This window comes from Rana temporaria, chromosome 9, assembly GCF_905171775.1.
Source record: "Rana temporaria chromosome 9, aRanTem1.1, whole genome shotgun sequence".
In the NCBI taxonomy this organism is placed as follows: Eukaryota; Metazoa; Chordata; class Amphibia; order Anura; family Ranidae; genus Rana; species Rana temporaria.
The window spans coordinates 135,217,228-135,289,316 of NC_053497.1; the positions used below are offsets into that span (position 1 = coordinate 135,217,228).

Below are 72,089 nucleotides of genomic sequence, written 5' to 3' on the forward strand. Positions count from 1 at the left end.
ATTTTAAGCCCGGCGCATGCGCAGTTTGTTAGAATCGGGGGCGCGCTTAATTTAAATAGAAGCCGCCCCCTTGGAGATACGCGTGGCTACGCCGGGCCATTTACACTCCGCCGCCCCAAACTACGGAGCAAGTGTTTGGGGAATACAGCACTTGCTCCTGTAGGTTGGGGCGGCGGAGTGTAAATGGCTTACGCGCCGCCCGCGGGAAATCTAGGAGAATATGGCCCTCTGATTTCAATGGCTTCTTCCAAGTTGGTGTCTATCATGCTGATCCTCCTACTTTGCACGTTAATAAGGCACTGACCCAGAACAGTATGCCGCTTAAGGGTTTGCGACTTTACAATCTGCTTGTTTATTCTTTATTCTATTCACTGAACCCAGAAGACCAGTATGGGAACTGGGAAACTAGAAACTTTGAAAGGCGGTTGGTGTGATGAATGGAAAACTAACAAGTTCTGAAGAAGGTGGGCAATAGAGGCACAGGTTTTATTTCTCATGACAGGTTCCCTTTTAGGACCCCTTCACACCCCTACATGCTTTTTTCGAGCCGCATTGCCCATTCATTTACAATGAGTCCTCAGAATTCATCCATGGGCCAAAGAACATGTCTGCCCCCTGGCAATGCATGTATTCTTTATGTGTTGAAGTACACTGAGAGGCAGGTGTTTATTCTTTATTCTTTTCACATTTGGGCTGCCATTGAAAATGAATGGCAACACATCTCAGCAAGAATACATGTGGGAGCGCATAGGGATGATGGGGCCTGAGGAAAAAGAAGGATACATAGCCCACCATTGCTCATTGCTAGCCGCCTGCTTGTTATACGATCCTCTGTCTTCAATACCTTCTCAGTCACTGACTTGAAATGAGAATGCAGTCGGCAAAGTAAGAGTGAAATCGAAACTTCTGATCTGTAGATGTGTTTTTCGAGCCTGTGACTCAAAACTTTGAAGCCAGAGGGTCAAAATGACAGCCAGGCAAATAACATTATCATACTTTATTATAATACAGGATTTATAAAGTGCCAACAGTTTGCACAGCTCTTTACAAACTAAAGGGAGACAGTACAGTTCAGTTACAATACAAGTCAACACAAGAAGGATCAGAGGGCCCTGACCATGAGAGCATACAATCTTGTCAAAAATTCCATGAAGGCAGACAGAATGGGAGATAGTCATACAGATTGGGGTAGGGAGTTCCAGAGGTTGGGAAAGGCACTGGAGAAGTCCTGGAGGTGAGAATGGGAGGAGGAAATGAGGGGACTAGAGAGCTGGAGATCTTGGGAGGTGTGAAGAGGACAGTTTGGGTTATATTGTGAGTTGAGGTTGGGGATGTAGCTTGGTGCAGTGTTAAGGATGGCTTGGCATGTTGTCCCTAGTATTTTTTATTTTATTTGTTGGAGCGAGCAGAAGAGGGGTTATCTTATATTTACATATTATTCTCATGACAGGTTTCCTTTAACCACTTCCCGCCCGGTCAATAGCATATTGACGTCCGGGAAGTGGTTTTGTTATCCTGACTGGACGTCTATCGACGTCCTGCAGGATAACAGCCGCCGCGCGCCCGTGAGGGCGCGCATCGCGGCGATCAGTGGTGTGGTGTGTCAGTCTGACACACTGCAACACCGATATCAATAAAGAGCCTCCGGCGGAGGCTCTTTACCACGTGATCAGCCGTGTCCAATCATGGCTGATCACGATGTAAACAGGAAGAGCCATTGATCAGCTTTTCCTCGCTCACGTCTGACAGACGCGAGTAGAGGAGAGACGATCGGCGGCTCTCCTGACAGGGGGGGTTCGCGCTGATTGTTTATCAGTGCAGCCCCCCCTCGGATGCCCACACTGGACCACCAGGATGCCGCCCAGGACCACCAGGGAAGCAACTGAACATGTGGATGGCCAGTTAAGTACCCATGGCCATCCACATGTACAAATGTATAAATAACATATGCCAATCAGTGCCCACAAATGGGCACTGACTGGCACCATCATGGCACAACAAAATGTGTGATGCCCAGCAATGCCACCCACCAGTGTCAGCAGTGCCACCCACCAGTGTGCATCAGTGCCACCTATCAATGCTCATCCGTGCCCACCTATCAGTGCCCGTCCATGCCACCTATCAGTGCCACCCATGAGTACCCATCAGTGCCAGCTATGAGTGCCCATCAGTGCCAGCTATTAATTGCCCATCAGTGCCAGCTATGAGTGCCCATCAGTGCCGCATTCCAGTGCCACCTATCAGTGCCACCTATCAGTGCCCATCAGTGATGCCTTATCGTTGCCTGTCAGTGACGCCTTATCGGTGCCCGTCAGTGACACCTTATCGGTGCCCGTCATTGAAGAAGAAAAGGTACATATTTACAAAATAAATTAACAGAAACAAAGAAAAACATTTTTTTTTTCAAAATGTTTGCTCTTTTTTTATTTGTTGCTCAAAAAATAAAAATCACAGAGGTGATCAAATACCACCAAAAGAAAGCTCTATTTGTGGGAACAAAATGATAAAAAAATTGTTTGGGTACAGTGTAGCATGACCGCGCAATTGTCATTCAAATTGCGACAGCGCTGAAAGCTGAAAATTGGCTTGGGCAGGAAGGTGCGTAAGTGCCTGGTATGGAAGTGGTTAACTTCACAATTTGGATTTTCCTGACGGGATTCCTGGCAAGCTTGACTTGCCAAGCCGTGCATACAGACGGCCATTCAAAAGAACCGCTGTTCTTTTGAAGGGCAAGAACGCGGTGACGTCATCGACTACGACGAGCCGGTGTCTCGTCACATTCGATGCCGTCGCCGCCATCTTGCTACACCCCACACTAACCTTGTATGCTCCCGCGCATGCGTCGAAGTGTTATCGAGCATGCGCGTTTTTTTCACCCATACAGACGCCCGGTTTTCTCGGCAGGAAACACTCTGCCGGGAAACCCGACGAGAAAATAGAGAGCAGGGTTCTCTATTTTCCTGTCGGGATTCCCTGCTAGGGAGCGTACACACGGCCAAAAGCTCTCCTGGCAGTTTTCCTGCCGGGAAAACCGGTCGTGTGTGCGCGGCCTTAATGTTTGATTTTCCCACCGCAATATCGCAGTCCCGATATAAGTCGCTGATTGCCGCCATTACTAGTAGAAAAAAAAAATATGTCCCCGATTTCATTTGAAAAATCTGGTCACCTTACCATACAGTACCGTATTTATCGGGGTATTGCGTGCTCCGGCGTATAGCGCGCAACCCTAAAGTGGACCCGCATTCCTGTGGAAAAAAGATTATTATTATATTATTATTATTCAGGATTTATATAGCGCCAACAGTTTACGCATCGCTTTACAACGTGGGGGCAAGACAGTACAGTTACAATAGAAATCAATACAGGAGGAATCCTCGTTACAATCTAGAATTATATTTAATACCTGAATACCTGTATATAAGCATGCCATTATTCTGCATGCAGGCTACGTCAATCTCCTGTCTACACATAAATACAGCAGTGTGTTTTTTCAGGATGAGAGGGGGGGGGGGGGGTCAGTATAAAGAGCTAGTGTCTGCTTCCCCCACCACCTCCAGTCATTAATCAGCAGCTGGAAGGATGCATAGAACATATAGGTGGTAGATGAATGGAAGAGGCAGTGACAGGGGAGGAGACTGAGCACTGACAGTTGCGCCTTGCAGAGGGTGGACCCAGCTCCCCTGCATCCCACTGGGCTTGTGCTAACTGATTGAGAGAAACAGTCTGCATCACTGCAGCAGAGCCCACTGCAGACAGCCAGGCTCAGGGAGGATCAGGAGCAAAGAAAGAGCCATTTCATTGCAAGGAGGGGGAATGAAGCAGCAGCTTGTGCTACAGATCTTCCAGCTGGTAGGATTTTCATCTTCCTTTACAGCCTGAATCCATTCTTTGGGAGGTGTGTGTATGAGGGGGAGGGGGGGGGGTCACCTAACAACCATTGCTCCTGGGTTGCATCAGGTATGAGGTCCCCCATCCATGAGATCCAGGACCTTCCATCATCCTGCTCACCCACCGTGCCCACCAGGGAAGACAATCAGCCCAGCTAATAAGCCTGGACCCTTTCCAAAGAAGCATTACAACACCGCAATCTATTTTCTTTCCCATTTTTTTTTTCCTTCCAGATTTTGGATTGGATTATTGCAAGATGACAGGGGTCTACGTTCTAATCCGAACAGGGCGATTAATGCTTTTTGTATCTGGCCGAGCCCCCCTGGCGGAGGTGATCGCTATGGATTGCACGCTCATTTGAATGTAAATCTGGAGCTTTGGTGGTGGGGGGGGGATGTATTGTGTGTGCTGGAGCTATATAGAGAGTACAGCACAGAGAGAAAGAGACAAGAAAGAGGAGGAGGAAGAGGGGGTGTATGCTGGCTGCATCTACTCTGCCTTTCAGATAACCTTTGGAGAATGTGGCCTTCCAAAATCCACCAACAGCCCTAGACAGAAGGCAAGGGGGTGTGGGCAATTCGCTGGGATCTGCCAGCACATAAGGTGTCTTCTTTTTTATCTTTCGGCTATTAAATAAGGTAAAAGGCGACGTGCAAAGCGCAGTCGCCCATAGAAACCGATCGGCGCTCATCTCTCCATCCTTTCCATCTTTCCTCTAAGACCTAAATCAAGTTGGGTGAGGATTCTGCACTTGATAGCCCTTTGCGCTACCTTGCAGAGATGCTGGCACATACAAGAAGGAGGTGTGCGCGTTGTGTGGGTGCGGGCACGCGTGCGGTTGTGATTGAAATCCCCCCCCCCCACGTTAGCTGAGCAGATGGTAAATATTGGTGCTTTTGGCTCACGCCAACAAATGTTGCTTTATAACTCAACGAGACATTTTAAATATTTAATTGTCGTAATTATTCGCAGTTCATTTTGTTTACAACCTCTTGTTTCCCCCTGCGTGCTTGGAAGCCCAGACCGAAGGTAGAATGTTGGTGAATTTATCGAGGAATGTTTATTGACTGATGTAGGTGGTTGGAAGGGTCAAGGATGCTGTGATGGTCTGATGGCCCTAGTGGTACAGATAACATTTCTGCATCTATTTGACAAATCCTTTATCCCACCGCCTAGTCAAAAAGGTGGTTTTCCACCTCTGTTATGTTTTTTTGTTTTGTTTGTTTTTTGCTTTTACATTCTTTATAATTATTATATATCTATTTGTAGACAAATCCTTCATCTCACCACCTAGGCAAAAAGGTGGTTTTCCACCTCTGTTTTGTTTTTTGTTTTCTTTGTTTTTTGCTTTTTGCTTTTACATTCTTTATAATTATTATATATCTATTTGTAGACAAATGTTTTATCTCACCACCTAGGCAAAAAGGTGGTTTTCCACCTCTGTTTTGTTTTTTGTTTTGTTTGTTTTTTGCTTTTTGCTTTTACATTCTTTATAATTATTATATATCTATTTGTAGACAAATGTTTTATCTCACCACCTAGTCAAAAAGGTGGTTTTCCACCTCTGTTTTGTTTTTGTTTGTTTTTTGCTGTTTTCTCTTACATTCTTTATAAATATTATATATCTATTTGTAGACAAATCCTTTATCTCACCACCTAGTCAAAAAGGTGGTTTTCCACCTCTGTTTTGTTTTTTGTTTTGTTTGTTTTTTGCTTTTTGCTTTTACATTCTTTATAATTATTATATATCTATTTGTAGACAAATCCTTTATCTCACCACCTAGTCAAAAGGTGGTTTTCCACCTCTGTTTTGTTTTTTGTTTTGTTTGTATTTTGCTTTTTGCTTTTACATTCTTTATAATTATTATATATCTATTTGTAGACAAATGTTTTTTCTCACCACATAGGCAAAAAGGTGGTTTTCCACCTCTGTTTTTTGCTGTTTTCTTTTACATTCCTAATAATTATTATATATCTATTTGTATCAGTTTGCAAGCCGACTTTATGGATGTATTTGATTCCACGTAAAACGCAGGTGATGCACGTCAAGATATGAATTTATTAGTCATGTGAACGGCATCCTCTCCTAATACTGGACCCATACCATACACTTCATGTTATGTATTGGTGCCTTCGTGTCCCTATTAGTCCAATGGGATAGTAGTATGATAGAAAGTACTAAGCTGCAGCAGCCAATGAGGTTCTTGTTTTCACTAGCTGCTTGCTAATTGGGAGCTCTCATTGACTATAGCCTTGATCTCAGTTACTTAGTTGCAAACCATTAATGTGTATTCAGGTAAACTGGGCAAAGTGGAGAAGTAAAGCCGGCCATACACATGTAGATTTCCTGGTTTAGCCCCCCCAGGCTGAACGAGAGAAATTGATTGATTCCTCCATCCACACTAAGGCCTGGTACACACAATGGGGGTTATTTACAAAAGGCAAATCCACTTTACACTACAAATGCACTTGTAAGTGCAGCCACTGTAGATCTGAGGGGAAGCTCTGAAATGAGGGGAAGCTCTGCTGATTTTATCATCCAATCATGTGCAAGCAAAAATGTTTTTTTTTTTTCCTTGCATGTCCCCCTTAGATCTACAGCGACTGCACTTCCAAGTGCAATTGTAGCGCAAAGTGGATTTGCCTTTCGTAAATAACCCCCAATGAGAATATCAGACGGATGATCGTCCGTTTTTTTCCACATTCTAGTCTCCTCATCAAAAATGAAGAGGTTACTCAACTTACGAAAATTCTCATACGACGAAATACAACTTTGGAAGTGATGTCATGTATTGTATTTTTGGATGAAATTTGTACTGATTAACCACTTGCTTATTGGGCACTTAAACCCCCCCTCCAGCCCAGACCAATTTTCAGCTTTCAGCCCTGTCGCACTTTGAATGACAATTGCGCGGTCATACAAATCTTTCTCCTTCATTGATGTACGCTGATTAGGCTGCACTGATGGGCACCGATGGGCTGCACTGATAGGCACCTATGGGCTGCATTGATGGGCACTGATGGGCTGCATTGATGGGCACCGATAAGGTGGCACTGGTGGGCACCGATAAGGCAGCACTGGTGGGCACTGAGAGGTGACACTGAGATTTGGCACTGATGGGTGACACTGAAGGGCATTGATAGGTGGTACTGGTGGGCACTGAGAAGTGGCACTTATAGGTGGCATTGATAGGTGTCACTGATAGATGGCAGTGATGGGCAATGATAGGTGGCAGTGTAGGGCACTGGGTGGCAATAATGGGCACTGATCGGCACTGGTAGGTTACACTAATAGGAAGCATTACTAGGTGGCACTGATGAAGCACTGATTGGCACCACTGGTGGGCATTGATAGGTGGCACTTGTGGGCATTGATAGGTGGTACTGTGAGCATTGATAGGTGGCACTGTGGGAACTAACAGGTGGCACGAGGCACTGGCAGGTGGGCACAGATGAGGCAGATTTGCCTCTTCCTCCTCGGGACCGATGTCCCTTGTACACACGCTGTCGGCGTGAGGAGAAAAAAAAAGATTACCAATCCTTTGTTTACATCATGTGAGCAGCTGTCATTGGCTGACAGCTGATCACATGGTAAGGGGCCGGCCCCTTACACGGATCTGTAAATCACCCGAGTCTCAGTGACTTGGTAATCATAGCGCATGTTGCACGAGCTCTGCAGGGGGCGCACATTGCACATGCAAAGGGGAGAACGTCTATTGACGTCCTTCCGGATTTTCAGGTCCGCCCTGTAGCCGTCATTCGACTATAGCGCGGGCCTCTAGTGATTAAACAGGTATCGTACACAAACTTTTTTTGTGTTTGTCCCTTCGGGCAAGCCTAGTACACGTGATCAGAAAATTGCATGAAAAATACTGCTTTCGTATCAATCCTACGATAATCTGATCGCTAGTACAGAGCGTTCTAGAGCCAATTACAACAGTTCATCTGACATTATCTGATGGGAAAAACACCCAGAAAATTCTCGTATGACCATTTTCATTTAACCGCTTGCTGATCGTATAACTTACATATACAATGGCAAGGTGGCTCTGCTGCGCAGGATCACTTACCTAGTACATGATCCTCCATTTCCAGGTCCTGGGACGTGCATGCGCACCGCCAGAAACCCACTCCCGCTGTGATTATACACAACAGGAGCTGATCTGCGGGTACCGCGGACTCGATGTGCGACAACACCCGCTGATCATTAGGCAGAGAGCCAGAACGCCGATCTGCCTATGTAAACAAGGCAGATCGCTGTTCTGTCAGTAGGAAAGGCATTGATCCTGTGTTCCTGCAAAGCAGGGACATGCCTTGCCATAGTAAAAGCACCTCCCACAGTACTGGTGGCTAGGCACACAGTTAACCATTTGATTGCTCCTGATGGTAACCTCTTCCCAGCCAGTGTCATTAGTACAGTGACAGTGCAAACTGATCACTGCTTTGATGAAGGCTTCTTAGCCGAAACGCGTCAACGTACCCATGTCCCCTAGTAACCAATAAAGGACTTTTTTTCAAGAGAATCCGAGTTGCCAGCCCTTTTTGATTCAAGCATATTTTTAATACTGATCACTATATTCGTGTCTCTGGTCCCCATAAAGGAGCGTCAGATTTGTCTGCCGCAATATCACAGTCCTGCTATAAGCCGATTGCCGCCATTACTAGTGAAAAAAAAATGACATAAATATATCCCATAGTTTGTAGATGCTATGACTTTTGCGTAAACCAAACAATATACGCTTATTGGCATTTTTTTTTACCAAAAATATGTTGCAGAATACATATTGGAGTAAATTGATGAGGAAATTTGATTTGTTTATAACGCAAAAAAAATAAAGGTGATCAAATGCCACCAACAGAAATCTCTATTTGTGGGAAAAAAATACATACATTTTATCTGGTTACAGCGTCGCACTACTGCGCAATTGTCAGTTAAAGTAACGTATCGCAAAAAATGGCCTGGTCATGAAGGGGGGTAAACCTCCCAGAGGCCAAGTGGTTAATCAGTAAAGTTTCCTTCTGAAAATACAATAATACAATACATGACATCACTTTCAAAGTTGTATTCTGTCGTACGAGAATTTTCGCAAGTTGAGTAACCTCTTCATTTTCGATATGGAGATCTGGAGACTAGCATGTGGAAAAAAACGGACGATCATTAATTCAATATTCTCATCATGTGTACGAGGCTTTAAAGGGGTTGTAAAGGTTTGTTTTTTATTTTCTAAATAGATTCATTTAAGCTAGTGCATTGTTGGTTCACTTACATTTTCCTTCAATTTCCCTTTTTTTTTTTGTCTGAATTTCTCACTTCCTGTTTCTCCTCGGTAAGCTTGCCCCATAGGCGTGCGCACAGGGTGTGCCAGGTGTGCCCAGGCACACCCTAATCATCCTGTGCAGAACAGATTCCCCCTACTGACCTGGCTTCATCCTTCCCCCCACAGCACTGCCGACTTCCCTCTTCTCCTACCGGTTGTTACTTTGGATGTTTTAGGATGAGTGGGGGAAGGGGCCAGTAAATATGCCATTTACTGGCCCCTTCCCTTTCTGAATGAACCCCATGAGTGATCGGTAGAGTGTGTTTGAGCTTTGGGGTGCACACCCTAATGCCAAAGTCTACGCACACCTATGGCTTGCCCCCATCATCTGGCTGGGGGTTAGTCGGCCAGAACAGCTTACTGGGGAGGAACAGGAAGTGAGAAATTCAGACAATGAAAACAAAGAAAATAAAACATTTAGAAGGGAAATTGAAGGAAAAGGTAAGTGAACCAACAAGGAACCTATTTAGAAAATAAAGAACCTTTACAACCCCTTTGACAGCATTGATAGAGGAAATCCCTGCTGCCAGATATTGTATGCAACAGCCACTGCTCCAGCAGCTGCTGAACACCCAGACAGCGCCTGCATCTGATTGGATGCAGGTACTGTTTGGATGAAAATGTTCCTACCGCCTCCTTTGATGAAAGTCAGTCGTAAAATCTAATTTTGTTGAGTGGCAGGGTGCCACCCACAGCTTGAGCTGGACATTCAAACCGTATGTTACCACATTAAGTTGTAAAGAACATTGTCTCCCTCCCCTACAACCTGAAGTACCTACCCACCCCTGCCCCAGATACTGTTCATCCTTGCCATTATCCTGCAATGTTTACATCCTGCTGATAAAAGTCTCTTTTTGTTTTACTTCTGTGTGGCCGTCTCCCGAGGCAGGGGACACTTGAGAGATGGCAATATGGATGTCTATGAGGTATTAGGTCGCAGGTGCAGCGAGCGGGAAAGAGATTTAGCCTGCAGGATGTAAACAGCATAGTGAACCATGACTGGAAGATTCAGGTAAGTATAAAAGGATAGGCAAAGAGTGTTACTTTATGTCAGGGAAAGGGATGAGTAGACTGGCAGCATAAATATACTTTTTCAGGAAGTATACTCAGGCTGGGTTCACATATATGCGAATTGCGCATCCAATACACATAACATGATAATGTGACTGGCTCTGAATGGAGCCGGTTCACACATGTCTTGTTTAGCCGCGTTGCGATTTTAAAAAGGGTTCTGTGCGTTTTTGGGTCCAGTTCAGGTGCAAATTCAGGCAAATTTCGCTCCTGAGTCACACCTGAACCAGTGAACAGAAACGCACCTGTTATTTCTCTGACAGAAATTGTCAGGTAGGTAGGTTTAGTTTATTTGCTGAGCTCTCCTTTTACAAACGGCATTTAGATCCCTTTCACACTGGGGCAGCGGCACGTTAGTGCTAAAGCGCTGCTCATCTCAGCGGTGCTTTACCGATGTTTAAGTGTTGTTTTTTCCGGCCGCTAGCGGGGCGCCTTAAACCCAGAGAAGGGGTTGAAAGCGCCCGTGTTTCTGCATTTCCAAAGTGCTTTTCAGGTGCTTTGGAAGCACTACCCATTCATTTCAATGGGCAGGGCGTTTTGGGAGCACTAAATACAGCGCTCCCAAACCACCCCAAAGATGCTGCTTGCAGGACTTTTCCTAACGTCCCAGCAAGAGCACCGCCCCAGTGTGAAAAGTTACACTGAAATGAATGGGAGGCGGTTTTCACACACTTTTTTTAGCGCTAAAACACCTGTAAACAGCCTCATTGTGAAAGGGGTCTTACTTTGCTCTCAGATTTGAACAGACTAGCTTGTTCAGCAGGATAGTCTTTACTGGCTATTGCCAACCAGGGTTCCTTCTGAGGCTGGGCTCTGATGAAGAAGCTTTGTGCTTTGAAACGCGTCAGCCGGCAGTGACCCTCATCACATCCTCCATGACCATTCGGAGTGCGGTTTGGGTTCTACATACTGCAGCCATTTATGGAATTACTTTTTTACTGCAAACATTTCTACTACAATTGTGATTAGGTTTTATATTGTATTTCATTAAAATGTATCTAAACGGTAATACACTAGGCTGGTGCGCCCTTGTTTTCTTTTTGTTTCCTTTTGAGGTTGCAAGGGGTTCCTTAAACTGTGGCTGACCTCACAAGGGGTTCCTTAAACTGGTGACCTCACATTTGATGGTGCATGCATAGTTCCAGGGCCAATGTCACTTGAAGAGCCAACGGCTTGACACCAACAATCTATTTAGCTGTCTGCAGATCCTCATACACACTACTAGTTATTTTTTTCATTCAATCCAGTAGGGCTAAATGAAAAAAAAAAAAACTTGACAGCTCAGGAGGAGCCGCTGTACTAACTATGCAATGTTAGTACAGTGAGCTCCCCTGCTGTTGCTGTGTTCTGACAGGGGGACAGCCAGAACACTCCAATCAGCACTCTCAGCCATTGGCTGAGAGCACTGAACATGAGGCGATCAGCAGACATTTTTGGTCATGGACCTTTGACAGAAGCTTCTGTCGGACCGGCTGCCGTACCGGCTGACATTTGGCCTGTGGGTACTAGGCTTAAAGTGATATTAAAGTCTCATTTATAAAAAAATAAATAAAAAATTGGAATATGGATATATGGAAAGAACCTGCACTCTGGAATCCATCCAAATTCTTTATTCGATAATTACCAAGTACAGAGTAACTGCTAACATGCCTTGTTCACAGCATGCTGAAACATGTTAGCAGTGCGGGTTCTTTCCATATATCCATATTCCGAGTTTGTTATGAGTGGGAGGTCATCTGAACCTGGCACCTGGAGAGATTGTACCAGTAACCAACACGCATATTTGGAGGTTTTCACTGCTCCATGTACCTCTATGGAGCGATGGATGTCAGCGGTGACATGTCCGCTGGCATTCGATCGGCTCCGATCTGCTAAATGCAGACAGATGGAAACCCAGGCGGTCCGTTTTCATCCGATCCCCCATAGAGGAGAGCGGAGATCTGACAGGTCCATCCCTGCACAGTGATCAGTGACGGACCTGTCATCCACCGGCTCAGCGGGTTTCAACGGATCGATCCCTACTGAACAAACGGAGTCCATCAAAACGGACATATATGTGTGAAGGAGACCTTAGAGCGGGGCAACCCTGTGTGTACATTAGAAATAACAAACATGTTATACTGCTCTGTGTAATGGTTTTGCACAGAACAGCCCAAATCCTCCTCTTCTCGAGTCCCTCACTGGCGCGTGAGGTTTGCTGATTGGAGAGCTCTGGCTGTGATTCAGCAGGGAACATGTTAAACCTCTGCAAAGGCTGCTTTCTGAAATAAATGGACTGTAATAGCTAGATTCACATAGAGTTAGGTCGGCGTATCAGTAGATACGCCGACCTAACTCGGAATTTGCGCCAACCTAAGTTTAAGTGTATTCTCAAACAGAGATACACTTAAACCTATCTAAGATACGACGGCTTGCGCCGTCCTATCTTAGGGTGCCATATTTAGGCTGGCCGATAGGTGGCGCTTCCATTGCGGTCGGCGTAGAATATGTAAATCACTAGATACGCCTATTCACGAACGTACGCCCGGCCGACGCAGTACAGATACGCCGTTTACGTAACGCTTTATCAGGCCTAAAGTTATTCCATCAAATAGTGGAATAGTAATGTTAAAGTATGGCCGCCGTTCCCGCTTTGAAATTCGAAAATTTTACGTTGTTTGCGTAAGTCGTCCGTGAATAGGGATTTACGTCATTTACATCCATGTCGAAATCAATAGGACCTTGCGGCGTACTTAGCCGCAATGCACACTGGGAAATGTAGGCGGACGGCGCATGCGCCGTTCCAAAAAAATGTCAATCACGCCAGGTCAAAGCAAATTATCATAAAACACGCCCCCTCAGCCTATTTTGAATTAGGCACGCTTGCGCCCGCCGTATTTCCGCTACGCCGCCGTAAGTTAGGAGGCAAGTACTTTGTGAATACAGTACTTGCCTCTCTGACTTAAGGCGGCGTAGCATAAATACGATACGCTACGCCGCCTTAAAGTTGCGCGCCCCTACCTGAATCTAGCTATAAGACTTTAAGTACCTTTTTTTTATGCAGCTGGACTATTTTTAGCTGACTTAAAGGGGTTGTAAATGTTTGTTTTTTATTTTCTAAATAGGTTCCTTTAAGCTAGTGCATTGTTGGTTCACTAACCTTTCCTTCCATTTCCCTTCTAAATGATTTTTTTCTTTTTCTGAATTTCTCACTTCCTGTTTTTTCTCAGTAAGCTTGCCCCCATCATCCGAGCCGTTCTGGCTGGGGGGTTAGTCAGCCAGAACAGCTTACTGAGGAGGAACAGGAAGTGAGAAATTCAGACAGAAAAAAGAGAAAAGAAAAAAACATTTAGAAGGGAAATCGAAGGAAAAGGTAAGTGAACCAACAATGCACTAGCTTAAAGGAACCTATTTAGAAAATAAAAAACGAACCTTTACAACCCCTTTAAACTGGATGTTCAATTTTGAACTCCTCTCCAAAATGAACCTTCTGCTACTTACCAACTAATCGTTCAGTTGTGGATCAAGCACAATGTTCTTCAATAACTCGATCACCCAGATCAAAAGAGGAAGTTCTCAAATATGAGAGTTGAACAACAGATGAGAGTACCACAAAACGGCGGAAATTTCTTCACCCAAGGAGTGGGTGGTTCATGCAGCTTCCTCTTAGATAAGGTCATAACGATATGGGGCAATGTTGGGTCAATTATTGGACTAGCATTTCAGCACTGGAGTGATCCCTTAGATTCAGTGGTTTCCAAACTGCGGCCCGGGGGCCAGATGTGGCCCTTTGCTTGCTTGGATCCAGCCCTTGGGACACTATTTTCAAACACTAATACCAACAATGGGACATAATACGACCCACTGACACCAATGGTGGGGCACAATTCCTCCCAATGAGACGAACGATGGGACACAATTCCTTGCAATAACACTAACAATGGGACACAATTTCTCCCAATGACACCAGCAATGGGGCTTAATGACACCAATGATGGGGCATGATTCCTCCCACTGACACCAAAGAGGGGCATTGTTTATTCCCACTGATAATCGGGACCTTTTCTACCCCCGCTGGCCACAGTCCGGCCCCTGTTAAGTCTGAAGAACAGTAATCTGGCCCTTTGTTTAGAAAGTTTGGAGACCCCTGCCTTAGAAGATACTTCCTCCATGTGTCTACCCGAGTTTGCTTCTGTTTCTTAAAAGTAGCGTCACATTGCACCAATGCAAGTAGCGTCACATTGCCCCAATGCAAGTAGCGTCACATCGCCCCAATGCAAGTAGTGTCACATCGCCCCAATGCAAGTAGCGTCACATCGCACCACTGCAAATAGCGTCACATCGCCCCAATGCAAGTAGCGTCACATTGCACCAATGCAAGTAGCGTCACATCGCCCCAATGCAAATAGCGTCACATCGCCCCAATGCAAGTAGCGTCACATTGCACCAATGCAAGTAGCGTCACATCTCCCCAATGCAAGTAGCGTCACATCGCCCCAATGCAAGTAGCGTCACATCGCCCCAATGCAAGTAGCGTCACATCGCCCCAATGCAAGTAGCGTCACATCGCCCCAATGCAAGTAGCGTCACATCGCCCCAATGCAAGTAGCGTCACATCGCCCCAATGCAAGTAGCGTCACATCGCCCCCAATGCAAGTAGCGTCACATTGCACCAATGCAAGTAGCGTCACATCGCACCAATGCAAGTAGCGTCACATTGCACCAATGCAAGTAGCGTCACATTGCACCAATGCAAGTAGCGTCACATCGCACCAATGCAAGTAGCGTCACATTGCACCAATGCAAGTAGCGTTGGCGCCTTACGTTGCAGTGACTTGATCTGTAACGTGCACGTTCCTGCAATGTGATTAATGTAAACAGGACCTTAGCCTCTTCTCACCCAACATTGATTCCCACACCTTCTTAAAACAGGAGTTCCCTGTTGTTCCTCACGCCTTCTGTTGCATTTTTTAGATGAATGAAAAAAAGAATGATATTCCCCTTGTAATGATCATCAAATTGGCTGACCAGCGAGTTTCGGGAGATACAAAAAGCCGTAGGAGGTTTTTCACCGAAAGCTTAACCACTTCCATACCGGGCCTATTCTGGCACTTCTCTCCTTCATGTAAAACTCATATTTTGCTAGAGAATTACTCTGAACCCCCAAACATTATATATATATTTTTTAGCAGACACCTTAGGGAATAAAGTTGCGGTCATTGCAACTTTTTATCTCGCACGGAATTTGCGCAATCATTTTTCAAACGCTTTTTTTGGGGAAAAATGAATAAAAAAATAACAAAACAGTAAAGTTAGAGCAATTTTTTTGTATAATGTGAAAGATGATGTTGCGCCAAGTAAATAGATACCTAACATGTCATGCTTTAAAATTACACACACTCATGGAATGGGGCAAAACTTTGGTACTTAAAAATCTCCATAGGCGACGCCTTATTTTTTTTTACAGGTTACCAGTTTAGAGTTACAGAAAAGGTCTAGTGCTAGAATTATTGCTTATTGAATTATTTTTATTGTAACACTTTTTAAAAAAAAAAAATTTTTTTGATCACTTTTATTCCTATTACAAGGAATGTAAACATCCCTTGTAATAGGAATCAGTGTGACAGGTCCTCTTTATGGAGAGATGCGGGGTCAATAAGACCCCACATCTCTCCTCCAGGCTGGAAAGCATGAGACTGGGAAAAAAAATTCACTGATCTCATGCTTTCAGCTGCGATTGCGGCTTTGTTTACTTCTGGGTACCCGGGCATGACTTCATAACGTCGCGCCCGCGGCCTCCGATGGCACGAAAGAGCCCGGAGAAGCACCGGATGGTGGTGGGAGGGGGGGGGGCGTCCCCTCCTGCCGCCTATAAGAACGATCAAGCGGCGAAACTGCCGCTATGATCATTCTTATGGTGCGCAGAATCGCTGCCTGAAAATGCATTATTCAGATATCCCCCCTAAAGTCCAGGACGTCATATGACGTCCTACGTTAAATATGACTTTTGAGCGCAACAACTCTTTGGCCCCTTTCCCACTGGTCCACTATGTTGAAGAGCATTAAAGTGGATGTAAACCCACTCGCATCCTTTCTAAACTACTGCCATAGTGCTGATCTATAAGGATATATATGCCTCCTGCATGTATTCTTACTTGTCAAATGTCTCCCCACTGTCTGTTATGAGACCTGAAAAACTGCAGATTCTGTGGGTGGATCTGTTGCCTGGAGCTCTGTGGGTGGAGTTGTGATGTCAGTAAACTCCCCGCCCACCTCTACACTCCTTGTCAACATGCATTCTTTCCTGTGTATTCCTTAGGCCCCATACACACGAGAGGATCGATCCGCTGGAATTTATCCGCAGACCGGTTTCAGCGGATACATCCGCTGGTGTGTACGATCCAGCGGATATTTATCTGCGGATATTTTTCCAGGCGATGGATTTCCAGCGGATCAAAATTTCTTAGCATGCTAAGAAATCTATCCGCTGGAATCTAGTCCAGCGGATTCATCCGCTGGTCTGTACAGACTCAGCGGATCAATCCGTCCGATTCCCTCCCTCGCATGCCTCGTAATGATTCGACGCATGCGTGGAAGTCCTTATATTACAGCGTCGCACACGTCGCCGCGTCATCATCGCGGCGACGGCGCGACACGTCACCGCGGAGGGAATTCCGCGGGGATTTTGATCTGATGGTTAGTACAACCATCAGATCAAAATCCGCCAGAGGATTTATCCGCGGAAACGGTCCTCCGGACAGTTTCCGCGGATAAATCCTCTCGTGTGTACTAGGCATTACACTGAATTCTTCTATGATCACTAACATCCAGTCAAAATCCAGAAAAGTAACCACATGACTTCAGAATAGGAGTGGGGGTGGGAATTAAAAAATAATGCCTGTCTGAAGCTAGTGCATGAGGTATGTAAATAACCTGTCACTCACAGCAAGGAGGCGGAACGGACTAAGGTTTTTCTCGGTAAATCCATTTTTTTTCACTGAACAATAAAAGAGGATTGCTCAGAGCTGGATTACCTCTGTGTGGCAAGTCTGGGCACAGATAATAAGAAATCTTATACTCTACATTGAGACATCAAAAAAATAAATAAAAAAAATTCGGGTTTACATCCACTTTAATCATTTTGAATGGGCTGCCAAGGCACCACATTGCGGGTTTTAACCACTTAAGGACCGCCTAACGCCGATATATGTCAGCAGAATGGCACCGCTGGGCACAATCATGTACCTGTATGTGATTGTATAAAAGCCCAGTGGTGGGTCGTGGGCGCATGCCCGCGCGCGCTCCCACGACTTAGTCCGAAGCTCCGTGACCACGGGACTCGCAGACCCGATCGCCGCTAGAGTCCCGCGATCAGTCCCCGGAGCTGAAGAACGGGGAGAGCCGCGTGTAAACACGACTTCCCCGTTCTTCACTGTGGCGCTGTCATCGATTGTGTGTTCCCTAATATAGGGACGCACAATCAATGACGTCAGACCTACAGCCACAACCCCCTACAGTTGTAAACACACATGAGGTCACACTTAACCCCCTCATCGCCCCCTGTGGTTAACTCCCAAACTGCAAATGTCAGAGGTGATCAAATACCACCAAAAGAAAGCTCTATTTGTGGGGGAAAAAGGACGCCAATTTTGTTTGGGAGCCACGTCACACGACCGTGCAATTGTCAGTTAAATCGACGCAGTGCCGAATCGCAAAAAGGGTCTTTTACCTGCATTTTGGTCCGGGTCTTAAGTGGTTAAAGCACCTGCAGGATTTTTGCCAGGGCAACACTGCAATGTTAGTGCACATCCTTGCTCCTTGTGTCCTACTATTAAATAATCTCCTTAAAAGGCATTCCAAAAGGGTATTTCCCAGGCTCATGTAGTCATAACTTCCTGTAATTACGTGTTATCATGACTAAACGTGTTATAAATGACCAGTCACTATCACAGGGAATGATATATATTTTATTTTTGGGAAGCATTAAATCAGCCTCTTTCTCCTCTCCCTCCTCCTGTTCCCGGCAGATCATCATTGCCTATTGTTCCTCCATTGTGCTATTGTCTCGGTATAGGCTGCTGGATGTGTAGGCTGTCAGGAATATGTTTTCAATCCGCGCGGTACGATTCCAATGACCGTGCGATATTGTAGGATCTCGCAACATTTTAAAAGACTAGAACTGACATTTTTTAACTCTTTTTAATCAATTTACTTTTTTTTTTTCCTTATTTTTTTTTTTTTTAAAACACAGGTAGCTAAACGCACGTTGATCCACATAGCGTACTGTTTTGCCAGGCTGGGCACGATTTTGAGATATAAGAGGTGTGTCTAAAAAAAAAGTTCGGTGAATGGCGCGATTTCCCAACGGCAACATGGGCCAGGTGCGTGCGCTTGCACATGGCTTTCGAGAAGCGCTACCTAGCGTGGAATATACGTGACCGTCAGGGTAAACCTGCTACAGGCAGTGGAACGTAGTCAATGTGAGAGGTAGGGTCACAGTGCAATGGAGCAACACGTTTTGGGGAAAACGGCGATGGAGACGCATGGAATGTTGGTGGAAATTTACGCGATGAGCAGAAAATGTGTTTATAACGGGTTCAAATGAGAAGGAAATGACTGAGGATGAGCCACGTTCTGGTCAGCAGCCGGATAAACAGAACCCCAGACATGATCGAGCGATTGAGACAAACGCTGGCACGAGATCTGCAACTGACTCTATACGATTGATGGTGGAGGAATTGGGCATTAGCAAGGGCACGGTGCGCACCATCATCCGTGAAGATATGGGTAAGCGGAAGATCTGTTCCCGGTTTGTGCCACACAAGCTGACAGACCAACAGAATGCAAAACGGATGGAAATCTTTGGAGATCTCATTACCACGTGTGACCAGGATCCATCCTTACTGGAAACCATCGTCACAGGGGGTGAGAAATGGTGCTACTAGTTCGATCCGGAGACCAAGCGGCAATCAATGGAATGGCGTTCACTGTTTTCCCTGCGACCCTGCTGACTTCTTTCCGCTTCCCCGCCTGAAGAGCGCCATGAAAGGCGCACGTTTTGTGGACGTGGCGGCAATCCAAGGTTGTGTGTCATCGATTCCTGACAGTTTCCAGAAGCTTTATGAACGTTGCCAAACGTGTGTTGTGAAGGATGGCGATTATTTTGAAGGACAATAAAGGTAATTTGTATGTATCTCCTGTTTTGTTTGTTTTTTGATACCATTCACCGAACGTTTTAGACACACCTCATATATGGGTTTGTATGCAGGGCTTTTTTTCAGCGGGAACGCGGAGGAACATGGTTTACATCCCCTCCAACACCGAGTGGGGTGCTGGGGTGTTCTGGAGGGTCTACTGGTGCTGACTACTTGGGGGTCTATTGTTGCTGGGGGGGGTCCATTGTTGCAGAGGGTCTATTGTTGCTGGGGAAGTTTATTGTTGCTGGAGGGGTCTTAGGTGGCTAGGGGGGTCCATTGTTGCTGGTAGGGATCTACTATTGAGAGAGGGGTCTATTGTTGCTGGCAGCTGAAGGGTCTATTGATGCTGGAGATCTACTGTATTGTTGCTGGTGATCTGTTTTTGTTGGGGGTATTTTGTTACAGGGGTTCTTTATTCACAAAGCACTTGCCTGTAAAGTTGCGGCGGCGTAGCATAAATCACCCGGCGGAATTCAAATTCGGCGGGTAGGGGGCGTGTATCATTTAAATGAAGCGCGTCCCCACGCCGAACGAACTGCGCTTGCGCCGTCCGTAAAATATCCCAGTGTGCATTGCTCCAAATGACGTTGCAAGGACGTCATTGGTTTCGACGTGAACGTAAATGACATCCAGCCCCATTCACGGACGACTTACGCAAACGACGTAACTTTTTAAAATTTCGACGCGGGAACGACGGCCATACTTAACATTGGCTGCGCCTCATATGGCAGGGGCAACTTTACGCCGGGAAAAGCCTAACGTAAACGTCGTAACTTTACTGCGTCGGCCGCGCATACGTTCGGGAATTTGCGTATCTAGCTAATTTGCATACTCGACAGGGAATCCGACGGAAAAGGGACACCTAGCGGTCAAAAAAAAAATTGCAGTTTAGATCCGACGGCGTAAGAGACTTACGCCTGTCGGATCTTCTGGATATCTATGCGTAACTGATTCTAAGAATCAGTGGCATAGATACGACGGCTCAGATTAGGACTTACGACGGCGTACATGGCGCTGCGCCGTCGTAAGTCCTATGAGAATATGGGCCTATATTGCCAAAAGTATTGGGACGCCTGTTTTTACACACACATAACGGCATCCCAGTCTTAGTCCGTAGGATTCAATATTGAGTTGTCCCATCCTTTGCTGCTATAACAGCTTTAACTCAAGTTTTTTTTTTTTTTACCTAACTTTTTTTTTTCATCACATAGGGGACAAACAGTCCCCTATGTAATGATTTTTAGGTGACAGGTTCTCTTTATTGAGATATAAAAGCATTTTACAGGGCACAATGGCGACAATTAAAGGGAACAGTGGCGACATTTAAAGGGCACAGTGGCAACAATTAAAGGGCAAAGTGGCAACAATTAAAGGGCACAGTGGTGACAATTGATGTGGGCACAGTGGTAACAATTGATGGCATGGCACAGTGGCTGCGTTTGATGGCACAGTGGTGACAATTGATGGGCACAGTGGTGACAATTGATGGCACAGTGGCTGCGTTTGATGGCACAGTGGCGACAATTGATGGCACAGTGGCGACAATTGATGGCACAGTGGCTGCGTTTGGCATGGCACAGTGGCGACAATTGATGGCACAGTGGCTGCGTTTGATGGCACAGTGGCGACAATTGATGGCACAGTGGCTGCGTTTGATGGCACAGTGGCGACAATTGATGGCACAGTGGCGACAATTGATGGCACAGTGGCTGCGTTTGGCATGGCACAGTGGCGACAATTGATGGCACAGTGGCGACAATTGATGGCACAGTGGCTGCGTTTGATGGCATGGCACAGTGGTGACAATTGATGGGCACAGTGGTGATAAATGATGGCACAGTGGCTGCGTTGCATGGCACAGTGGCTGCGTTTGAAGGCATGGCACAGTGGCGACAATTGATGGCACAGTGGCGACAATTGATGGCATGGCACAGTGGCGACAATTGATGGCATGGCACAGTGGCTGCATTTGATGGGCACAGTGGCTGCATTTGATGGGCACAGTGTGGCTGCAATTGTTTTATTTTTTCGTTTTTGTTTGCGCCCCCCCAAAAACTTTGAGCACCAGCCGCCACTGCCACAAGTGCATTTTTTTTTACCACTACTATTATTCTTTATATTGGCTTTTGGAATTTACAAATGCAGCCATTTGGAAATCAGATGAAAGGTTCAAAACACTTTTTGATAGATAAAAAGTGCATTATATATATATATATATATAGATCAGACCAAAATGAGGGACAAATGAGGAGGACAGAGGGACATTGCTCCAAATCAGTGACAGTCCCACAAAATCAGGGACAGTTGGGAGCTATGGGCAGCAACCTAAAATATTGAAATGCTTTACATCCTCCTCCCATAATAATAACTATTTGCCTATAATGATTGTATTGGGTAATTGCTGGCAGCTGTCTTTTAGAAGTAGCCGTTTATGAATAATATGGTGTAATAACATGTAATCATTGTGTGTGGCGGGTGCCAGTGGAAGGCACACTGTACTGTAGCGGGTACATCAGGTTTAAAGTTGAACGCCTGGAATGAAAGCCCAACTCCAGGAAAATGGGAAATGATCTCTTGCAGTGAGGCTGCTCCTGTACCACAAGGGTTAATAGCTTGTTTTGTCTAGGGGAGAGGCTAAATAGAGTGATCCGATGACGCCAACATTAGTATTAATCACAGGCAAATTAGGCGGCCGCGAGGCCCCTGTGAGTGCGAGGCCTTAGGCGACCCCCTAATTTGCCTAATTAGAGAGCCACCTCTGCTTACCTGATCCTCCGCTTCCCCATCAATGGACTGTCCTTCAATGTCATCAAGTCCAATGCAGGGCTGTGGACTCTGTTTTGGTCTTGATGATATCAGGACCATAGACAGCTGGTGTGTGTGTGTGAGGGGGGGGGGGGCAGGGAGCTGTGGGCACCTAGCTAGCTGTGGGCAAGAGAGGAAGATCCGGTAAGTAAATCCTGTTTTTTCGCTCCCCTAGAGCAGGGGTGTCACTGCGTGAAGCATTAGCATTATGGTTTCCCCCAAAGGGACGATTGTATCTGTAAGACTAGATATCCAGAACACCACACCACCTTTCATCAAATATCAAGAGCCCACCCTCCCTTACATCACAGTGCACCCCCCTTACCTTACCTTCTTAGGAAAAAGCTGGGAAGCAGAAAGTGCAAGGTCTGGAGGAGGTCCAGAGGGGGACCCTAAAATGCTGGGAGCAGGGGAGGCAGCTGCACAGAGAGGCGCTGGATCTGTAGGAGGAGTTCTTTCCTCCTCTCTTCTGCCAACTGGGGAGGGCAGAGACTAATATCTCTGCTGCTGCATGTAGAAGCACCGGATCTGAAGGAGGAATTCTGTCCTCCTCTCTTCTGCCAACTGGGGGGGGGGGGGGGGCAGAGACGAATATCTCTGCCGCTGCACAGAGAGGCGTAGGATCGAAGGAGTTCTGTCCTCCTCTCTTCTGCCAAATGGGGGGGCAGAGACTAATATCTTTCTGGATGCATGGGGAAGCACAAGATCTGAAGGAGAAGTTCTATCCTCCTCTCTTCTGCCAAATGGGGGGTCAGAGACTAATATCTTTGCGGCTGCATGGAGAAACACAGATTCTGGGGGAGGAGTTCTGTCCTCCTCTCTGCTGCCGACTGCTGAGACACAAGTGGGGGTGGAGACAAGGGGGGTGCTGCAGCTGCAGGAGAGGGCCACATGAAATTACCCGGTGGTCCGAATTTGGCCCCTGGGCCTTGTGTTTGACATATATGCCTTAGACCAAAACAAACATTTAACCCTTTCCAGTGCAGCCAGAGCCCCACTGCGGGGGATATTTTTTTAGTTGCCCAGCGTTCAGCTTTGACTTTTTTTTTCAAACTTACATCGTTCCAGCTTGGTTACATCAAATTCTTCAAACTTCACATTTGGAGGGCTGCTGGGGATGCAAAATGTCACTGCAGTAGCTTGTGCTACATACAGTCAGCACTGGTCTCGTGGTGCAGCTCGAGCAACTTACCATCTGTATAATGAACATAGGGGGTCACTCACTTGGCACCTCCAACTTTCACAGACAGTATTCTTGTACAACATTATTTCAGTGAATGAAAGGCATTCTCTCATTGGATGAGGTGGAGAAGAGGGTCAGATATTGTCACAATCCCTGCTTCATCCAATCAGAGAACACTTTGTATTCATTGAAAAAACACAAGACGTCTTCTGAATGGTGGAGGTGCTGAGAAAGTGACCACCTGTGTTCAGTATACTGATGACAAGTTGCCCCAGCAGCACCTAGAAGAGATCGGCGTTAACTGTGTGTAGCACAGACCACTACAGCAAATGTATGCATCCCCAGCAGCCTTCTGGATGTGAAATATGGATAATTAGATGTAACTAAGCTAGACCAATGTAAATCACCCTTAAAGTGTTACTAAACACACAACAGTAAACTCATATTTAACTCATACTGTATATTTAGTAAAACATGCTTGTTATACTCACTGTGGAAACTAAGGGGGTAATCCTCTACGTTGTGTAAAAAGGGTGTTTGACCCTGCCACGGCCGGGACAAGGGGTGGGCAGGAAGAGCGGCTTCCCTGGGCACTGTGGTATCATGTGAGGTGGGGGTGGGGCACCACAAGGAGATGGGGGAGGCTATTTGTTTTGGAAGGGGAGCAGGGGTAAGTATTATTTGGTTTGGGGGATGTGTGTTGAGAAGGGGGATGGGGGAGGAAGATTTGTTCTAGGAGGGGGGATTGAGGGGGGATTGTGCTGGGAGGGGGGATTTGAAGTGTGGGGGGGGGGTGTACTAGGAGGGAACATTTTAAGTTGGAGGGGGCATTTGAACTGGGGGATGGGGAGGGGCAAAAATTTGTGGTGGGATTTCAGAGGGAGGGGCAAATTTGTACTGGGAGGAGGGCCAGTTTATGCTTAGGGGGTAAGCATGTGGATTAGTGTTCAGTGTTTTTTGGGTGGGATTATTGCCGACAAATAATGCTCATACATCTTCGGGGGCGCAGTTTGGCAAGTTTGCCCCAGGGTCTAGATGACCTTGTCCTGGCACTGGATCCTGCCTTCTCTGATCTTTACCTTCTTCCATTGTGTCCAACTCATCCAAATACAGTGGAACCTCGGTTTAAGAGTAACTTGGTTTGAAAGCGTTTTGATTTGCAAGCAACTTTTTTTTTTTTCATTCTGACTCGGTTTGCGAGTGTTGACTCACAAGAAGAGCAGAATTCAAGCTAAATAGGCCTGCAGTACCTCATTTGGCCTGAGGTACGGGGGCGCAGGAGCCGAGAAAAGCCGAACATTGGCCTGCAGTACCTCATTTGGCCTGAGGTACGGGGGCGCAGGAGCGGAGAAAAGCCAAACATTGGCCTGCAGTACCTCATAGGACAGTCAGAGGAGAATGAAAACTCCTACAAGCTTTAACCAGACACTGATAGGAGTCACCTGACTGCTGTAACTGCTGGTGAGAAAATGTATTTAGCAGTTTATATTTACTAAAATAATTGCATTTCCATGTTCTGTGTACTTGGGGAGACCAGATATAGCGACTGCAGGCTCCTGGGTTTAGTAACACTTTAACCCTTTCCTACCGAGCGTACGCATATATGCGTCCTCGGCTTTCAGGGGTTATACCGGGATGATCATCCCGGTACCGTTGTTTAGAGCCGGCGATTGGCTATCCAGGCATAACAACCGATGCAGCAAAAAGTCGCTCGGTTGTTATACCGGAGGAGCGGGAGGGGACATCCCCCTCCTCCTGCTGCCTCTCGCTGCTCTGACTTGGCCTCCCGTCCCACCGGGAGACCCGATCCGTGATCCGGCGTGATTCAGGCGCAGACTGAAACGTCACCGTAAACAGCTTTGATTCAGTCTCCACAATGTAGACACGGAAGCGGCATCATGACGTCACTTCCGGGTTACTCGGCTGCCAATGGCGCCGGATTTAAAAAAGTACACAATATTCAGATTTTTTTTTAAAGTGCCCCCCTCCCTGCGAGCTCGCGCAACAAAGAAAACGCATACGGAAGTCGCGCCCGCATATGAAAACGGTGTTCAAATCACACATGTGAGGTATCGCCGCGATCGTCAGAGCGAGAGCAATAATTCTAGCACTGGACCTCCTCTGTAACTCTAACCTGGTAACCGTAAAAAAAAGTTTAAAGCGTCGCCTATGGAGATTTTTAGGTACCGTAGTTTGTCGCCATTCCACGAGTGCGTGAAATTATATTATTATAAAGCGTGACATGTTTGATATCTATTTACTCAGCGGAACATCATCTTTCACATTATACAAAGAAATTGGGCTAACTTTACCTTTTAATTTTTTTTTTAATTCATGAAAGTACATTTTTCCCAAAAAGTTGCGTTTAAAACACCACTGCACAGATACTGTGTGACATAAAATTTTGCAACAATCGCCATTTTATTCTCTAGATTCTCTGCTAAAAAAATATATATAAATGTTTGGGGGTTTTACGGATTTTAACTTGTAAACACCAAATGTCAGAAATAGGCTTAGGGCCAGATTCACATAGTTCCCGCGTTGGCGTAGTGTAAGCCATTTACACCACGCCACCGCAACTTACTGGAGCAAGTGCCATATTCTCCAAGCACTTGCTCCGTAATTTGCGGCGGCGTAGTGTGTATGGCCGCGTAATTCAAAGGGGGCGGCTTGTATTCAAATTAAGCGCGCCCCCACGCCGATTGAACTGCGCATGCGCCGGGCTGAAAAATAGCCCAGTGCGCATGCACCAGCTCACGGCGGAAAACGTCAATGACGCCGACGTGAGCGTCATTGACATAAAGTCGTATTCAAGAACGACTTAGTAAAACGATGTAACCGACGGAAAAAGACGACGCGGACCCGACGCCATACTTAACATGGCATACGGCGGACTGGCGTAAGGTTACCCCTTATATAGCAGGGGTAACCTTACGCTTACGGAAACGACGTAAACGACGACGACGCGTCGCAAATTTGTTCGGGAATCGGCGTATCAGGCTCATTTGCATAGTCAAATACACCGGCGTAACTCTTTTGAGAATCTGGCCCTTAGTCATTACTAGTTGACTAGTAAATAAATGCAGAAAAAATATCCTTTCACAGACTTCTTTTTTTGAAAACTTTATACGTTCTTATAGAGTGTTGGTAAACATCTGGACGTTTAATGCAAGTTACTTTTTATACTCCTTTTTCGATTCTATCATTCGATGAACTGGAACACTCTGCCACTAACAGACCAGCCGAGCTGCCCAGTGCGGCATGACGGAAACCCACGCTGAATATTGAACAATACTAGTGCATGTGTATAACCAATCAGGCAACGTGTTCGCCTTAGACAGTCCCACTTCCTTTGTCATCTTGTTACGGGAAAAACACTCGTTCCCACCATTTTTATAAATTGGGGGAAAAGCCAGCTCCACCAAAACTGATTTCTCAGGATCATCACTGGCGGGGTGAATCAGGTGACTTTAATAGCTTTCCGGGATTCCAGTGGTTAGATATAGCAGAATTCCCAGACTGCCCAATCGTTGCATCACCGGACTGTGGTGTCACATGTTCCCATTGGTCAACAAAATGCATGTCAATTTTTTTTTTTTTTTTGCATACTAGTCTTATATTGAAAATAAAGAGGTTACCAAAGTTACGAAAATTCTCATGTGACAGAAAAAAAATTCGGAAGTGTGTTGTAGTGTATTTGTATTGTATTTTCAGACGACAACTGTACTCATCAAACAAAAATCACGCTTGTCCCATCGGATAATTTTGCATGAATTGTCGTGATCGGCTCTCGAAATGCTGTGTACTAACGATCAGATTATCGCATGATCATTTTGAAAGCGATATTTTTCGTACAATTTTCTACTCATGTGTTAAGAGAGGCAGTACACCTGTAAGGGGCCCTGAGGTCCCCAGGGGCCCGGATGGCAACTCCCTTTTTTTTTTTTCATTTTTTTTTTTTTAAATTGGCCCAGAGGTTCCCAGGGCCCCCGGATGGCAACCCCCCCGTTTTTTTTAAAAAACATTTTTTATTTTATTTTTTATATACTTTTTTTTATTTTTTTTTTATTAAAGGGCCCAGAGGTCCCCAGGGCAACCCCTTCCCTTTTTTTGTATAACATTTTTTCTATTTTTTTTTATATCATTTTTTTTTTATTTCTTTTTAATAAAGGGCCCAGATGTCCCCAGGGGCCCGGAGGTCCCCGGATGGCAACCCCCCTACATTTTTTTTATATATATTTTTTTTTTGTTTTTATTAAAGGGCCCATAATGGAGGTCAGTGGGAAGAGCAGCCGCTGTTTAGGGTCGGTTTGCAGGTGCTATTTTTAGTGCAATAGCGCCTGCAAATCGCCTCAGTGTGAAAGGGACCTAATGCATCCTATGCATTAAGGTGAAAAAACACCTTGCAAGGTCCGACACCCCCGAGCCCCCGTTTTACTTACCTGATCCCCAAACTTCCGTGGGCGTGATCCCGCGTCGTTCTCCCCACGGTTTCTCAGCTCTTAATTTGATAGATTGATAGCAGCGCAGCCATTGGCTCCCGCTGCTGTCAATCAGATCCAATGACATGCCCGCTGGGGGGGCAGGGCCAAGTCGTACACTCAGCGGCTATATATGTACGCTGATTGTATGGCACGGGAGCGCACCCACAAGTTAACACCCTCATGAGAGAGCTTCCCAGAGGGGGTTATGTATTGCGGGGAGGAGCCACGAGAGCCATCGTGGGACCCCAGAAGAGGACGATTGGGGCCACTTTGTGCAAAACGAACTGCACAGTGGAGGTAAAGTTTTTAAACGTGAACCTATAGTATCACTTTAATTTAACACGCTGTTAGAAGTTAGAAGCTGATTGGTTACTGTGCACAGCTGCACCAGATTCTGTGTGCACCATTTTTAGTATATCTCCCCCACTGTCCTCTTACTGCAATCCACCCAAAAATTGGCTATAAGATAGAACAGCTTGCAAATATGCATATACAGTATATATATGTGTATATATATATATATATATATATATATATATATATATATATATAGTATGGCCCGGATTCAGGAAACACTTACGCTGACGTATCTTGAGATACGCAGCGTAAGTGCACAGATGCGCAGTCGTATCTATGCGCCTGACTCTTAACACAAGATACGCCTGAAATGTGGCTTCATCCGACCGACGTAAGTCTCCTACGCCGTCGGAGCCTGGGCGCATATTTACGCTGGCCGCAAGGGGCGCTTCCATTGATTTACACGTCGAATATGCAAATGACCGACATACGCCGATTCACGAACGTACTTGCGCCCGTCGCAGTAGTATACGCCATTTACGTAAGGCGTACGTCCGGCGTAAAGTTATTCCACCTATAGGAGGCGCATCCCATGCAAAGGTATGGACGACAGAACAGCCGTCGTATTTTACGTTGTTTACGTAGTACTACGTGAATAGGGCTGGGCGTAGGTTACGTTCAGTGATTCGACGTATCTTAGGCGTTCGATCCGACGTGATTCTGAGCATGCGCACTGGGAAGCGTCCTCGGGAGGGCGCATGCGCCGTTCGTTTGGCCCTTCATTTGCATGGGGTCACGGTTAATTTAAATGTATCACGCCCACTACCTTCCTACTTTGAATTAGGCGGGCTTACGCCGGGCCAATTTACGTTACGCTGGCGCAATGTAGGGAGAGAGTGCTTTGTGAATACTGCTCTTGCCTCTCAGAGTTACGTCGGCGTAGCGCATATGAGATGCGCTACGCCGGCACAAAGATGCGACGATCTACCTGAATCTGGCCCTATGTGTATATATAATTTATTTATTTATTGTGTATGTGTGCATTTATATATATATATATATATATATATATATATATATATATATAATTGTTAAAAACCATTCTCACCCACTTTTGTTGCATCATCTGTAGCGACATGAGAAATTGTTTACACAATTTCCCTTTTCTTTTCTGCAAAATACATTGCACAATTCTTGTGGGTCAGTATATTGCACTGCTAAAGGGGCACAAGAAGAAAAAAAAAATCTATAAAAAAGCATGACCCTACTAGAAAATGTCATTCTGTGCTGCCAGGCCTTGCATGTATTAGTGCTAGGGGTGTAACGGATCAAAAAACTCACGGATCGGATCGATCCTCGGATCAGGAGTCACGGATCGGATCATTTTCGGATCAGCGCAAAAAAAAAAAGTGTGTGTGTGTAATATATATATATATATATATATATATATATATATATATATATATATATATATATATATATATATATATATATATATATATATATATATATATATATATATATATATATATATATATATATACACACACATACATTTCACGGGTGGATTAAAGAGGAAGCAGGTGAGGCTGTTTGGGACTTGTTAAAAGTACAATCTTGATGTTTTTACAGATATATATATATATACATATATATATAATTATATATAGCTGTAAAAACATCAAGATTGTACTTTTAACAAGTCCCAAACAGCCTCACCTGCTTCCTCTTTAATCCACCCGTGAAATGTGCTCTCCCCCCCCCCCCCCCTCCTCTCACACTAGTGCTTCTCTGCTACTATTCCCTCTCCATGTCGGCTTGCCAGAGCCCAGTGCACAGCGTGACACGCCTCCCCGGGGAGGCGGGGAGGCGTGTCACGCTGGGCTCTGGCAAGCAGACTGGGTGGAGCAAGATCGCTCCGGAGCTAGGCCGAAGCCGGGGACTTTCCTAGGCCTAGGCTCCGGAGCGCTCCGCGGATCGCGGGGTGTGCCGATCCGAACGGGGTGGCCCGTTCGGATCACGGATCGGTGACGATCCGTTACACCCCTAATTAGTGCCCACTGTAGAGATTTGTGTTGCCTCACTATGGATGCATTTTTGAAGCGGTACTCATTGCTCAATGTTTCCTGCTAAACCATCTTACTGGTCTGCAAAAAAAAAAAAAGGATCGCCCTTCCCCATACATATAATACACATTTACACAAAATTTAGAAACATGTTTTTCCAATTGAACTATATAGAATAGCCATCATCCTCTGCACACCCACTGACAAATCAGATTGCACATACTCAGAGGCGGCTCTAGGCTTTGTGAGGCCTTAGGCAAAACTTGACATGGGGCCCCACTCACACCCATGATGGGAAAAATAATTCAAAGGACAAGAGCCTCTTCCCCACAACCCTGGCTGGTGGATGTGGGGGTCTGCGGGCAGAGGGCTTATCGGAATCTAAAAGCCCCCTTTAACAAGGTGGCCTCCAGATCCCACTCTTTAATAACTAAGGGGCGGGGTGCACCCGGTGATGTCACCTGGTGAACCCGCCCCCCTTGTGACATCATTGAATGAGGGCATGCTGGGTCATTGACATCACAAGGGGTGGGGTCACTGATATTCACTGGTTGTTAGGGATTCTGGTGGCTCCGCTCCTGAGTCAGGGCTCTTAACACTGCCTGAGCACAGCAGCGTTAAGGTCCCCTGTCCCTCAAAACTGGGGTAATGCATTGGGCAAGTTAGGCGGCCGTGAGGCCCCTGTGAGTGTATGTGCCCACAGTGGGTTGGTGGATTGAAAACGGAGGAATAAAGCGGATGGATCAAAAGAAAGCGTAACAATTATTCAAAGTATTTGATGCAATGTAACAAAAGTGATCTTTAGATAGAATGCCATCAGTCCAAGAGGCGTCCAGATATCTCGGGGATGAGAAGATATCTCATCACCCATTTTTCCCTGAGAAACGGATGCCCGAGTACAAATTCATATCTGCAGTTCCTATAGAGCAGCCCTGCCCAGCCTTTTCAACTCGGGAAACCCTTGAATTACCTTTTCAGGCTCAGAGAACCTCTGCCAATAATTACTATATACTTCTCACAGTACATTGTGATAGTCAGGGAAAGGGAGTCACCGCTCCAGGTGGATATACTGAGCAATCAAGAACCTCTCAGGAAACCAAGGGTGCCGGCAATGCACAAGGCAACATAGTGGAAACTTCAAAAAGATGGACAGCCGCACTCCAAAAAACTCTTGAGTTGTCTTTTTTGTAAAATAAATGATAAAATGCACTACAAAAAGCAGCAAAAATAAGGAAAACAGCCGACGCGTTTGACACTGGATCAGTGCTTAGTCATGGCTAAGCACTAATCCAGTGTAAAAACGCGTCGGCTGTTTTCCTTATTTTTGCTGCTTTTTGTAGTGCATCTTATCATTTATTTTACAATTCTTACATTGGTGGTCAGTGGGAATAAGGTTGCTTCTATTGGTGGTCAGTGTGAAGAATGTTTCTTACATTGGTGGTCAGTGGGAAGAAAGTTACTTATATTGGTTGTCAGTGGGAAGAAAGTTTTTTTTTTTTTTTACTTTATTTAAGGTATGAGGCTTATACAAAGTGGCATAGTATCACAAACTTCAACCCATCACGGCAAATGATAGGCTTTAACAGTAACCCTTAATTAGAAAAATTTAATACAAATTATAACATAACAGTCAAGGTTTCAATACAGTGTCATAGTAATTCAGGAAACTGTGGTCTAAAGACTCCACAACAGATATATCCTGTACGTTATCTGGAAGAAAGTTTCTTAAATTGGTGGTCAGTGTGATGAAAATGCCTTATAATGGAGGTCAGTGGGAAGAATGTTACTTATAATGGAGGTCAGTGGGAAGAATGTCCCTTGCATTGGTGGACAGTGGGAAGAAAGTTCCTCACATTGGTGGTCAGTGGGAAGAAAGTTCCTTATAATGGAGGTCAGTGGGAAGAATGTTCCTTATAATGGAGGTCAGTGGGAAGAATGTTCCTTGCATTGGTGGTCAGTGGTAAGAAAGTTTCTTACATTGGTGGTCAGTGGGAAGAAAGTTCCTTATAATGGAGGTCAGAGGGAAGAAAGTTCCTCATATTGGTGGTCAGTGGGAAGAAAGTTTGTTATATTGGTGGTCAGTGGGAACAATGCTTCTTACATTGGTTGTCAGTGGTAAGAATGCTCTTTACACTGGTTGTTGGTGGGAAGAATGTTTCTTATATTGGTGATCAGTGGGAAGAATGTTTGTTACATTGGTTGTCAGTGGGAAAAATGCTTCTTACATTGAAGATCAATGGGAAGAATGCTCCTTACATTAGTGGTCAGTGGGAATAATGCTCCTTACATTGGGGATCAGTGGGATTAATGCTCCTTACATTGGTGATCAGTGGGAAGAATGCTTCTTACATTGGTGGTCAGTGAAGAGAATGATCCTTACATTGGTTGTCAGTGAGAAGTATATTCCTTACATTTGTGGTCAGCGAAAAGAATGTTCTTTACATTGGTGGTCAGCTGGAAAAATGCTTCTTACATTGATGGTCAGTGGGAAGAATTCCCCCCTTAGCTACAAAGATCATTGGTGTCAGTTGTTATTCATCTGAGAGGCAACATTTTCTCTTTGCTCAAAGAACTCATAGAAACCTCTGGATGAACCCTAAGGTTCGATGAGAAGAATGCTTCTTACATTGGTGGTCAGTGGAAAGAATGCTTCTTACATTGGTGGTCAGTGGAAAGAATGCTCCTTACATTGGTGGTCAGTGGAAAGAATGCTCCTTACATTGGTGGTCAGTGGAAAGAATGCTTCTTACATTGGTGGTCAGTGGAAAGAATGCTCCTTACATTGGTGGTCAGTGGAAAGAATGCTCCTTACATTGGTGGTCAGTGGAAAGAATGTTCCTTACATTGGTGGTCAGTGGAAAGATTGCTAAACAGGTAAACAGAAAATGATACTGTTTGCAGATAGGCTGTGGTCCTTGCAACTGCAAATGGCTTAATTTTTGCATCACTGATTTGACTATGTGAGCTTGTTTGCGTTCTGATAACATTAACAAAAGGAAAGGGCACAACAACATAATACAGGGATACAAATCAAATCTAATACAAAATGTTCCCATTTCGGTTTCCTAGTGGTACCCTCCTCCTCCCCCTGGCATTGGGTACATTTTAGTTTAGCTGCTAGTCATCTAGTCCAGGCATTTCCTGTAGCAGGTGGGGTCACAATACCACACGGGGGTTACAATTACCACTACGATCAGCACTTATTGTTCACGGGCGAGAAGAGCCTGGCCAATGCTTTTCCTGTGTCATGGAACTTATATAGCAGAACTTGGAACCGGTGGGCGAAATTTCCTGCAGTGTTCCCGAAGACTCAGGACGTTCCAGCTTTGTCGAGCAATTGTTATGTGACAGAAGCACACAAAGCCCCATGACACACTGGATCAAACAACTAAACTCTCAACACTATTTTCCACAATCCTGTTTTTACCACCTTCCCCTGAGTGCCCGTCTGATTTGAGGCTTAAAATCAATAAATCATTTTGTTTGGACAGTAGAGCTGGGGAAGGAAAGAACTCAGCTTTTAAGTCTCCATTCACATCTAGGCGTCAAAACGCCCGACGCCGGACGCTTGTGCCGCTAGAGGGGGAAATTCTCATTGCTGTCTATGGAGATGGTTCACATCTCATAGACGCCGTACGCCTGTCGCCTGAAAAAAAGTCCCAGACCCTTTTTTTCAGGCGACATTGGCGTTCGCCCATTGACAGCAATGGGAAGAATTTGAAAAAAAAAAAAAAAAAAGATACTCCTCTCAACTCCTCTTCTGGTGACCATGTTGGTGCCAACAGAGATAACCTAAGAGCCAGGTCATTTTCTATAGTTTTGGGTAGAATATTAGAACCCCTGTCAGGTTTTTATTGCTGTCCTAGCTATGTAGATTCACCCTCTCATTGCCATGAAGATTCCTTCCACTGACACCAACGATGGGGCATAAATCCTTCCATTGACAATAAAAATTGGGCACTATTCCTCCCACCGGCACCAACTATTTCTCACCCTAATACCAAAGATCGGGCATTGTTTACTCCCACTGGGCACAGTCCAGCTTCCCCAAAGTCTGAAGGACAGTTAACTGTCCCTTTCTTTAGAGACCTATGCTCTAGACCAGTGGTCTCCAAACTCCGGCCCTAGGGCCGGATGCGGCCCTTTGCTTGCCTTTATCCGGCCCTTGGGGCACTATCCCTCCCACTGATACGAGACACTATTCTGCCGTTTGAGACCGACAATGGAGCATCATTTCTCCCACTGACACAACTAATAGAGCACTATTACTCCCTATGATACCAGCAATGGGGCACTATTCCTCCCCCTAATACCAGATGTTCACTAACAATGATGCCAGGAAAATTTCTGCTCCCGCTGGTCAAAGTCCGGCCCTCCAAGAGTCTGAAGGACAATAAACCGGCCCTTTGTTTAGAATGTTTGGAGACCCCTGCTCTAGACCAGTCTTTTTCAACCAGGGTGCCCAGGCACCAGGGATGCCTTCAAGAGTCCTCAGGGTGCCTTGGCAAGATATATAGTAATTGCCCAAAAACTGCATACAAGTCAGCGGATTAATCAAGCCTGCCTATTGGTTACATAAAGCCACAGGTTTTCATTGTGCACCTTTACAACCTGCTTTGGAAGAATAAATCACCGCCAATGTTCGGTGTTCTATGCATGTGAATACCAGTAACAGGGCACTATTCCTACTCCTAATGACCACAGGTGCTATGTCTTTATTCTTTTTTAATCCCACTGGGCACAAAGTCAGAAGCATTGTATACTCCCACTGACTCTGGGCATTTGCTAATCTCGGGGGACCACAATCCAGCCCCCCCTAATGTCCGAAGGACAATAGTCTGTCCCTTTGTTTAGAAAGTTTGGAGACCTCTTTTCCAGACAATTAGAAATCATTGCAGAGTAGTTGAATACATTTCTCTAAAGCTGGCGACAGATGGATTGAAATTCGGCGAGTTAAGCAGGGACCAGCTAAATTTCGCTCCATGTGTAGGCATACTTGTTCAACAGAAGTTGACCATTGGATCAGCTTTTGTCAAATATGAATGTTGGAGATTTTTTTGTCGATCAGCGGCTGTAGCCACTGATCAGTGTACTGACAGTAGAGAGTCCTGCTGTCAAAATACAGGGCCAGATTCATAGAAGAAATACGCCGGAGTATCTACTGATACTCCGGCGTATTTTTAAATTTGCCGCGTCGTATCTTAATTTGTGATTCACAAACAAGATACGACGGCATTTGGCTAAGACCTGACAGGCTTACGGCTTTGTACGCCTTCAGATCTTAGGCTGCAATACTTCGGCCGCCACTGGGTGGAGTTTGCGTCGTTTTCCAGCGTCGGGTATACAAATTAGCTTTTACGGCGATCCACGAAGCTACTCGCGTGCGTTACGTCGTCGCAAGTAGTTTTTTCCCGTCGCAAAGTTAAGCCTGCTTTTTCAAGGCTTAACTTTACACCAGCCATGTTAAAGTATGTCCGTCGTTCCCGCGTCGAATTTAAATATTATTTTTTTTGGCGTAAGAACGTTACGCACGTCGCCATTCACAAACACGTCGGGGCACCGTAATTTCGCGCAAAGCACGTCAGGAAATTTACTAACGGAGCATGCGCAGAATGTTCGGCGCGGCAGCGCGCCTAATTTAAATGGTACACGCTCCATTTGAATTAGGCGGGCTTGCACCGGATGGCTTTACGTTACACCGCCGTAAGTTCACACGCAAGTGCTTGGTGAATCAGGCACTTGCGCTGAAAACTTGCGGCGGTGTAACGTAAAGACGATACGTTACGCCGCCGCGATTCTTTCTGAATCTGGCCCACAGTGTCTAATGCCTCGTACACACAACCGGTTTTTCCGTCAGATAAAAAAACAATGGTTTTCCCGATGGAATTCCTCTCAAGCTTGTCTTGCATACACACTGTCACACAAAAGTCCAGTGAACGTTTGACTGCCAAGAACGCAGTGACGTAAAAGACTACGACGAGCCAACAAAATGAAGTTCTATGCTTCCGAGCATGCTTCGAATTCCATGCACATTTTTTTTTCCTGCTAGGATTTCGCTAAAGACGAACAGTTTTCCCGCTAGGATTTTTCCTGACGGGAAAAAAAATCCTGTTCTGTCTTTTTCCGGCAGTTTTCCCATCTGAAAAACTGCGATAAAGCATACAAAGGCTCTCATCGCAGTTTTTCCGACGGGTCGTGTGTACGAGACATCAGAAGGGGAGATTCCCTCATCCAAAGAATGTATAACCAAAGAATATGATACACATCAAATGATGCTGTTTGCAGATAGGCTGTGGTCCTTGTAACCGCAGATTGCTTTATTTTTGCATTACTGATTGGACTATGTGGGCTTGTTTGTGTTCTGATAACATTAACAAAGGGAAAGGGCACAACAACATAATACAAAACAGGGATAAAAATCAAATCTGATACAAAATGTTTTGTTTTCCTAGTGGTACCCCCTCCTCCTCTTGGCATTGGGTAAACCAGTTTAGCTGCTAGTCATCCCGTCAGGACCTTTCCTGTAGCAGGTGGGGTCACCATATCACACGGGGGTTACAATTACCGCTACGATCAGCACTTATCGTTCACGCGTGAGAAGAGCCTGGCCAATGCTTGGGACACAGTTCTGCAGGGACCAACTGAATTTCGATCCATGTGTAGGCTTTTTTGTTCAACAGACCATTAGATCAACTTTTGTGAAACGGGAATGTTGGGAAACTTTTGTCAATCAGCAGCTGCAGCCAATTGGCTGCCATTGATCAGTGCACTGACAGCGGAGAGTCCTGCTGTCAAAATATAGTGTTTTTAGAGGAGGAGATTCCTTCATCTATCTCGCTTGTGTGGGTGGAGGAAGTCGTAGTTTTTATTTTTTGTTCAACCCTGTGGCTCAACGAAAAAAAAATGATCCATCTATTGCCAACTTTCATAGAGATGCATATTGTACGCTGCAACAAAGAGGAGACTGAGCTGGCAGGTAAACTAGTAAAAGGAGCGAAGTAAAAAAAAAAAATAGGAAGTGAAACTGTTTTTATCTCTGTTTTTATCTCTCTTTTTTCCGTTGAATATTTTGACACTTTATTTACATAAAGCAAAAGCCACCAGCCTCTTGTACACGCTGCCCTGTGGTTTTATACCGACTTTATGTGAGCGCTGAACTCCAGGCAAGCGGCTAAATACACAGCTGGAACACACATTGATGATCTGCTGAAGGATCTGTATTGCTTGGTATTTTGCTCCGTTATTGGGTATTTTAATTTCTAAAGCGTTTATATATTTATCCAGCAATGTTATTAAAACGTATGCCTAGTACACACGATCGTTTTTCCCGTCGAGAAAACTGTTTTTTTTCCTTTGGCTGGGAAAACCGTCCTTGTGTATGCTCCTTCCCGACAGGAAAACTGCGGGTTAAAAAATGAGAACATGTTCCCTTTTTTCTCGCCGCAAATCGCTGCGTTTTTTTCCCGCAGTTTTCCTATGGGAAACACCACACACGGCCGGTTTTCCCGACCAAAGTTCTCCTGGCAGTTTCCCTGTCGGGAAAACCGGCCATGTGTAGAGGGGAAAAGGGACCGATCCGGTTCCCGGTTTTCCCCTCGGTTTTCCCGGCGGTCTTTTGACCGTCGGGAAAACCGATCGTGTGTACTAGGCATAAAATATTCAAAAGTTCAACATCTGTAAACTGTACCCGCTGGCCTTCGGCTTAACATTGTCTTTATTATTTTTGCACAGGTGCTTGCAGAAACAGAGGGTCCCCTACGTGACAATTCAGCAGTAGAGGAGGTAATCATTGACAGAGGTAGACTCAGCTCCTTCTTTATTGAAGACTCCATCTAAAGCCAAGCAAGGTTTTATGACTCCACCTCTTGCCCTGAGACTCAAACAGGATATATGCATCTAACCCATGCCAACCTTGCACAGAGATCTTCAGCCTCCTGGAATGTAACTGACCTGTTAGTGGGAGCAAAGGAGGCTGTCAGAAGAAAGGAATTTGCTAAAACATTCTTTAGCCTTGCTCCAGCCCTGCACACAAACAGCAATAAAGCACAAAGAGGTGGAGCACCTGCTTGCAAGGTACATGCTGCCCTTGATGCGATGTTGTTGTACAGATAAGCTTGTCTTCAAGGAACACTGTTGCCCGGGAACTTTCAGGATCCACATCTCCTCCGCAAGTTCAAGAAGTGGAGATATTTAAAAATAGATCTTGGATTACAAATTCATAATACTGTGATACATTGACATCTAACAGATTCCGGACCTTGCACAACACCTACAGAGTTGCTTGGAGACGTATCGCCTGTGTTTGTATAATTGACTGTTAGATTACGCCAAGGTGCTGGAGAGCATGGACATCCCTTTAGGTCAACCTACTAACAGAGGCTTCTCCAGAAGCAACGTTTTGCCAAATAGAAATTTTTAAGTGTTAGAACGATTCCACATTCCACTAGCCACATGCAGGGGGCTCTAGGAGAAAACAAAGTTGCGGACAGTAATGTGAAAAAAATTCTTATGTCCTGTCTGAAAGGGCAACAGGTCATCATCAAAATGGAGGCCATGAAGATCATACAGGCAGAGAAGTTCTCTGAATGCCAGAACTCTCAGCCGCGGTACGGTCCTCCATTACGGAGGGAGCCTACTCTAGTTGCCAAACGGGCCTGGCCTTCAGAATCGGAAATTATCGTCAACCAGGCCTGCGGGGAGATGTCCAGTCTAGATGGCACTCCAGGCACTTTGGGGCTTCCCAGGACACCTCCTCCACCACGGCGTGAGAAGATCTACCCTGGCCAACGGAAGGCGAGCACAGAGATTTGTTACCATCGCAAAACTCCGTCTGATGAGGTCATTGTAAACCAGTATGTGCTGCATCCGTCCACTCCTTGTGAGCCTTTAGAGTGTCCGACTTGTGGTCACATGTACAATTTCACCAACAAGAGGCCCCGTATCTTGTCCTGTCTCCACTCTGTCTGTGAGGAATGCCTTCAGATCCTCTACGAATCTTGTCCGAAGTACAAGTTTATTTCCTGCCCCACCTGTAAAAGGGAAACGGTGCTCTTTACAGACTATGGCCTAGCTGCCCTTGCTGTCAACACCAGCATTCTCAACCGGCTACCATCCGAAGCCCTCGCGGCCAACCCGGTGCAATGGAGCAGCGAAGCTGACCGCAGCTGTTATCAAACCTTCCGCCAGTACTGTGGTGCAGCATGCAGCTGTCAGATTCGTAATCCACTCTCTTCCTGTTCAATTATGTAGCTATTTGGCAAGCAGTATTATCTTGGATAGTGCCGAAAGTGGAATCCAAAGCTACTGGATACAGGCAACCAACTTTCTCTCCAAAACTTTGTTACATATCGGTCAAATAGACTTTGTGGTTGACAGTGATATCTAAACCAATTTAGTTTACATCTTTCAATTCATCTTGGTGAACTTGCTTCTCTTTGTAGTTTTGTCTGTCCCAACTCACCCTCTCTCGTTCTTTCTCTCTCTCTCTCGTCTTCCCAAGCCTTGACTTTTTTCCCTTCTTTTATCTGTCTTTTTTCCTAACAACCTTTTCTAAGTGGCAATGTACATAGGCATGGATGGACGGGTATAGACTGTGACTTGACCATATCAGTAAAAAGTCTCTTTTTCTGTAACCAGCTGTGTCACCTAAGCCCAGTACCAAGCACAACATTTGGTGGCGTAAAATGTCTGGTGTTATCGGCTGAGGTTGTCCTGGAATTCCCTCTACACCAGTAGGAAACACTGCTGTCACCTCTCTCTATCTCTCTCTCTCTCTCTCTCTATCTCTATCTCTGTCAAAATTGTTTTGCCAAAGCTTTTGTTTCATTTGCTGACCAAGACAAAAACAAATATGAAATAATAAGAAATGATATATTTTAAATTATTGTATGTATTTGAAAAAGATAAAAAAAAAAATCAAAAAAAAAAATCACTGCTCCGCATTAACCACTTTGCAGGTCCTTCTTGCATCAGTTTAACCTTTTCACCACTGGAGAGATCTACAGTAGATTGCAGCGCAATATATTGGTGATCTTTGCAGTGGAAATTAAAAGGAAAGGTCGGTTTGTGACCAACGTGTTCTGATGGGAGAATCAGGGTGGGAGGAGTCAATCTCTTGTTTCCGTTTAAGGGTATGTCATGTTTCTCTTTTTTGAAAGGAGCCCTGCTATTTAATAGCTTTGCTGACAAGAGACAACTGTTATTGTAGCTAGTCTGAAATATCCATCAACTGTATAAATGGCTACAAACACACTCAGTTCTTTTGTGTTGTGTCTTTTTTTTTGCCTTCTGGTGATCTCCAGTCTAATGAAAAAGGATATAAAAAAAAGGGAAGTGTTGAAATCATTATGGTTACCTGCAATGCCGATCCTGAACTCCCTGGGGCCCTAAGCAAAATGACATGTCACATTAAAGTTGCTCCCGAAAATGAAATGTCACATTAAAGTTGCTCCCGAAAATGTCATGTCACATTAAAGTTGAGAAGCGGGGAGGGGGGGGGGGGGCGCTGCCAACAGTGACATGTCACATTAAAGATTAACGTTGAGAAGTGGGGGGGGAGGAGGTGTTCTGCTGTCGGAAATGACATCTTACATTAAAGTGAGAAGCGGGGGCTGCTGACTTCTTACCTCTTCTCCCATGCAGCCAGCGAGTTGAGAAGCACGGTGTCATGGTCTTACCTCTCTCCTGTCTCCTTCGTTTGACATGTGCTGGCGGCCATCTTGGTTTCTAGGTCTCTTGTAGCCTCCCACCCTGCGGCTCCTCCTTCCCACTGGGAGGAGCTGGATACCTGGCTCACATATATAGGAGGTCTGTGACTTCAGTTCCTTGCTTGGTCCTCCTGTGTGCACATGCTTCTAAGACTGCTGCTGCTTCTGGTTCCGATCCCGATCCTGGCTTCGTCTGACTTCTCTGCTGGTTCCTGATCCTGGCTTCGTCTGACTTCCCTGCTGGTTCCTGATCCTGGCTTCGTCTGACTACTCTTCTGGTTCCTGACCTCTGGTTTCACCATCCGTTGGACTTTTGCTTTACAGCTTGATTTTCAATAAAGCCTTCTTATTTTCACTTATCTCTTGTTGTACGTCTGGTTCATGGTTCCGTAACATTAGGACCAAGCCATGAATTTTGACGGTACAGAGCCATCCTCGCTACCCACGCTGGTTGCCAGACTTGATCAGCTGGAGTCCCTGTTGGGTCAGTTCGCCGTGGCGTTGCAAACCCTGCTTGAACGCACGGTTCATGTCGCTCCCGTTGCCGATGGGTCGGTTGTCGCTCCTGGGCCCGCTCCTACTGCCGCTCCGGTTGTTGCGCCAGAGTCTACCCCGACACCTGATGTTGCGCCTGCGGTGTTTCGGGGTATGTCCGGTTCTGCCCCCCTTCCACAGCGATTTGGGGGAGAGCCAACTCAGTGCCGAGGTTTCCTTAACCAAGTGGGCATTTATTTCGAGTTGCTGCCACATGCCTTTCCCACTGAGAGATCAAAGGTGGGGTTCTTGATCTCGCTGCTCTCTGACAAGGCCTTGTCCTGGGCCAGTCCTTTATGGGAGAACAACAATCCGGTGGTTGCCGAGTTTTCCGGTTTTGTTGCTTCTCTTCGGAAGGTATTCGATGTGCCGGCTCGCGCCGCCTCTGCTGCGAAGCTCCTTATGTCCGCCAGACAGGGTTCACGATCCGTAGCCGAATACGCCATTGAGTTTCGTACCCTGGCAGCAGAGGTAGGTTGGAATAATGAGGCCCTGGTCGCTGCTTTCTCTCATGGTCTCTCGGATGCCTTGAAGGATGAGGTTGCAGCTAAGGACCTACCAGTGGAGCTCGAGGCTCTTATTTCTTTCCTGATTTTGATTGACACCAGACTCAGGGAGAGACCTTCCTTTAAGGAGTGCCTGCGGAGGCCTCCTAACGGTTTGGCGCCTAAGTTTGCTGTCCCACCCGTGCCTCCCTCTCCTCCCACGCCTCCTGGGGTTGACTTGTCTGGGGGTGAACCCTCGCAGCTGGGGTTTGCTCGCTTGTCCGAGGGGGAGAGGGTACTCCGGAGACGCGAGGGCCGATGCATGTACTGTGGTCTCGATGGGCATTTTCGGTTGGCATGTCCGAACCGTCCGGGAAACGCTCGCACCTGAGATCCTGTCGGGGGCAGATCTTGGGTGGAGTCTCCTCGTCCCCGGTTTCCCGTGTTGATAAACCACTGATCACTGTTGTCCTCTCCTGGGTCGGGGGCTCGGTGACGACCCAGGCGTTGGTGGACTCTGGTGCTGGTGGTTTTTTCATTGATAGTGAGTTCGCTGCCGCCAATTCCATTCCTCTACAGGCTCGAGGTTCCCCGCTGGCTCTAGAGGCGATAGACGGCAGACCCCTCCAACCGTCACACGTGACTCATGAGACCCTTCCAGTGGGGGTAGCCATTGGTGCCGCTCACAGAGAGTCGGTCTGCTTCCAAGTTATTTCGTCTCCACACTACTCGGTGGTCTTGGGGTACCCCTGGCTCCAGAAGCATAATCCGACTTTTAACTGGAGATCGGCCGAGATCCTCTCATGGTCACCACAGTGTGGGGCTAAGTGCATCCTTGGGCCTGTCAAGTTGCTGTGTACTTCCTCGGACTCTCTGTTGCCTCCTGAATACGAGCAGTACCGGGATGTATTCGATAAGGTACGCGCAGTTGCCCTACCTCCGCACCGCCCATATGATTGTGCCATTGAGTTACAACCTGGTGCCGTTCCTCCTCGCGGCAAGGTCTATCCACTGTCGGTTGCGGAGAATGAGGCCATGGAGGAGTACGTGATGGAGGCGCTGTCCCGTGGTCACATTCGCAAATCCTCGTCCCCGGCAGGGGCTGGATTTTTCTTTGTGAAAAAGAAGGGCGGTGAGTTGAGGCCTTGCATCGATTACAGGGGTCTCAATCGCATCACGATCAAGAACGCTTACCCGATACCCTTGATTTCCGAGCTGTTCGATCGCCTTAAAGGGGCCACGGTCTTTACCAAACTCGACCTGAGGGCGGCATATAACCTGGTAAGGATCAAGGCGGGCGATGAGTGGAAGACCGCCTTTAACACCAGGACCGGTCATTATGAATCCTTGGTTATGCCCTTTGGGTTGTGCAATGCGCCCGCAGTCTTTCAGGAATTCATCAACGATGTTTTCCGTGACCTGTTGCAGCAGTGTGTGGTGGTCTATTTGGATGACATCTTGGTATATTCTGAATCCAGGGAGGCCCACATTCTGGATGTCAAACGAGTGTTGCAACGGTTACGAGAGAACAAGCTGTTCGGTAAGCTTGAGAAATGCGAATTTCACCGATCCCAGGTAACCTTCCTAGGTTACATCATTTCCGCTGAGGGGTTCTCCATGGATCCTGAGAAGGTTTCGGCTGTCTTACAGTGGCCTCAGCCCAGTGGTCTTCGTTCCTTGCAGCGTTTTTTGGGCTTCGCCAATTATTATCGGAAGTTCATCAGGGACTTCTCCATGCTGGCCAAGCCTCTCACGGATCTGACCAGGAAGGGCAGTAATTCCCAGGTCTGGCCGCTCGAGGCCATCCGGGCTTTTGAGGCCCTAAAATCCGCCTTTGTGTCAGCTCCGATTCTGTCTCATCCCAACCCTGGGTTGCCCTTTGTCCTCGAGGTGGACGCGTCCGAGACGGGAGTAGGCGCCCTTCTGTCTCAGCGTAGGACACCAGAGGGTCCGCTGCTTCCTTGTGGGTTTTACTCCCGGAAACTGTCATCCGCGGAGTGCAACTATCAGATTGGTGACAGGGAGTTATTGGCCATAGTGCAGGCTCTCAAAGAGTGGAGGCACTTGCTCGAGGGCTCGGTGGTTCCGGTTCTCATCCTGACGGACCACAAGAATCTGACCTACCTTTCTGAGGCCAAGAGATTGACACCACGTCAGGCCAGATGGGCTCTGTTCTTGTCACGTTTTAATTACGTGGTCTCCTACCTACCTGGTTCCAAGAACATCAGGGCGGATGCCTTATCACGGCAGTACTCCGAGCTGTCCAGGGAGGAATCTATACCGACTTCGGTCATACCTCCGAATCAGATCCTGGCCGCCATTCGCACCAGCCTGACCTCTCCCCTTGGTGAGCAGATTTTGGCGGCTCAGTCTGGTGCTCCCTCTGGGACACCCAACGGCAGATGTTTTGTGCCTGAGGAGTTGCGCACTCGGTTGTTGCGAACCTACCATAACTCCAAGACCGCGGGGCATCCTGGTAAGAATCAGCTGTCCTGGGCTGTTTCACGTCTGTTCTGGTGGCCTTCCCTACGTTCCGACATCGCCGCATATGTAGCGGCATGCTCTGTTTGTGCCCAAAGTAAGTCCCCTCGGCACCTTCCGTTGGGCCTGCTGCAACCCATAGCCACCGGGGAGCGCCCATGGTCACACCTGGGGATGGATTTCATTGTGGACCTCCCTGCATCCCGAGGCCATACGGTCATTCTCATGATTGTGGATCGGTTTTCCAAAATGTGCCACTGTGTTCCTCTCAAGAAGTTACCCTCTGCACAAGAGTTGGCCACGATTTTTGCCCGGGAGGTCTTCCGGTTGCACGGTTTGCCCAAAGAGATAGTGTCGGATCGGGGAGTCAGTTTGTGTCCAGGTTCTGGCGCGCCTTTTGCTCCCAGTTGGGGATTCATCTCTCCTTCTCCTCGGCCTACCACCCTCAGTCCAATGGGGCCGCAGAACGATCCAATCAGGCCTTGGAGCAATTCCTTCGTTGCTATGTCTCCGATCACCAGGACAATTGGGTTGACCTCCTGCCTTGGGCTGAGTTTGCCAGGAACACGGCTGTGAACTCTTCCTCTGGGACGTCTCCCTTCATGGCCAATTATGGGTTCCAACCTGCCGTGTTACCGGAGGCATTCTCTCCCCAGGATATTCCGGCTGTGGAGGATCACCTTTCTGCTCTACGTGCTTCTTGGGTACAGATCCAGAGGTCCCTTGAGGTCTCTGCGCAGCGCCAGAAACTCCAGGCTGATCGCAGACGAGCGCCTGCTCCTTCCTACCAGGTCGGAGACCGTGTATGGTTGTCCACCCGCAACCTCAACCTTCGAGTGCCCACTCCCAAGCTGGCTCCTCGCTTTGTTGGTCCCTTCCGAGTGCTTCGCAGGGTAAACCCGGTAGCCTATGCCCTTGCGCTTCCACCTGGCATGCGGATCTCCAACGTGTTTCATGTCTCCCTGTTGAAGCCACTGGTGTGCAATCGCTTCACTTCCTCGGTTCCTCGGCCTCGTCCGGTCCAAGTGGGCAATCACGAGGAGTATGAGGTGAGCAATATCCTGGACTCACGCCTGGTTCGCGGTCGGGTGCAGTTTCTGGTCCACTGGCGTGGTTATGGTCCTGAGGAGCGTTCCTGGGTTCCCTCCGCAGATGTCCATGCTCCTGCCTTGCTCCGAGCCTTCCACGCACGCTTCCCTCAGAAACCGTTTTTTGCACCGCGGAGGAGGGGCCCTTGAGGGGGAGGTACTGTCATGGTCTTACCTCTCTCCTGTCTCCTTCGTTTGACATGTGCTGGCGGCCATCTTGGTTTCTAGGTCTCTTGTAGCCTCCCACCCTGCGGCTCCTCCTTCCCACTGGGAGGAGCTGGATACCTGGCTCACATATATAGGAGGTCTGTGACTTCAGTTCCTTGCTTGGTCCTCCTGTGTGCACATGCTTCTAAGACTGCTGCTGCTTCTGGTTCCGATCCCGATCCTGGCTTCGTCTGACTTCTCTGCTGGTTCCTGATCCTGGCTTCGTCTGACTTCCCTGCTGGTTCCTGATCCTGGCTTCGTCTGACTACTCTTCTGGTTCCTGACCTCTGGTTTCACCATCCGTTGGACTTTTGCTTTACAGCTTGATTTTCAATAAAGCCTTCTTATTTTCACTTATCTCTTGTTGTACGTCTGGTTCATGGTTCCGTAACACACGGGCTGAGGGGCCGACAATTAATTCTCACCAGGCGGGGCCTCTAGTAATTTGGGGGGCCCTCCGCAGCTTTGCGGGGCCCTAAGCGACTTGCATAGTGAGCCTATAGGACAAACTTAGGGACAAAGGCTTAGGGACAAACTGTTATGCCTCGTACACACGATCAGGCTTTTGCCGGATCAAACTCACATCGGAATTCTGACGGAATTCCATCGGAGGAAAAGAGAACATAGGGCCAGTTTCACAGACACTTACGTTACTCCGCGGCGGCGTAACGTATCCCATTTATGTTACACCGCCGCAGGTTTACAGCGTAAGTGCCTGATTCACAAAGCTCTTACCTGTAAACTTGCGGCGGTGTAACGTAAATGCGCTCGGCGCAAGCCCGCCTAATTCAAATGGGGCGGGCACCATTTAAATTAGGCGCGTTCCCGCGCGGAACGTTCTGCGCATGCTCCCTTAGGAAATTTCCCGACGTGCATTGCGCGAAATTACGGCGCCCCGAGGTTTTTTTTTAAATGCGACGTGCGTTATGGCGTTTCGTATTCCCGGACGTCTTACGCAAAAAAAATCGAAATTCGACGCGGGAACGGCTGCCATACTTTAACATGGCTGATCTAAAGATAAGCCATGTTAAAGCAGGTGTAACTTTGCAAGGGGTAAAAACGACTAGCGACGACGTACGGGATTGCGACGAACGCGCGGATCTTCGTGGATCGCCGTAACTAGTCATTTGCATATTCTACGCCGACCACTATGGAATCCCCACCTAGCGGCTGGCCTAGAATTGCATCCTAAGATCCGACGGTGTAAGTCAATTACACCTGTCGGATCTTATGGCTATCTATGCGTAACTGATTCTATGAATCAGCCGCATAGTTAGGATGGGCGGATCACAGAGATACGATGGCGTATCAGGAGATACGGCGTCGTATCTCTTCTGTGAATCTGGCCCATATTCTCTATGTAAACTCCAATGGAATTCCTCTGAATTTCAGATGGAAAAACTCTTATGGGCATACACACGGTCAGAATTTCCGATGGAAAAAGTCGGTCAGACTTTTTTCATTGGAAAACCGATCGTGTGTAGGAGGCATTAGAAATATAGTAGCTGCCATTGTCAGCTTGTTTTTCCTGTCATCCTCATCCTTGCCTCATTATTAGCACTGGTAAAGTGAGAATTTCCAACATGCATACTTACTGCAGTCCAGGGATTCACGGGGCAGAAAAGTTGGTAAGTGGATGAATACCTAACCCATAGCATACACCAGTGGTTCTCAACCCTATCCTCAATTACCCCCAACAGGCCAAGTTTGGGGAATTTCTCTTAGATAAAATAGCTGTCCAAAATACCAAGCCTAATTTAAATCACCTGTTCAAGAAAAAGGAAAACCTGCAAACATGGCCTGTCGGGGGTACTTGAGGACAGGGTTGAGAATCAAAGGCATACACCATCAAGAACAAGCCATGGTAGCTCCTATGTGTTTATGCCAATAGGCTCCCATTGTTGTGAATTGACAGGAGGGGGAATCAGAGGTACTTTATTCTTCAAGTATGGCCTCATGCACACTGGATGGTTTTCTATCTCTCCCCAGATAGCAAGGATAACTTTCCACTAATTTATTGGCAGTGTTGAATTGTAAGTCTGTTAACTTGCTGCACATTTTAACTGGCAAGTTGTACACTTGCAGAGTTCTAGTTGACATGTTTCCAATTTGTAGCAAATTTGTGTGGCAAGTCTCTAGCAAGAGCAAAGTGGTGAGTCTACAGCAAAAGCTCTGCAAGTCTACAGCATGAATATTCAGCCACAGTGACCCCTGTGGTGGGATGACTATTGTACAACATAACTGAACCAGAACTTGCTGCAGACTGGCAGAATGTTTGCAAAGAACGTTGATCTGGAGTCATGCAATGCAGACTTGTGATGGCTGGCAAGTCTAGCAATAGCTTAGCAAGTCATTTTCAATCCGGCAGCACAATTGCTTGCTATCTGGGTCCTAGAAGTCTTTCCTCCTCCTAGCGGGGGCCTTTTGGCAGAAAAAAACGCTTGACATTTGTAAAGTGTGTGTATGCGTTTAAGCACTTTTTGCTGCATCAAGCACTTGGGTGTTACTTCATTTCATTGGCCAGAATATTAAGTTATTCTGGCTATTGATGTGAATTAACGCTAAAGCACTAAACGCGTCTAGCATTAACACACGTTTATACGCGTTTTGAAGCGTCCAGCATTTTCTCTGCCAAAACTCTGCTGCTCCTGAACACAAAGGCAGTGTTTTTTTTTTCCTGCCTCTAAACATCTCTGCCTTGAAACTAATTTAAAAGCCTATCCCAGATAGCAAGGATAACTTACCACACATTTGTGGCAGTGTTGAATTGCAAGTCTGTTAAGTTGCTGCACATTTTCACTGGCAAGTTGTACACTTGCAGAGCACTTGAAGCACAAGTTCTAGTTGACACTTTTTCAATTTGTAGTAAATGTGCATGGCAAGTCTCTAATATGAGCAAAGTTGCAGTGGTGAGTCTACACTACAGCAAAAGCTCTGCAAGTCTACAGCATTAAAATCCAGCCACAGTGACCCCTGTGGTGGGAAAGAAAATTGATCTAGAGTCATACAATGCGGCTCCAATTGTGCAACAAACGTGTGAAGCTTGGCAAGTCTAGCAATAGATGAGCAAGTCATTTTCAAACTTGCAGCACAATTGCTCGCTATCTGGGATGTGTGCATTGACACATAGGCCCAGATTCTTGTATATTGGCGTATCTATGCGGCGGCGTAACGTATCCGATTTACATTACGCCGCCGCAACTTACACGGGCAAGTGCTCTATTCTCAAAGCACTTGCTCCGTAAGTTGCGGCAGCGTAGCGTAAATCACCCGGCGCAATTCAAATTTGGCGGGTAGGGGGCGTGTATCATTTAAATCAAGCGCGTCCCCGCGCCGAACGAACTGCACATGCGCCGTCCGGAAAATATCCCAGTGTGCATTGCTCCAAATGACGTCGCAAGGACATACAAAATTTTTGAATGGGGCTGGACGTCATTTACGTTCACGTCAAAACCAATGACGTCCAGCCCCATTAAAAAATTTTGACGCGGGAACGATGGCCATACTTAACATTGTTGCGCCGCACTTATGCCACCATATAGCAGGGGCAACCTTACGCCAGGAAAAGCCTAACGTAAACGTCTTAACTTTACTGCGTCGGCCGCGCGTACGTTCGGGAATTCGCGTATCTAGCTAATTTGCATACTCGACGCAGAAATCGACGGAAGCACCACCTAGCGGGCAAAAAAAATTTGCAGTTTAGATCCGACGGCGTAAGAGACTTACGCCTGTCGGATCTAATGGATATCTATGCGCAACTGGTTCTAAGAATCAGTCGCATAAATACGACGGGTCAGATTAGGACTTACGACGGCGTACATGGCGCTGCGCCGTCATAAGTCCTTTGAGAATCTGGCCCATAGACTCATGCATTGTACACACAATCGGTTTTCCCGGCGGTAAAAATTCAGCCGGGAAAAGCGAGGGGAAAACCGAGAACCTGCTCGGTAGATTTTTCCCCCTACACACGGCCCGGGTTTCTCGGCAGGAAAACTGCCATGACAGCTTTGGTCGGGAAACCCGGCCATGTGTATGCTCTAACGCAGGTTTTCCCCATAGGTAAACTGCCAGCTTAAAAACCATCAGGAATCCCAACGGGAAAAAAGAAAACATTCAAATTTTTCCTGATGGTAAAACTGCGATGGAGCATACACACAGTCGGTTTTCCCGGCCAAAAGCTGTCATGGCAGTTTTCCCCATGGCAAAACCGGTCGTGTGTATGAGGCATAACATGCAGGGGCTTTTAGAGGTATGGAAAAAAAATGGCAGACAACTCTAGGAGCAGCAAAAAGAACATCCAGTGAGGCCTTAAAGTGAAATTGTTGCCTGATTATAGACATTCAAGTATACACACATTCTTAACAAACAATAAACGAGTTTAAAAACAAGTCCTCACAAACATCTGTAGCTGCAGGTACTGTGGATCAAATAAAGGTAAACAAATAAATCCCAAATAGCTTCCTTCACCTTAGTGCAATCCTCCTTTACTTACCTCATCCTTCCATTTTGCTTTTAAATGTCCTTATTTCTTCTGAGAAATCCTCACTTCCTGTTCTTCTGTCTGTAACTACACACCGTAAATCAAAGCTTTCTCCCTGGTGTGGAGTGTCGTGCTCGCCCCCTCCCTCGGACTACAGGAGAGTCAGGACGCTCGCTACGTTTCAGATAAAGGAGCTGTGTGTTAGTGGGTGTCCTGACTCTCCTGTAGTCCAAGGGAGGGGGCGAGCACGACACTCCACACCAGGGAGAAAGCCTTGCATTACAGTGTGTAGTTACAGACAGAAGAACAGGAAGTGAGGATTTCTCAGAAGAAATAAAGACATTTAAAAGCAAAATGGAAGGATGAGGTAAGTGAAGGAGGACTGCACTAAGGTAAAGGAAGCTATTTAGGGATTTTTTTTTTTACCTTTACAACCCCTTTAATCCTCAAAGTTCCCAGCGACAGCACTAAAGTCACCTAGAGTGGTTGTAAAGCCAATTTTTTTTCTGGAATAAAATAGAGGGCATACTCACCTGTTTTATGCAGTGGTATTGCATGGAGTGGTCCCTTACCTCCTCCTGGAGTTTTTGCCAGCGATGTCTGCTCCTCCTTTCCTGCGTGTACCCCCATAGCAAGGTATGTGCTGTGGGGCACACATGCAGGCACGTGCCCTTGCTGGGCTGTTTGTGCCACGTTCCCCCCTCCCCATACAATATTTTACTGAAAGCAGCAAGAGTATCCTGTGAGAGCAGGGAGTAAAGAAAGAAGAGGTGCTGCTGGGCACAGTGCTGGATCAATAGAGGACTCAGGAAGGTGTTTGGGGGGGGGGGGCAAGTGGTAAAATATTTATTAAGGTGTTGTCTCAGCAGTTTAGCTCACTCTTTCCATCGGACATATCCGCTGCCGGATTTTGGTCTGATGGTTGTACACACCATCAGACCAAAATCCCCGCGGAAAACATACGCGGTGACGTGTCGCGCCGTCGCCGCGACGATGATGCGGCGACGTGCGCGACCCTGGAAGGTAAATACTTCCACGCATGCGTCGAATCACTTCGACGCATGCGAGGGATGGCGGTCGGTCGGACAAGTCCGGTGAGTCTGTACAGACGACCGGATTTGTCCGACGGACAGGTTTCCAGCGGTCAGATTTCTTAGCATGCTAAGAAATTTTTGTCCGCTGGAAAACGGTTGGCTGGACAAATGTCCGCCGGAAAACTGTCCGATAGGCCGTACACACGACCGGATTTGTCTGCTGGAACTGGTCCGCGGACAAATCTCAGCGGACAGATCCGGTCGTGTGTACGGGGCCTAATATAAACACACAGCAAATGCTCTGGAATAGAGAGCAGGGGAAGCTGAGCTGCTGAAAGAGACGGCTGTAAACTTTTAAGTTGAATTTCTCCACAATATATGTAGCTACAGTTGTCAGTGAAGGCTTGATTTCATGTGTATCTAAAACCTTTTAAGTGTAAAATAACGAAATCTTTTGTTCAGTTTTGGATAGAGTGGAAAGAGTTACAAATCTTGTTATTATTTTTTTAACCATCTTATCTGTGCCTCATTTGGGAGATTTCTCTTGACGATCTACAATAGCCTATATAAAATGCAGTCCTATGGAGGCTGCCATTGCTTTCTGAAAATCTTATAGGTAGATTCACGTACATTGCCCTAAACTTGCGGCGGCGTAGCTTAGCGTGTTTAGGCTATGCCACCGTAAGTTAGCTAGGCAAATACATGATTCACAATGTACTTGCCTGCTATGTTACGGCGGCGTAGCCTAAAGCGGGCGGGCGTAAGGGCGCCGAATTCAAATGTGTGTAAGGGGGGAGTGTTTTATGTTAATAAGGCTTGACCTTATGTTTTTGACGTTTTTTTATCACTGCGCATGCGCCGGGCGCCTACATTTCCCAGTGTGCATTGCGGCTAAGTACGCCGTACGGGCCTATTGATTTCGACGTGGACGTAAACAACGTAAATCGCTATTCGCGGACGACTTACGCAAACGACGTAAAAATTTTGAATCTCGAAGCGGGAACGGCGGCCATACTTTAACATTGCTATTCCATCTAATAGATGGAATAACTTTAGGCTTGATAATGGCTTACAGAAACGGCGTAAATGTACTGCGGCGGCCGGGCGTACGTTCGTGAATCGGCGTATCTACTCATTTACATATTCAACGCCGACCGCAATGGAAGCGCCACCTAGCGGCCATCCGAAATATTGCAACCTAAGATATCTTAGATATGTTTAAGCGTATCTCTGTTTGAGCATACACTTAAACATAAGTCGGCTTAGATTCTGAGTTAGGTCGGCTTATCTACTGATAAGCCGGCCTAACTCTTACTGAATCTACCTATATGTGACATATTTTGGGAACCAGTGGGGCAGATTCAGGTAGCTTTTAATTTAATTTGAAATCTGCGCCGGCGTATCGTTACGCCGATTCTCAAAGGCAGATACGCTTAAAAAATAGGCTTCCTCCGCCGACGTAACTTGAATGCGCGGCGTATAATTGTGTACAATATTACGTTGACCGCTAGGGGCGCTTCCATTGTTTTCGGCGTAGAATATGCAAATTACCTAGTTACGTCGATTCACGAACGTACGTGCGCCCGGCGGTAGTTTTTTACGTCGTTTGTGTAATGCTTTTTCGGTGTAACGTTGCTCCTGCTATTAGGAGGCGCAGCCAATGTTAAGTATGGACGTCGTTCCCGCTTCGAAATTTGAATTTTTTTACGTCGTTTGCGTAAGTCGTTCGCGAATAGGGCTGGACGAAATTGACGTTCACGTCGAAACCAACACGTCGTTGCGGCGTACTTGAGAGCAATGCACACTGGGATATGTACACGGACGGCGCATGCGACGTTTGTAAAACACGTCAATCACGTCAGGTCATCACACATTAGCATAAAACACGCCCCCCCTTCCACATTTGAATTACGCGGGCTTACTCCGGCCCCATTTACGCTACGCCGCCGCAACTTGCGGAGCAATTGCTTTGTGAATACTGCACTTGCTCCTGTAAGTTGCGTTGGCGTAGCGTAAATACAATACGCTGTGCCGCCGTAACTAGGCCTGCAGGTACCTGAATCTGTCCCAGTGACATTATTACATTGATCAGTGCTATAAAAATGCACTGATCAATGTATAAATTACACTGGCAGGGAAAGGGTTAACACACAGGGTTAACTGTGTTCCCTGTGTGTGTTCTAGCTGTAGGGGGGGTGGGCTGCCAGGGACATGACAGAGATCGCTGTTCCCAATCACTGGGAACAGCAGCTATCTAAGATGTCTCCAGTCAGAACAGGGATCTCCTTGTTTACATAGGCAGATCCCGTTCTGCCTCGATGTACTGCAATTACCGGTCGCCGGCAGACATCGAGTCCACATGACCCACGGGTGTGCTTCCGCGGCATGCAGCGGGCACGCATGCCCACAGTTTCACATGCACGGACCACCGCATAGCGTATAACTGCGGCGGCTGGTGGGCAAGTGGTTAAGTTCGGTTTACACTGCCACAAATTAGGATCCGACGTGTAAGACCCCAAGTTGCGGGACATTGGAAATCGCCTGTTATTCAATGAGAGCTGTCCTAATTAGCACTACTGAAGTCGCTCCGACTTTAGAAAAGGTTCCTGTACTACTTCAAGCCGACTCCTTTCCGACTTCACTTCTATACTTCTACCAAGGTAGAACTCAAGTGACCAGGAAGTCGCCTAGCAAAGTCGCACCGTAACCCATGCGACTTTCAAGACGCTGCCGTGTAATCTGAGCCTTATGCCCTGTACACACGATCGGTTCATCCGATGAAAACGCTCTTATGGATTTTTTCATCAGATATCCGATGAAGCTGACTTTCATCAGTCTTGCCTACACACCATCAGTTAAAAAAACGATCGTGTCAGAACGCGGTGACGTAAAACACAACGACGTGCTGAGAAAAATGAAGTTCAATGCTTCCAAGCATGCGTCGACTTGATTCTGAGCATGCGTTGATTTTTAACCGATGGATTTCCCCACAGACAATCGTTTTTTTCTATCGTTTTTTTAACCTCAGATAATTTTAAAACAGGTTCTAAGTTTTTTCACCGATGGGAAAAAAAACAATGGGGCCCACACACGATCGGTTTGTCTGATAAATACGGTCCACCAGACCATTTTCATCAGACGAACTGATCGCGTGTACGCGGCATTAAAGAGGAAGTAAACCCTCTCTTAAAAAAAAACCTGCAAGACAAAGGCACAATGAGCTAGTATGCATAGCATACTAGCTCATTATGAATTACTTACCTGAAAACGAAGCCCCCGCAGTGGTCCTCGGACACCACCTCCGTCTCCACCATGATACCCGGAGTGACTTCCGGGTATCGCTGCTCTGTCGCTGTGACTGGCCGAAGCAGCGATGACGTCACTTCCGCGGAAGCGCGTGGTAGCCGCCACTAACAGCATGATGCTGTTAGTAGCGGCACGCTCAGTGGGCCTGCACGCCGTTTTCGGTGCTGCCTTTCTTGGAAATATCTCCTTAACCGTAGGTTAAGGAGGTATTTCTTGGACCTACAGGTATGCCTTAATCTAGGCATACCTGTAGGCATAACCTGTAGGTTAAAGTGGTCTGTGATGCTGTGTACACACGATCATTTTTCGGCATGAAAAAAAAAACGTTTTTCCAACTGCATCATTAAAAACGATGTTGCCCACACACCATCGTTTTAAAAAAATTATGAACAAAGCGTGGTGACGTACAACACATACGACGGCACTCTAAAGGGGAAGTTCTATTGCCTTTGGGCTGCTTTTAGCTGATTCCTTGTTAGTAAAAGACGATTTTCGCTTTTCTGTCTGTTACAGCGTGATGAATGTGCTTACTCCATTATGAACGGTAGTTTTACCAGAACGAGCGCTCCCATCTCATAACTTGCTTCTGAGCATGCGCAGGTTTAAAACATCATTTTAGCCCACACACGATAATTTTTTCCCCCCCGAAAAATGTCATAGATTAAAACGACGTTAAAAAATGCAGCATGTTCGGAAAAAAAAATTGTCGTTTTTCAGGACCTGAAAAGTGATGTGAAGCCCACACACGATCATTTAAAATGACGTTTTTCAAAAAGGATGTTTTTTTCATGCCGAAAAATAATCGTGTGTACGCGGCATAAGGGTTTACAACCACTTTAAGGCTTGATAACCCCTTCAGGGAAAAAAAACTATATAGTGTGATTTCTCGGCAATCATGAGGGGACGTGTTTCGGAAACAATGTTAGATTTTTTTCATGTAGCAGTTGGCAGCTTACAGGTAAATCTAGTTAGGCAACTAGGGATGTGTGGGCATAAATTCTTCAGACAAGAGAAATACTGGTAGTTGCTAATTACAGTTGAAAGTAAACAGTTGTAAAGACTTTGGAAATACCTGGATTTCGATATGAGTGGCACCAAAATGTTACCTGATCTTCCTCCAAGTCATAAAAATATAAACTGCCTTAAAGGAGTTGTAAAGTAAAAAAAAATGTCACCTTAATGCAATCTATGCAAAAAAAGTCCACAGGAGGCACAACTGCAATCGCACAGGGGTAGTGTGCAGACTTTTCAGAGCAACAGTTTTTACAATACTCTTATACAAATTGCATACAGAAATACTGTAAAACCTTTTAAAAGAAAATTTTGACTTGATAAACAAGTAGCATCATGTCACAACTGTCTCTAAAAGAGAAGAGAGGTGCCTCTGATGCCTCGTACACACGCTTGGTTTTCCCGCGTACACACAGCCTTTTTTCCTGATAGGAAAACTGTCATGACAGCTTTGGTCGGGAAAACCGGCCGTGTGTATACTGTTGATGACTAACCGCTTTAGGAACGCCGCCGTCAAACAATGGCTCTTCTGCGCGAATCGCCGTAGGTGTACGGCGGCTTGCGCAGACTCAGTTGCGGGTGGGCGCTCACTTCGGCTGCATGCGCGTGCCCGCGGGTTGGGAGGACTCTATGTCCCCCGGCGGCACGCGATTGCCTTGTACACAGGCAGAACGGGGAGATGCCTATGTAAACAGGTAATTTCATCGTTCTGACAGGTGACACGACAGGGATCCACTCTTCCCAGTGGTCGGGAACAGTGACCTCTGTCATGTCCCAGTAAGACCATCCCTCCCACGGTTAGAAACACTCATAGGGAACACATTTAACCCCTTGATGGCCCCCTAGTGTTAACCCCCTTCCCTGCCAGTGACATTTATACAGTAATCAGTGGCTATTTTTAGCACTGATCGCTGTATAAATGTCAATGGTCCCAAAAAAGTGTCAAAAGTGTTCGATCTGTCCGCCACAATGTCGCAGTCCCGCTAAAAATCGCTGATCACCGCCATTACTAGTAAAAATAATAATAATAATAAAAATACCATAAATCTATTCACTATTCTATACTATCACTGGCCTAATGAATCCTCACTGCAGCTATATTTACAGCTCAACAATTTTTATTTTTTATTTTCTTGTGGGCGAAGTGCAGAGTTTCGTTCTGGTCCTGCTTGGACCAATGTAAGTATACATATGCCATACCTTTGGGGTGCCTGTGAAAGCGGATAACCTCCGTAGTAGTCTTGGTTCCACGCCATTCACAGAATGCTTTGGATTTTTCTCAATGAATGCAAAGCATCCTCTGACTGAACAAGGTGATAAGGCTGGGAGGTAATGTCATGACTATGGCATAACATAAATTAACCCTTATCTGCTAAGCCACACATTTTACTCAACCTTTACCTTTAATAAATAACTGAGACCACTACTGTAATTTTGGAGTAAAAAACTGGCCGTAGCAGCCTCCATTTATTTTTAAATAACCTTTTAAATATTAAATACCATAAAATAACATTTTTAACACGTAAATATCTGTATACCTGAGATACAACTTTAACCTTTTCTTTAACCCTACTGGTGCTGGACTTTGCAGGCACATTAACACCACTTGTAACCATTCTAAAACCTTTTGAGCACTGCGGTACCTAACTCAGGTCTTAGGCCTCAAGCCGACAAACTGACTCAGAGACGACCAACTGACCGCAGTGCCCCCATTAACCACTTCCCAGCTACACCTTGGTAGACTGGACTAACCGCCCCTTCAGATACCACCTCTGGGTAATGGCATCCACTTTAGGGTAATTTCTTCTCCTGCAAAGTCCAAACACCCGCCGCCGCCACGACATCGTAACTTCGCACCTGTGTGGGAGAGACAAAAAACAAGGAAAGCACCCAAAACACCACGAACACCGTATACCATACAGTTACCATACCAGCACCAAAACACCACCTACCCAAATAACCAACCAAGGGAGGGTGGGTGGGAAACTTCCCTCCTCGTGTGCTTACCCGGGAAGCGTGGGGAGGGGAAATTTATAACCTCCCCTCCCCTCGCTCTCCTTCCCCACTGACCACTCCCACCGACCAGAACAGGGTTTTAGTTAACCCTGTCATGGCCGGCCCTACGCCTATGCAGCTTCTGTCTTCTGCTCCGGGCCTTTCTCAATCTTCACTTCATCCAATCAGAGAACATTTTGCATTACATGAGAAAAATGCTGGACTAATGTAACCAAAACTGGACCAATGCAAACAAAAGCTATACAAGTAAAACCTTGGATTGCGAGCATAATTCGTTCTGGAAACATGCTTGTAATCCAAAGCACTTGTATATCAAAGCAAATTTTCCCATAAGAAATAATGGAAACTCAAATGATTCCTTCCACAACCATTTATTCATAGGTCCTTCAGTTCATAGTCCATATAAAAAGATTATAGCAATGTGATAAGCTTTACCCTGGATGTCTGTATACTTAGATGTGTCTCTTTTAATCATCAACCATGTGAGTTTCTAAATGTTGTACCTTCATTAAAAATGTAACCATATTGCTACACTTAGAGGCGCCTCTCTTCTATTTTATACTCAGTTGTGACATGAGGCTACTCTTATATCAAGACATCACTTGTATTTCAAGTCAACATTTATTTAAAAAAATTAGCTTGTCTTGCAAAATGCTCTCAAACCAAGTTATTCTCAAACCAAGGTTTTACTGTACTTAAAATTCAGCTTTTAAATTTTAAGATTTATTTTATCATTCCTATCGAAGAGTAAAGTAAGTAAAAACTGAAATATTTTCAAACTGATACTGTACATTGAAACACACAAATAACAGCTAAGAAAAAATGCAGAATATGTGAGGAGGACCTGTCTCAAAGCAGACCCCATTGTGGTGAGCCATGACATCACTTCCTGTTTTAGAAGACATTTTTTAAGACTCATGTAATGCACAATATGCAGGAAATTGCTGTGAATAGACAGGAAGCGTGGTATGAAAATTCAGACACTTAGTCAGAGATATATAACCCTTCTGCCATTTATTTTTTAACTAAAGTGAGTTTCGTGACAGACACTTATGTGCTGAGACACTGGTGTAAGCCAACTCAGGAAACTGTAGAACATTTACAGGCAATTCACAAAAGTGATGACTACAAAACATGCTAATTAAGTGGAAAAAAAAACTGAAAACTAAACCAAGTCATCAAAAGAAAACGATTGTATAAATATGTATATATATATACACACACTTTATTACCTAAAGTATTGGGACACCTGCCTTAACTACATGCCGAATAGCCGCCGCAGTTCTACGGCGGCAGGTCGGCTCTCCTGCGCAAGAGCCCGTAGCTCTACATCGCCTCGCAAAGCGGCCACTAGGGGCGAGGGCTCCCTCCACTCGCTCCTGACTCCTGCGCGCGTGCCCGGCGGTCGCGATCACCGCCGGGCACCCGCGATCGCTCGTTATAGAGCCAGAACACGGGAGCTGTGTGCGTAAACACACAGCTCCCGGTCCTGTCAGGGAGGGAAATGCTGATCTTCTGTTCATACAATGTATGAACAGAAGATCGGTCATTTCTCCTAGTGAGTCCACCCCCCCCCCCCCTACAGTTAGAACACACCCAGGGAACATACTCAACCCCTTCCCCGCCCCCTAGTGTTAACCCATTCCCTGCCAGTGGCATTTTTACAGTAATCAATGCATTTTTATAGCACTGATCGCTATAAAAATGCCAATGGTCCCAAAAATGTGTCCGAAGTGTCCGCCAGTGTCGCAGTACCGAAAAAAAATCGCTGATCGCCGCCATTACTAGTAAAAAAAAAAATCAATAAAAATGCCATAAAACTACCCCCTATTTTGTAAACGCTATAACTTTTGCGCAAACCAATCAATAAACGCTTACTGCGATTTTTTTTAAGGAAAAATATGTAGAAGAATACGTATCGGCCTAAACTGAGGAAAAAAAACATTTTATATATATTTTTGGGGGATATTTATTATGGTAAAATGTAAAAAATATATTTTTTTTTAAATTGTCACTCTATTTTTGTTTATAGCGCAAAAACTAAAAACAGCAGAGGTGATCGAATACCAAATACCAAATGACGGCTAAAGCGTGGACCCCAATTGCCGGGCGCGCGCTGTGATCACCGAGTCACTGAGACTTGAGTGATCACAGATCCGAGTAAGGGGCCGGTCCCGGCCTCTTACCACGTGATCAGCTGTCAGCCAATGACAGCTGATCACGTGATGTAAACAATGCATGGTAATCGTTTTTTTTTTCTCCTTGCGCTGACAGCGTGAGGAGAAAAAAAGCAGATGACCAGCTCCTGCATAGGGGACATCGGTCCCCAGTGGAAGAGGCACATCAGCCTCATTAGTGCACACCAATGCCCCCTGCCAGTGCCCCCTGCCAGTGCCCACAGTGACCACCAGTGCCACCTGTCTGTGCCAATCAGTACCACCTATCAGTGCCCATCACTGCCACCTATCAATGCCCACCAATGCTGCCAGTCAGTGCCTCATCAGTGTCACATATCAGTCTCACTTTCGTGTGCTGATCAGTGCCCATCACTGCCACCCATCAGTGCCAATCACTGCTATCTATCAGTGCCCATCACTGCCACCTATCAGTGCCACCTATTAGTGCCAATTCTGAATGCCCTTCAGTGCCACCTCTCAGTCACCTCTCAGTGCCCACCAATGCCACCTCTCAGTGCCCACCAGTGCCGCCTTATCGGTGCCCACCTGTGCCGCCCATCGGTGCTCCAACAGTGCAGCCCATCACTGCAGCCTATCAGTGCCCATCAGTGCAGCCTCATCAGCGTACATCAATGAAGGAGAAAAATAACCCGTAAAATGTTATAACAAAATATAAAACGGTTTTGTATTTTTTTTTTTTATCTGTCTTTTTCACCTTTTTTTTTTTACAAAAAAATTATAAAAATGTCATTGGGTACAGTGTTATATGACCACGCAATTGTCATTTAAAGAGTGAGAGCGCCGAAAGCTGAAAATTGGTCTGGGCAGGATGGGGGTTTAAGTGCCCTGTAAGCAAGTGGTTAATTGAGGTCATGTCCCTGTGTTCTTGAGCTTAGCTTCATATTGAAAATACTGCCCTCCTGAACCTTTTTATTATTATACAGAATGTATTTAGCGCCAACAGTTTGCGCAGCTCTTTACAACACGAGGGCAGACAATACAATTCAATACAGGAGGGATCAGAGGGCCCTGCTCATTAGAGCTTACAATCTAGAAGGGAGGGTCAAGTGAAAAAAAGGTGCGGGGGGGGGGGGGGGGGGTTTGATCAGATGCAGAAAATTAAAATACAGTTGTTAGACTAAAGAGAATTTTTTTCAGGGATCAGGGAGCTTGGCATTGCCAAGCTCAAGTGGGTTGAGGGCACCAACAGCGACCGCCTACGGCCACATCACCAAAAAAGCACTTGATCTCGGAGGCTGGTTGGCACCGGCCCAATTAGGGCTAGGTGCCACGGACTGAGTGACATGCAGGACAGCCAGGAAGGGGTTAATCAAGCCTCACTCCCCCCCCACACCTTTCTCTCAAAGGGGATGGAGGCTTACCATAGGGCAGCGAGAACCAATAGTGTAGGAGTAGGGGAGGGGGGAGTACTTGGAGGGGACAGAGGCTATAAAGCAGGGATGCTCCCCCCTCCCCACTTCCTCTTACCGTGCAGCGCCAGCAGAGCAGCTCCAAGCTGATCATGGCTGAGGATCTAATGGCACTGATCCGGGAGAGGGCGCGGTCCGATGGCAGCTTCCTAGCCCGTGTTGCTGCCGATTTGGGGGTGCCGGGACCGCCCCCCTCGCCGTGCTCCGCTATCGCCGATCAGGTAAGGGGTCGGCTGGCCCCTCGCAGGGCCATCCGTCCGCCCGTTAGGCTTAGTCCTAGTCCCCCCAGGGTTTCACGGCGTCGGGGAGGCTCCACAGCAGCTGTGGCTGTGAGGGGGGGAGGAAGGGGCGGGGCCGCCGCCCGAGCGCGCGGTGGCGCCGTAGCCCCGCCCCCTTCCTCTGTTGAAGCTCCGCGAGGCGCTTCTTCACTCCCCTGCCGACCTGCATTAACTCCCTGGGTCTCTCCCTCCCTATTCTCTGAGGCCATGGGCAATACCAATGCCCCGAGTGGATCCAGCTCCTCAGCTAGTGAGGAGGCTGGCCTAGTAAGAGATCTAAGTGATGTAAGAGATGCTGCTGCTGCCCCCATGCCTTCTGGTGATGTGGATGTTGTGCCCCCCCCCTGGCCAGGCTGCTCACAGCGATCCCCTTGCATCCATATTTGTGGATGCAGGGGAGAATTTAATTAACCCTTCCTCTGCCCCCCAAATTATTCCCGCTGATGTCTGCCCCCGCACCGCTAGTCACAGGCGCAACCGCTCCCGCAGACGGGAGATGCGGTCCTACTCCAGATCCTCCTCCCGTAGTTCGGGGAGGTACTACAGATACGGCCGTAGCCGTCGCCATAGGTCCCCCAGGCGCCATAGTAGTTCCAGGCGCTCTATGTCCTCCCGCTGGGGGTCGCCATCCTCCTCTGCCAGCCGATCCAGGAGCCCCAACGGCTCGGAGGGCCGTCATAGATCCAGGCAGGGGTCCTCGAGGCGCTCTAGGCAGCCTTCTCGCGTGGGCATAATGTCCGGCGCGCCCGCATCCTCTGTTGCTCCCTTAGCTGTGCCCGTTCCAGTGGCTCCCTCTCCAGTAGCTGCGATGCTTCCGCCTGCTCCGGCGTCCGCCTCCGCGATGTCATCTGTGGTCTCTCCAGAGGTGCCTCCTCCTTCGTCTTCTGCCGTGGTTGGTGAGTTTGATTACGCAGGGGCCTGGGGTGCTGGGGGTGGGTCGCAGGTTTTGGTACCGGCCCTGAAGGCACTGTTGGCGCAGCTGGAGTCCGGTTCCCAGGGGGCGGTCACGCCTCTTCCGAACAAGCGGGCTCCGTCTCCGCCAAGAGCCAGTGTGCACAAGGAGTCCTTTTTCTGCGGGATTAGCCCGTTGGGCTCACATGTTAGCGATGACATTAAGCAAAAAATATGGGATAACAAGTACGTGGATATCTGGTCCCTGGTGTCGGCGGACCAGCACACTATTGACAAGGAGCGCAAGTTTTTTACGGACAGGTCAGTCGAGCGTAGGCCCCGCATTGCTAGAACGATAGGTAACTGGCTTCAGGCTTTTGTGGTACTAGGTGGTATAATGGGAGAAAAACACCCTGAACGCTGTTCGGAGCTCTTCATCTATCTGGATTCGGTCTACAACGCATATAAATCTCATGGCGGCAGCGCTTGGTGGAGATATGATGAGGAGTTCCGACGGCGTTTAGCGTTGCAGCCCGAGGTGGGATGGGGCTGTAAAGCGACGGATGTCTGGCTGCGACTCATGATGGCACAAAGGCAGACTCCCTTTCTCGGGGGGGCCGCTGCTTCCTCAACAGGTCAACAGAGCGCAGCGGCCGCAAAAAGACCGGGAACTTGCTGGCTCTTCAACGAGGGCCATTGCAAGTTCTTTGGGTTATGCAAGTTTAAGCATGAATGCTCTTCTTGCGGTGGCGCCCATGGGGCAGTCCGCTGCCCCCGCGGCGCAAAACCGGTTCAGAGGGCCGCAGGGCCTGCTGAAGGGAAAGACGCCGGTGAGCGTGGACGAGATGTTGCCCTGGCTAGAGCGTTACCCCAATAGGTCAGCGGCGGAGCAGTTGCGCATAGGTTTCTTGTATGGTTTTCTTATCCCCTTTGTTCCTTCAGCTTCTCCTCAACTGGCTAACAATTTGCAATCGGCTGCACTCTATCCGGATGCCCTACGGGACAAGGTTAGTAAAGAAGTTAATTTGGGTCGCATTGAGGGTCCGTTCTTCATCCCCCCCATTTTCCAATTTGAGGATTTCCCCTTTGGGGGTTGTCCCCAAAAAGGACAGTGGTAAGTTTCGCCTGATTCACCATCTGTCTTATCCGAAGGGCTCATCGGTCAACGACGGTATCTCTAAGGAGGAGGCGTCGGTTTCCTATGTGTCTTTTGACAGGGCGGTAATGTTGGTCCGACGGGCCGGTCGGGGTGCCCTTATGGCTAAGACGGATATCGAATCCGCCTTCAGGTTGTTGCCGGTGCACCCGGATTGCTACCATCTTCTGGGTTGCTGTGTGGATGGCCTGTTTTACTACGATACCTGTTTGCCGATGGGGTGCTCCATATCGTGCCACTATTTTGAAATGTTCAGTTCCTTTTTAGAATGGGTGGTCCGGTGTGACACTGGCTGTCGATCTATCATTCATTATTTGGATGATTTTCTGATCGTGGCCTCGGGTGGGTCTTTTCACTGTCAACACTTGTTGGATTCTTTTTGTGCCCTGATGAGCAGGTTTGGTGTTCCGCTTTCCGCTGAAAAGACGGAGGGTCCGACTACCAGTCTGTCCTTCCTGGGCATTGAAATTGATTCCCTTGAGATGGTTTTCGGTTACCGGCGGGCAAGCTCGAGAAACTATTGGGCTTGATTGACGGTTTTTGCGAAGTTCGGAAGGTCACTCTGCGTCAGTTGCAGTCGCTCTTGGGTCTCTTGGTTTTCGCCTGTCGCATTATGCCGATGGGTCGGGTTTTTTCACGGCGGCTATCGCTGGCTACCAAGGGGGCCAAGAGGCCGGAACATCGGATACGACTAACTTCGTGCCTAAAGGCGGACCTTTTAGTCTGGCGTGAATTCTTGCGCCGCTACAACGGTCGCACGTGTTTTTTGTCGGACGAGGTGGGCAGTCAGGAGTTGTCCCTTTTCACCGATGCAGCTGGATCGGTGGGTTACGGGGCAATTCTCGGGAACGATTGGAGCGCGGAAACTTGGCCACAAGAGTGGCAGGATAAGGGGTTATGTCGCAACCTGACTCTCCTTGAGCTTTTTCCCATTGTGGTGGCGGTCGAACTTTGGGGAGACAAGCTCAGGGACAGGAAGATTTGTTTTTGGACTGATAATAGCAGTGTGGTCCATTGCATTAATGGTTTGTCCTCCTCCTCCCTTCCGGTCCTTGCCCTACTCCGTCACCTGGTTCTCAGGTGCCTGGAGTTTAATATATGGTTTAGATCTCGTCACGTTCCTGGTGTCGACAATGTGATCGCTGATTTATTGTCTCGTTTCCGTTTCCAGGAGTTTCGCACGCTGTGCCCGGGGGCGGCTCAGGAGGGCCTGCCCTGCCCGCAGTTCCTTTGGACCCTGGCGTTGTAAATCTATTGCCGCTCATCGCCTCCTCTGTGTCTCCGGCCACCTGGGCCAATCATGGTAAGGCGTGGGAGGCCTGGTTGGGAGTGGCGGGTAGTAGGAACATAGCTTCCAGCGGGAGTGTCCGCTTTCAAGTCACGTTTGACTACCTATTGGGCTTAGAGCATTCCGGCTGTTCCGCTGCGGTGGCGCAACGCCGTCTGGGAGGTGTTGGTTTTCACCTGAAGTTGCATGGCTGGCAGGATTGCACAAAACATTTTGGAATTTTGCAGGCTTTAAAGGGTTGGCGTAAGGTGCATACCAAGAAGGACAGCAGGCGTCCGATTTCTTTTACTTTGTTAGACTCCTTGGTCGGGGTCACGGGGGGGGTTTGCTCTTCTCCATACGAGGGGCTTCTTTTTTCCGTGGCTTTTTGCCTGGCGTTTTTCGGCGCATTAAGGGTAAGTGAGCTGGTGCCGGCCTCTGCCAAGGGGTCGGGGGGTCTTTTCAGGGAGGATGTTTTACTAGCCAACGGGGTGGTTCAAGTCCGGATTAGAAAGTCCAAGACAGATCAGTTGAGCGAGGGTTGCTGGCTGCGCCTGGGGGCGGTGGGAGGTACCCTTTGTCCGGTTGCCATGGTGACAGAGTTCCTGAAGGTGAGTCCAGTTGGGGAAAAATTTCTAGTACATGCTTCTGGGGCCCCCCTTACGCGGTACCAGTTTAGTTCGGTGTTTAAGAGCTGTCTAGCGGCTGCGGGGGTTTCGGCTGCTGATTTTGGCACGCATTCATTTAGAATCGGTGCGGCTACGGAAGCAGCGAGGGCCGGGCTCTCGGTGGGTGAAATTCAGAGGATTGGTCGGTGGAAGTCGGGGTGCTATGCGGGTTATGTTCGCCCTGAATTGTTACTTTAATGTTTTCTCCTTCTTAGGTCCTCGCGCTCCAGTTGTGCACATTGTTGGGCACTCTTACATTCATCGTGCCGCGCAGAGGGCCATTTGCCGGCCGGGCGGTAGATCTCTGGGATTTCCGGTGGAGGTGCATTGGCGAGGTATTGGGGGTCTCCCTTGGTCCCGGATCCTTATGGAGGCTTTTCAGATTGCCGGTGCGTCTCGGACGCCGGTGGTGCTGGTGATTCATGCCGGTGGGAACGACATACGTTCCCTACGGGTTCCGGAAATAATTGTGCTCATGCGCATGGATCTGGAGAGAATGGTTTTCCTTTTTTCAGAACTTTTGATTGTTTGGTCTGAGATCGTCCCTCGGGTCACTTGGCAGGAGGACAGGGATGCTGCTGGCATAGAGAGGGCCCGTAGGACCATAAATTCCCGTATGTCCCGTTATGTCAGGGCCAGGTCTGGGGTAGTTGTCCGACATAGACAGTTGGAAGGGGACAACAGACGGCTTATGAGCCAAGACGGTGTTCACCTTAACGACATCGGGCTGGATATATTTCTATCTGGCCTGCAGGATGGCATTGAGCAGGCCCTTTATATTCTGGGTGGGGGTCGGAGCTCAGTTTGAGGGGCTGAGCTCCTCCTGTGGCGGTACAGGAGAGTAATTATGGAAAGGAGGGGTGGAAGGCTTTTATGCCCGTCGGCTTAGGCCGGCGGCTGGCTGGTGCTTCCCCCCTAGTAATCAACCATGTGAAGGTTAATAAAGGTTAACAAGTTACGTTATGTTTAACAAAATAAAGCTGTGGCCGACCCCTACGTCCATTCAAGGTTAAGAAGTTGTCTGTGTCGTCATTTAAGGTACGAGGGAGTGAGACGAACAAAGGGTTACGGGTTGGGGTGTTCAATTAGTCTGGTTGGCACCGGCCCAATTAGGGCTAGGTGCCACGGACTGAGTGACATGCAGGACAGCCAGGAAGGGGTTAATCAAGCCTCACTCCCCCCCCACACCTTTCTCTCAAAGGGGATGGAGGCTTACCATAGGGCAGCGAGAACCAATAGTGTAGGAGTAGGGGAGGGGGGAGTACTTGGAGGGGACAGAGGCTATAAAGCAGGGATGCTCCCCCCTCCCCACTTCCTCTTACCGTGCAGCGCCAGCAGAGCAGCTCCCCGCCCTCCCGCCCCTTACTGTCTGGAATTGTCTGCAATTTTACTTACGTTTGTTCTTCAAAAAAAAAAAAAAAAATAATAATAATGATGATAATAATAAAAAAAAAAAAAAAAAAAAAAAAAAAATTATGAGATAAGCGGACGGACACGTTGGACTGTTTTGCTGTAATTCCATGTTTACGGGGATATGTCGTTGGCCTTGCAGGCCCTGTGTTATTTATTTGCATTTATGTGCGAGTGGTTATATTGTCTATTTAAGTCACAGCTGGCGGTACAGGAGAGTAATTATGGAAAGGAGGGGTGGAAGGCTTTTATGCCCGTCGGCTTAGGCCGGCGGCTGGCTGGTGCTTCCCCCCTAGTAATCAACCATGTGAAGGTTAATAAAGGTTAACAAGTTACGTTATGTTTAACAAAATAAAGCTGTGGCCGACCCCTACGTCCATTCAAGGTTAAGAAGTTGTCTGTGTCGTCATTTAAGGTACGAGGGAGTGAGACGAACAAAGGGTTACGGGTTGGGGTGTTCAATTAGTCTAAGCAGGGTCGGGCCTGGTTAGTACCCGGATGGGAGACTGCCTGGGACTGCCATCCTTAGCAGGCACGACACCTGGATCACCTTCAGGTATTAGTAGTCAGGTTACCGACTGATAGGTGACCAACGTCCAACCTCTCAGCACCCGGTTACCTCGATCCCCGGTGGATGGTCGAAACTCTTTTGGATCATCAGTCTCTCTTGGCACTCCTCAGGCAGACTTTCCACCGAACAGCTTCTCCAATCAGGACTAATGCTTGGGACCTCATTAGATTTGGGGACCCAGCCCAGCCACAGCTCAGATGCTCCAGACCAACGTGGTCCCGAAATCAGGAACACCGCGTTGCACGCACACCCCGGCCCGGAAGGCCATTTTGTGGGGGTGTCATGGCATGGCTACCCTGAAGGTGGGCGCCAAGCTCGAAGAAGACCCAGACCAATGGCGTCTGTCTCATGAATACCCTCCCCCAGCATGCACAGCGTGGCCAACTCCCCCTGATAGGCTGCTGGGTAAGAGCACTTGATCCTTGACTCCACTGCTGCCACCTGCCGACCTGGGGTGTGATCAGCACCCCAGAAACGACAGAATGAGCCCACAGCACAGCCAAAGCTGAGACAGAGGCCTAAATTTGAACAAATTAACATGGTCAGAGTTACCTAGTTCTCAGACCTCTTCTAAATTTAACCTAGCACCGGTTCTGGAAAGTAACCAGGCGCTACACTTCATTAAATGTAACCATATTTCTACACTTAGAGGCTCCTCTCTTCTCTTTTATACTCAATTGTGACATGACGCTACTCTTATATCAAGACATCGCTTGTATATCAAGGCAAAATTTAATATTAACATTTTACTTGTCTTGCAAAACGCTCTCAAACCAAGTTACTCTCAAACCAAGGTTTCACTGTATTAGGCTTTTCATCGGTTATTTCCTAAGGTCCCTTGGGAGAGAAGATAATTCCCCAGCCTTCAGCAGCTGATCTGACTGCATATCCACTTTAAATGACCCTCCCAGAATTGTCCCTATTAGTGACACAATAGATCTGGCTTCAGTTGGGGTCATCCAGGAATCTGAAGAATCTGAAGAAAGGTCAAAGTATGCTGATCTCTCAACAAGAGGGTGACCACTATAAGTTGTACTACAAATTCTTTGTACTAATAAGTCTGTCCTCTGCAAACACTGCATTGCAAATAGTGATTTGTGCCACCGGCTTTGGGCACTAAGACTCCCAGTAGGTTGTTCTGAAATGTCTCACAAGCCTAACAATATTGACACGTCTCATTCACTCGTTCCTGGAAGTCACCTAGATGCTGGGTTCCCATAAAGGGTCATAAAGCAGAATTCCAGCTAAACCCACCACTCAAAACATTGTCAATTGTTTTCCCTTGTAAAACTGCGTTCAGCCAGTTTTATGCCGCGCACACACGGTCGTTTTTCGGCATGAAAAAAAACAACATTTTTAAAAACATCATTTAAAATCATCGTGTGTGAGCTTCACATCGTTTTTCGGCTTCTTTAAAATGTCGTTTTTCGTGATGTAAAAAATGATCGTGTGTGGGCTAAAATGACGTTTTAAACCCGCGCATGCCCAGAAGCGACTTATGAGACGGGAGCGCTCGTTCTGGTAAAACTACCATTCATAATGGAGTAAGCACATTCATCACGCTGTAACAGACAAAAAAGCGTGAATCGTCTTTTACTAACAAGGAATCAGCTAAAAGAAGTCCAAAGGCGATTAGAACTTCCCCTTCAGAGTTACGTCGTACGTGTTGTACGTCACCGCGCTTTTTTCATCATTTTGTAAAAACGATGGTGTGTGGGCAACATCTTTTTTAATGATGAAGTTGGAAAAACTTTGGCCCGGATTCAGAAAGACGTTACGACGGCGTATCCCCAGATACGCCGTCGTAACTCCGAATGCGGGCCGTCGCAACTCGGTGCCTGATTCATAGAATCAGATACGCCTCACAGTTGCCTAGATACGAGCGGCGTCGGACCGGCATGAAGTTACCCCTCATAAAGCAGGGGCAAGTCATGTTAGGTATGGACGTCGGAAACATACGAACAGCGTAGTATTTTACGTTGTTTGCGTAAGTCGTCCGTGAATGGGGCTGGGCGTAGGTTACGTTCACGTCGACTAAGCATTGAGCGGACGCACTTTAATTTGAAAATTCGACGTGATACTGAGCTTGCGTGCGCATGCGCCGTTAGACCGCCTATTCATTTGCATGGGGTCATGGCTGATTTAAATACAACACGCCCACTGCCTGGAGCATTTGAATTCCGCGGGCTTACGCCGGCCCATATACGCTACGCCGCTGTAACTTTAGGCGCAAGATCTTTCTGAATACACTACTCGCCTGACTAGGTTACCGCAGCGTAGCGCATATGAGATGCGCTACGCCCGCAGAAAGATACGCGATTCTGAATCCGGGCCTTTGTTTTTTGGACATGCCGAAAAACGACCGTGTGTGCGCGGCATTATGGTTATCACCACCCAACTTATAACAGCGATATGTCTGGTTTTAGCCTCCTTTGTTGCCTGCTCATTGGTCTATAATTCATTGATCCAATGGGCAAACAGGAGACACAGGAAGTTAAAATAGGAAATAGCGTGCTGTCAGACTGTGTATTCCAATTTTTGTACGTTATGCACTTGCTCTCTGGAAGATTTACCCCCCTTCATGACCAAGCCATTTTTTGTGATACAGCACTGCATTACTTTAACTGACAATTGCGCAGTCATGCAATGCTGTACCCAAACAACATTTTTGTCCTTTTATGTGAAAAGTGTCGCGTGCGATTGTATTCAGCCCCCCCGGAGTGAATACTTTTTTAGAACCACCTTTCGCTGCAATTAGAGCTGCAAGTCTTTTGGGGTATTGTTCTACCAGCTTTGCACACCTAAAGAGTGACATTTATGCCCAATTCTTCTTTGCAAAACAGCTCAAGCTCTGTCAGATTGGATGGAGAGCGTCTGTGGACAGCAATTTCCAAGCCTTGCCACAGATTCTCATTTGGATTTAGGTCTGGACTTTGACTGGGTCATTCTAACACATGAATATGCTTTGATCTAAACCATTCCATTGTATCTCTTGCTGTATGTTTAGGGCCATTATCCTGCTGGAAGGTGAACCTCCGTCCCAGTCTCAAGTCTTTTGCAGACTCTGAGGCCCCGTACACACAACCGAGTTTCTCGGCAGAATTCAGCCAGAAACTCGGTCGGAGCTGGATTCTGGCGAGAAACTCGGTCGTGTGTACACTTTTCAGCGAGGAAGCCGACGAGGAACTCGTCGGGCCGAAAAGAGTTCTCTATTTCCTCGTTAGTCAATGGGAAAAGTCGGCCCGCCGAGTTCCTCGGCGTCTTCCACACTGAACTCGACGAGGAACTCGATGTGTTTGGCACATCGAAATCCTTGGTCGTGTGTACGGGGCCTAACAGGTTTTCTTCTAAGATTGCCCTGTATTTTGCGGCATTATGGTTATCACCACCCAACATATAACAGCGTATTTGGCTCCATCCATCTTCCTATCAACTGTGACCAGCTTCCCTGTCCCTACTAAAGAAAAGCATCACAACAACATGATGCTGCCACCACCATGTTTCACGGTGGGGATGTTGTATTCAGGATGATGTGCAGTGTTAGTTTCCACCACACAAACATAGTGTTTTGCTTTTAGGCCAAACATTTACATATTGGTCTCATCTGACCAGAGCACCTTCTTCCATGTGTTTGCTGTGTCCCCCACATGGCTTCTCGCAAACTTCAAAAGGGACTTTTTGGCTTTCTTTCAACAATGGCTTTCTTCTTGCCACTCTTCCATAAAGGCCAGATATGTGGAGCTCATGACTAAGGCCTCGTACACACGACAGAGTTTCTCGCCAGAATTCAGCGAGAAACTCGGTCAGAGCCGGATTCTGCCGAGAAACTCTGTCGTGTGTACACTTTCGGCCCGATGGAGCCGCCGAGGAACTCGTCGAGAAAATAGAGAACATGTTCTCTATTTTCTCGTTGTTCTATGGGAGAACTCGGCCCGCCGAGCTCCTCGGCGGCTTCAGGGCTGAACTCGCCGAGGAACTCGACGTGTTTGGCACGTCAAGTTCCTCGGCCGTGTGTACGTGGCCTCATAGTTGTCCTGTGGACAGATTCTCCCACCTGAGTTGTGGATCTCTTCAGCTCCTCCAGAGTTACCATGGGCCTATTGGCTGCTTCTCTATTTAATGCTCACAAAATCCCAATAAAATACAATTATGTTTTTTGTTGTAACATGACAAAATGTGGAAAATTTTGAGGTGTATGAATACTTTTTCAAGGCACTGTAATTAACTGTCAATTATAGCCCTTGAATTATTGCTCTTACTCCCAACTCCCAAGTTCACGGCAATACCTCACATGTGTGGTGCAATCACCATTTACATACACGTGCTTGCTCTACGAGTGTGCTTACATTTAGGTGTGTGTAGGGCAACAGGGGTGTTTTTAATTTTTTTCTTTATTTTTTCTTTATTTATTGTTATCACAAGGGTGGTAATAGCCCCTTGTGTGATAGCGTTGGACAGGTGACAAGTCCTCTTTATGAAAACGTCAAGAGCAGTGGCAGGTGCCAGCCAAACAACCACCACCCGCGAAGCTCTCTCGCTCGCATGGGTGGGCTTGGGGCGCAGTCCTCTGCGCCCCAAGCCTGCCCTTTTGAAGCCAATTAGAGC

General features: G+C 47.0%; 1 protein-coding gene across 2 annotated transcripts; it reads left to right on the forward strand.

Moving 5' to 3' along the window:
• Window positions 1–3,598: 3,598 nt before the first annotated feature.
• Window positions 3,599–40,543, forward strand: RNF208 (ring finger protein 208). 2 transcript variants are annotated; one of them, XM_040324591.1, is made up of 2 exons: window positions 3,599–3,849; window positions 38,020–40,543. In XM_040324591.1, exon 2 carries the CDS (start codon window positions 38,740–38,742, stop codon window positions 39,535–39,537), a length of 798 nt encoding a protein of 265 aa, XP_040180525.1. In that variant the 5' UTR covers window positions 3,599–3,849; window positions 38,020–38,739; the 3' UTR covers window positions 39,538–40,543. The 2 variants fall into 2 exon arrangements, with proteins under 2 accessions (XP_040180525.1, XP_040180527.1); XM_040324593.1 differs by lacking the exon at window positions 3,599–3,849 and adding an exon at window positions 19,126–19,435.
• Window positions 40,544–72,089: the final 31,546 nt, after the last annotated feature.

What these genes read in the sequence shown, in the direction of transcription:
- RNF208 (XM_040324591.1), top strand. Translation starts at nt 38,740, where the DNA reads ATGCAGGGGGCTCTAGGAGAAAACAAAGTTGCGGACAGTAATGTGAAA.